Here is a 71,656-nt window from a genome sequence, read left to right on the forward strand (position 1 = left end):
GTGACAGCCACTTGGGACAAAGAGACCTTGTGAGTATGATGGCTAAACAAAGGTTCTTTTGGAAACTTCGCTGGGTGAGGGGAGAGAGAGAGGGAGGGGAGAGAGAGAGGGAGAGAGAGCAAGGCTGTTTACACCTACTTTGAAATGGTATCTAGCAATGGACAGGCAAACCGGTTCTGATGAAACATTGCTGTTGACACTATATGATATTAAACATCTCTTTCCAAGTGTGGGCCTGTGGCGTAGTTGACAGATAGCACGTTGTTTTCCTCCCTAAATAGAATATATTCTATTTGGCTGGCCAAAAATTCATTCCGTTTTCTCCATAAGATGCTCTAAAATACCCAAACTGAAACTTTTGGCCAACTCAAAACTTCCCTTGCTCTGAGACTCTGTGCTTGCTTAGTTGCTCAATCATGTCTGACTCTTTGCAACCCTTTGGACTATAGGCCACCAGGTTCCTCTGTCCAGGGATTCTCCAGGCAAGAATACGGGAGTGGGTTGCCATTTTCCTCCTCCAGGGGATCTTTCCAACCCATGGATCAAACCCATGTCTTCTGTGTCTCCTGTATTGCAGGAAGATTCTTCACCACTGGACCACAGGGGAAGACTCTACAGGTCTTGAAAAATCCAGGAAACACCTTTCCATGCCTCGGTTGTCTTGCCTTCTCCTTCCTCTCCATCTTGACCACTGTCCCAGGCTTAGACTAAACCAGTCACCAGCCCCAGCCCCTCCCAGTGAGACTTGCTAGTACCAGAAATCTGCCTTTTGCCCAGCAGTGGCCTTGAAACTTCTTGGATGTTGGGTGTTTGTGAAATACTCTGGTGTGCATCTTACAACAATACTTTGCAGATTCAAAAAAAGTGTCCTTTTCTAACTTAGGAAAGAGAGGCTTGAGACGAAGGTAGGCAGGAGGGAGAGAGAAAGTATTGGCCAAAAATTCAGGATTTCCCATCATATCCTGTGGAAAATCCAAACAAATTTTTTGGCCAACTCAATATAAGGAAGCAAGGAAAAAAGTTGGGGAGAGAGAGGGAAAGAGAGGTGGAAAGAGAAGATACATTTTCAAAGTTTGCTGCTAAGGAAGATGAAAAAGCAGGCAAGTGAGATTTTTCACGAAACAGATGTAAAAATATGAACATTCGTGAGAACCAGGATAATATTAAGAGCAGATAAAGAGACATACAAGGATATTCAATGCAGCAGGACAGCACATTGCAAATCTGGTATCATTACAACGGTGGGAAAACCAAAGGAAAACTGAGGCAGGAGAAAAGTGACTTGACGGAAATTATTTCCCAAGAGTCAGCAGAGGTAACCTTTGGGAGATTGGGGGGATTTCCACTCCTTTTAGAGAACATAAAGAATTAACAGACTGATCTCAAAGAGATAACTGGTTCCACAATTGCCTTCCACCTGGAAGATCCATGCCCTGCGCTCAGGATGAGGTGCCAGCATCCAAGAGCTGGGATGCGCCTAGAAGTCTCTCCTTTGCAGCTCCAGCTTCTATTCCCCTCTCACCAAGCCACGTTCAAGAGCTTCCGGTGAATGTTTTGACCTCCGAGCATCTCCTACCCTGTCCTTCCCCAGTGCCGCTGGCCTCATCCGCCTCAATTAATGAGCTCTTCCCGGCCTCCACCCTCACCTGTTCATCTACCGCCTCCATTTCTCACGTCCTGCCTGCCCCTCCCTTGTCCCAGGTCAATCTCTCCCCTGCCTCCCTTCACTGCCCTCGGGACAAAGTTCAAACTCCTGCTGTGACCCACAAGTCCATCCGGGGCTTCCCTATCTCCAGACCAACAGGCATCCAGCCTCATCCTTAAGCTCTGAAAGCAACTGGGTTATATTTCTACCACTGCACTCATCACATTTTACAGAAAGTGTCTGTCTCTTATCCATCTGTCTCCCAAACTAGAAACTCTCTAGAAGCAACAATCATGTCTTATTTATGATTCAACCTCCGGGATCTATCACAGTCTGCGGAAAAGTGTCAGTTCTCCGTCAATACTGCCTCACTGAACCATACCTTCCTTACAACACTTTGTTGTTGGTCCCTCTGAATCAGTCCAACCCCCTCGCCTGAGTTTCAGGAATATACGAAGGCTGATTAGAACCTGCCTTAGTCACTTTGTTTTTCCCTGCCCCGCACCCAGGCCCAGGGCTGCTGTGCTGAGTACTTAAGCGTACTTGACATATGGTTTACCCACCCCCTTTCTGGCTATGCCCAAGGTACCCTCCCATATCCAGTGTCCTAATGTAATTCTGATTCTCTTTCAAGTCCCAGCTCCAGCCCCAGTTGCTTTCAAAGCCCATTCACCACCACACTCAGTCAGGGCCACAATCTTTCAATGTTTCTGGATCTTCTCCTGTCCACTGGTCTTAATTCTCTAATTCAACTTAAACAGCAGCCCCAAGTGATGGTTCACAGGCCTTCATCCCCCTCCCAGTGTTTTATGTACAGATGGACCCTCTCGGTGAAAGCTGCTGAATGAAGGATGCTGGGTCGGGTGAGGTGACTATGCTGGGTGTCCCCATTTGGGGTACTGAGCTGCGGATCCAGTTTTCTCACAGGCTGCTTTGAAGGAATCCCCTGGACCTACAAGAGAGAGGTTAGGTCACCGAGGCCTCTCCCAGATGCCCTGTCCGGCGTCCTTACTTCCTGCCACAGGACACAGATGAGGGGATAGTCAGAGGCCCTGCCACACCTCAACCAGGAACAGAGCCCCCCATATCCTTCATCCAGCATCCTGCTCCTCAGAACCACTCACCACACGTGTCAAGAAACTCCAGCATCTGCTGAAACTGTAGGCAAACTCTTAACATCCACCAGAAAGTGTCCAAAATGAGAAGATGGTGTTTGTTTTGCTTTTTGTTGTAAACATCCAGGTCACTCCACTCGGAATACCATCCAAGGCATTTGAGACCTTTACTATGTTTTTGTCCAAATCTGCCTCTCATTAATCAGATACCATCCAAAGCCAGCCTGTACCTTTCACTCATCTAGAAAGCAATGGGAAATTCCTCACTAAATGCATAAATAAATTAATTCATCCACTTGTGATGGTTGTACATTTCATCTTATGTGTTCTATGGATTTACTAGTCAGTGAGGGTGGTGGGCACCCCAGAGCGACTTTACCACATCCTGGTTGGTGTCCCCGGGGGCGGGGGAGGGGCTGGCTTGAGCCAGTACCAAAGAACGCAGAGAGCCTGGCAAGAGAACAAACCTCCTCTGGCCTCCAGAACATGTGGCAACACCACCGACTGACCCCTTCTTGGTGTTTCTCCTCCCTCCATGGAGGTGATGTCAACAGTGGCCCTTCCCAGCCTGGAAGACAAGACTGCTTGTGTGGAAGGGAGTTGGCTGAGGACAGGTAAATAAGACTTCTTGGAGTGAATTGAGGGAAGCTGGGCTTGCACTGCTTAGAGGAGAAGGAAGCAGGGTGGGCTTGTTGGGTGAGGACCCCAGGGCCTTGGGGCTACTTGGAAGGTAGTGGGTTCTCAGTTCTCAAACCTGGGCCTGAAATCATCCCCACTGTATACAGATCAGGGAGTGCTCCTCACCCTCCACCTTCTGGTGTTACAAAACTGGGGCATGGCCTCTGCTTAACTAGACAGAGGCCTGGGCTGTGACTCATTCTAACTCATCTGAAAAGCTGCAGCTCTTCTGCTCCAACCCAGGCCTCCCATCTCCCAGGTGCTGGGCCTTCCTGTATCTACTGGGACAGCCTTAAAGCCAAGGGCGCTAAGAGAGCAAACTTGAGATTTTAAAACTCAACAGTGAGGACTTTCCTGATCTTCCTGTGGCTAAGACTCCATGAGCCCAGCTCAGGGGGGCCTGGGTTCAATCCCTGATCAGGGAACTAGATCCCACATGCCACAACTAAGAAAATATCCCACGTGCCACAACTAAGACCCTGCACAGCCAAATAGATAAACAAAGAAATAAATATTACAAACAATAAGTGGACAGTGGTGAAAATGAGCCTCCTCAGGATGGGCTCTTCCTCCCCCACTGACCTCTCACACCCACAATCACCCACTGTAATCTTCCTGAAATGTCCAAGCTGTTTGTCATCCCCTGGGAAAACCTTGTCCACGGAGCTCCTGGACTCGGGGCCAAATGATAGGAAATCAGAGAGAATAAAAGGGCCAGATTCCTAATCTTCCTTCCCTGCACAGAGACACAATGTCTACATGTGTGTATGAATGGGATGTGCAGACTCAGTTATTTATCATCATAATTGATAAGAGCAGAATCACTCCAGGAGGAAATGCCCCAGCTGGGATCTCTTTCATCAGAGACACCTAATCTGGGGCCAGCCCTCTCTGCCCCGACCTTCAGCCCACTCTCTCCTTCACATCAAGATCTGTATTGTGTTTGGGTTCCCAGAGAAGGAAGAAATGTTTGCATCTTAATCTATGTGGTATCCTTCCAGAATTCTGCTGCCCTGGAGGAGGAAATAGCAACCCACTCCAGTGTTCTTGCCTGGGAGATCCCATGGACAGAGGAGCTTCATAGGCTACAGTCACATGGGGTTGCAATGCAAGAGTCAGATATGACTTAGCAACTAAATTATCACCATTTGAATAAGCAGGAAGCTCCAACGAATGCCATGGGGCCCTGGGTGCCACCCAGATACTCCTGTGAAGGTGACCACAATGATGGCGAAAAAGTGAAGTCACTCAGTCATGTCCGACTCTTTGCAACCCCGTGGACTGTAGCCTACCAGGCTGCTCTGTCCATGGGATTCCCCAGGCAAGAATACTGGGATGGATTGCCATTTCATTCTCCAGGGGATCTTCCTGGCCCAGGGATCAAACCTGGTTCTCCTGCATTGCAGGCAGATGCTTTACCCTCTGAGCCACCAGGGAAGCCCCACAGTGATGGTGCTGTTACCCATTTGTCTAGCGCCAACAGCCTGCAGGGCAGATTGGAGATTGGATGTATCACCCACCCAAAGGCCTTACAGTCGAAGCAGCCTTAGGTGTCCCTAGGGACATTTCCAACTCAGTTTACGTCAGAAGGGAAAATAAATATCCTCAGACAACTGTCTTCTGTTCTTCTCTTCCTTTCTCTTTGATAATGGAAAATGTCGGGGGGCGTGGGGGCCACTTGGGGACAAAGACCACAGACCCCAAGTCTATCCCATAGGGCTGGGCTTGTCCTTGAAACTGTGTCAACTGGAGATCCCATTGCAAACAGACCCCTCTTCACTTCCAGGCAAGGCCTGTAATGGGCTCTAGCTTCCTCCTGGGTCCTTGGTGCTTCCAGCGCCATCAGATTCAGGCTGAAGACAAGTTGAGTCTTTCCCCAAACAGCTTTGGGGAAACCTGTCCTTTCCCACTGGGAAACGGAAGCGGCACAGACCTGCCTGTCCACTAGGATCCTGCCCAGTGTCTGGCCTCATACAGGTTAGGCTACACCCCTCCCAGCCTGGCCTAACCCTGGGTGAGCTGGCCTTGGCTGACCAGCCTGGCCTCAGCCAGCCTCCTGGTTGGGCTCGGCCTCTGTCGAGGAGGCAGGGAGCCTGAGGAACCAGAAGGTTAAGCAACAGCTTCCCAAGGGCAAATTCCTGTCCAGTGCCTGGTATCTGGGTTCTGAGCCAAACATGGGCGGCTCTGTTTCTGCTGATCTCTGAGGGTGACTGCACACTGCTTACTGCTTCTCTTGGCTTACCTGCATATTCCTTCCCAGAAGAGGGAGGGTAGTCAAGGGGCCTGAAAGTTGCCGGCCCAGACCCAGGTCTCATATGCAAATACTCCAACTCTCAGAAGATAGTAAGGCCTTTTAGAGTCAAGCCAGAGTCCTGTTATCATTTCCTCTGAAACCAGCTTAGTTGTCTTGGCCAGGGTGTGTTTAATACCTCAAATGGGCAAGTGCTGGAATCAAGATTGCTGGGAGAAATATCAACAACCTCAGATATGCAGATGATGCCACTCTAACCTCTTGATGTCGGTGAAAGAAGAGAGTTAAAAAGCTGGCTTGAAATCCAACATTGAAAAAACTAAGATTGTGGCATCCAGTCCCACGATGTGACATGACTTAATGTCAAATAGAAGGGGCAAACGTGGAAGCAGTGACAGATTTTATTTTCATGGGCTCCCAAATCACTGTGGATGGTGACTGCAGCCATGAAATTAAAAGACGTTTGCTCCTTGGAAGGAAGGCTATAACAAACCTAGACGGCATATTATAGATCAGAGATGTCACTTTGCTGACAAAGGTCCATATAGTCAAACCTATGGTTTTTCCAGTAGTCATGTACAGATGTGAGAGTTGGACCATAAAGAAAGCTGAGTGCCAAAGAATTGATACTTTCAAATTGTGGTGCTGGAGAAGACTCTTGAGAGTCCCTTGGACAGGAAGATCAAACCAGTCAATTCACGACTAAAGGAAATCAGTCATGAATATTCATTAGAAGGACTGATGCTGAAGCTGAAACTCCAATACTTTGGCTACCTGATGCAAAGAGCTGACATTGGAAAAGACTCAGATGCTGGGAAAGATTGAAGGGAAAATGAGAGCCGCAGAGGATGAGATGGTTAGATAGAATCACCGACTCAATGGACATGAATTCGAGCAAACTCCGGAAGATAGTGAAGGATGGATGGGGAAGCCTGGCATACTGCAGTCCATGAGGTCGCTAAGAGTCGGACACGACTTAGCGACTGAACAACAGAAACAACCAGTGCTTGACATCAGAGTAGTTAGTAGTGTCAGTGGGCCAAGGCATGGTGTAAGGTTTGAAGCCAGAATCTCTCATGAGCAGACTAGAGACTTCTTTGTCATGGTGGCAGCTTTGCTTAGCTTCACCCCTCATTCCTCAGGTCACTCCCTGAGAGTTGGACCCAATTACTTTTGCACATGAGTTAGAACTGTATGAAAGAGAGTCTGAATTTCTCGCTCCCTTCTCTAAGCACGATTGATGGCAGAGGCTGCAGTGAGCTGCTGTGGTTCTCTCGTGGGCTAGGAACTGAGAAGCTAGGGAAAACCTGTGCTGGCTCCAGTGTTTACCTGGGATTCTAGAACCAGCCAGGGACAAACCCAGCACAATGAGCAGCACATTAGGTTCCTTCTAGCCACGTTGTTTGAGGATGTGCACAGAGCCTGGCAAGGCTGCAGACGTGGGGGATGAGGAAGGGAAGTGGCTTGTCTACGCTCTCGTGGTGACTCAGTAGCAAGACAGTTTAAGAGAATCCAGAGGCTTTGACTAACCGGCTACTCAGTCATGACCCTGCCCTGCTGAAGGAAGTAGAAAGGACGGGAACTGGTCAGTCAACAGCATTCAGGTGCCAAGTCGTGAACACACTGCGGGGAGGAGACCGGTGACAGAAAGTGACTGGAAGACACAGGAATCCCTAAAAGTATGTGGGTGGAGAAGAGAGCGCCCACATGCCCACACATGTGAAGTCTCTTCAGAAGACTTACAGAGGGGAGGGTGCAGAATAATACTGTCTGATGCTGCAGGCCACACGGAGCTGGGGACCCGTGGCTGATGGTGATGATGGGTTATGAGTACCCATGAGGATGAGGGGAGGGAGAAGGGGTGATGGCAGGACAAGCCGGGTGACTTGGGGAGTCACTGGGTCGCCTCCAGCCCTAGCCCTGGGTGACTTAGCGAGAAAGTGCTGAGCTAGGGTTCTGGAAGGGGAAGTCTGTCCAGGAGAAAGGCGGGACTCGGCCTGGCTGGGGCCCAGCGTGAATGAGGGGTGTGTGGGGACAGCGGGCAGACAGGCAGGCCTGGGGCAAAGAGGTTGGGGTAGGGGTTACCAACAGACATGGTAGAAAAGAAACAAAGAATGTCTGGCCAGCATCCTCATTATTTTTTGGTTTTATGGGAAACATGGTGAAACTCTTTCTTAAAAGTGGCCATTATAGAGGGTGGGAGTAGGAGAGAAACCACAGTGATTTCTTTCTTTCTTTCTTTTTTTTCAGGATCGAAAAAATGTTCTCCGCAAACTAAACAAAGTTAGATTGAGAAATGCAGCACGGTACCATGGGGGCCTGGTTCGGCCCTGACCCGATGCCCGCAGGCGCCGGCCTCAGACGCTCAGAGCAGCCTGGGGAGAGAGGGGACACTTTGACTTTTCAAGATCTAAGAGTTATGGTTCCCTTTTGGCAAAATGCTTTTTGTCCTGTGATAACACTTGAGTCCTTTGTGGTAGCACCGATTGTGGCCTTGGCAGCCCAGGTGAGTGGGTGCCCCTCCCCCAGGCCTTAGCTGCCGTGGGATGGACTCCTCCTGAGACCCAGGGACGGCACTGATGCCCTTGTATTCACTGGCCTCGGGGTGGGGGGCTGCTGTGTGACCTGAAAGGTGACTTCCCTGGGATGACAGGGCTTCTTTGGTGACACTAGTGGTAAGGAACCTGCCTGCAATGCAAGAGACATAAGAGACACGGGTTCAGTCCCTGGGCTGGGAAGATCCCCTGGAGGAGGGCATGGCAACCCACTCCAGTATTCTTGCCTGCAGAATCCCATGGACAGAGGAGCCTGACAGGCTGCAGTCCATGGGGTCGAAAAGAGTTGGACACAAGTGAAGTGACTTAGGAGGCACGCACTGGGATGACAGACCTGTAACATCATTAAAGAAACATAGGGATCCCAGAATGACAAGACTGAACTCTGCCTTCAAAACAGAACAGGAGGAAAAATGGCTGCTGGGGACCTAGACGGCCTTGCTGAGATGAATTCTTGGGTGATTTGATTCAATGAAGCCACTCATTTCAAAACTGCCTCTTTGTTGTTTTTTTTTTTAAACAAAAAAGTAGGAGTCATTCAACCTTTTTCGGCAGATTGAAGTGATTTTTAAGTGAATACAGCAAGCAGCCCCACCCACACCCTCCTCTGTCAGGAATGAAGCATCTATGATGGAAAATAAACCTTCAGCCTGGGGAAAAATTTTACTGCAACAGCTCCATTGCACGTTGTGGGGTCATATTTTTATTGATGTGAAATTCTTGCTCTCTACCTTCCGATTTTTGTTAACTACTGAATCTAAATCTTGTCGGGTCTTGTGCTTGCAAACCCCTGTAATTAGCATGATATCCTAGATTGTTTTTAAATTGAAGTGGCCGGTTTCTGTGTCTTACGCGTGCAGTTAGAGGCCCCGGGGGTGAGATTTTATCTGGGGCTCTCCCGGGACCCCTCTCTTCCATGCCCTGCCTGGAGACTGAGCATCAAAACCTCCCGTGGAAACCTGGGTCCAGAGTTCAGGAACTGGGAGGCTGGCACAGGCAAGGGGGTGCCAGGCGATGTCAAGCACCCTCTCTGGGACTTGCAAGTTGCCACAGGGTGGGTGGCATATCCCCCACACCCTCCCTCTGCTGGCTGTGCATGGTGGGGATGGGTTCCATCCGCAGTGGGGGGGCTTCGTTATCTCACACAAGGGTCAGGGACTGTCTACAGGGCTTGAACCCTTCAAGTGTGGGAAGGAGACGCCCAGATTTGGATCCTGGCTTGGCCAGTCCTGGCGCAGATATCCAGCCTCTCTGCTGGGTAAAGGCTGAATCCCAGCACCCGCCAGCACAGCTTTTTCCACGCAGCCTAGATGAGACAATTAGAAAAACCAGAGAGATAAAGAGAACTTCCGCTCAATCCTAGCTTCTGTCATCTCAATAGAGGAGGGCATGGCAACCCACTCCAGTATTTTTGCCTGGAGAAGCCCTACAGTTCATGGGGTCAAAGAGTCAGACGTGATTAAAGCGACTTAACACACAAACATGTGACCATCCCACCAAAGGGTCCCTCCCACCCACCCCACGCCACCATACCAAATGGATCAATGACATAGGGCAGCTTCTTTTAAATCTCACCCCCAGGGCTTCTAATTGCACATGTAAGACACAGAAACCTGGCCACTTCAATTTAAAAGAAGGCTTGCAGCTTCTTAAAGACCAGGGTCAAGTCCATATAAAGGCCTTCAGTTATTTACCTTCAGAGACCAATGGTTTATTTCAAATTGTAGTCTATTCATTGATAGCTTTTCCTGAATGGTCTCCAAAAGCTCTCTGCAAAAACGATTTACAGAGTGGCTGACCAGTGTGCTGGTCCACACACTGAAGAAAGGATCATGTAGCTAAGAACTGCCAAACAGAAGAGAAATGTTATCAACGAGGCAAGAGGTGCACAGTTAGCGGGATTAGGGACCAGGAGTGGGAGGGCATATAGCTGCTGGTATCGAGAAGGTTCTTGCCTGAAGAATCTTCTAAACTATCTTTCCTTGCCCACAGCTAAATAGTAGCTTCTACCTTAAATCCAGGTCACAGTCATTAGCTACCAGCATGGTCGGCATTAGATACTCAACGAGTATGGATCACTTTAAGATTTGCTTGAAAGTGAAAAGAGGAATTATTTAACAAATTATGTTGGAACCATTGGCTAGCCATTTGGAAAAAAAAGTTTAGAATTTCCCTGGTGGTCCAGTGGTTAAGAGTCCCAGCTCCCAATTCAGGGAGTACAGGTTTGACTCCTGCTGGAGGAACTAAGATCCTGCATGCCACCTGTGTAGCCAAAATATAAAATAAGTAAATAAATATAAACTTAATCTGATTCTTACCTTACTTGCCACTCCCAGTAAATTATATGTGGATAAAAACTTCAAAGATAAAGTTTGAAACCACAGATTTAAAAACCATAGGTGTATTTATTGCTCATCTCTGTTTGGAGTAGTCCTTTTTAGCAAGGAAGCCATAGATTAAAAAATCATAAGTTTCATACCATAAAAGAAAACATAACTGTGTGACAAAAAGTACCTTAAAAATGACAAAACAGAAAATATTTGCAACATATATGAGAAACATAATTCATTTAAATTACAAAGAGCTCACACAAATCAATAAAGAAAAAGCAGAATAACAATAGAAAATAAGGCAAAGGATATGAATGGACAGTTAAAAAGTGATGCAAATGTCTGATAAAAAATTTCACTGGAAACTGCAGGATACCATTTTTCACCTAATTGTCAGGAATTGTAAAGTTTTATTATAATTAGTGTCTGGGAAGAAGATATGTGGACAAGTAGGCATTTGCAAATATAAATGTAAGAACAGTCAACTGGTGGTCATTTGCCTAATATTAAGATTCTTCTAAGAGCAATTGAGTAATATCAATCATGATTTTTAAAGTCTATAACCTTTGATCCAAGAACTTCACTGCCTGAATTTAGCCTACAGTTACACTGGCAAAATTATGCCAAGATATATAGAACAAGGATGTCCATGAGAGCATTGTTTGGAACAGCAGAAAGTTGGAATCCAATTAAAGGTCTATCAATGTGACTGACTAGAAAATGGAACTCTAAGAAACAGTTTTTGTGTTTTTTGAAAAAAAAAAAAATGTTAACAGGGTCTTCAGGTCATGAGACAAAGGATATGTGAGTCTATTTTTATTTTTGTCTGCATAGCATGTGGGATCTTAGTTCCCCAACCAGGGATCAAACCCATGCCCCCTGCATTAGTAGTGCAGAGTCTTAACCACTGGACCACCAGAGAAGTCTAAGAAGCAGTTTTTAAAAAGGTTGAAAGGTGATTGGTAGAGCTAGATATAGAGGACCTTTGATTTTTTAATGAGTAGGAAAGGAAAGCAAGACTCTGGGCAAGGTATTTAGGAATATCTATTTTGAAATTGTGTACCTTACTAGCCAAAACTTTTGAACACATTCACTAACATATTTGTTGATTGATTTATACATATGTGAACTGGTCCATAAATAGCATAGAAAAGTGAATTCAAGTGAAACATAAGATCTAAAATCTTTTCAGCTATGCTGAATTGTTTTAAGGACCATCCACCTTACATGTATGAACTTAAGCCACATGAGTGACGTCAGTATGTCACCTGGCAATCTTAAAATATATCTGCAAATTCTTTGACACTCCTTCCACTGGTTTGTGTGATCTATGCCCTGTTCCCTTCAAATGGGGCAGACCTTTGCCCTTGTTTTGGCCACCAGGGTATGGCAGAAATGACAGTGTGGGATTCTGAGTCTAGATGATAAAACACTAGTGCCTGGTTTGTTTTTAGTTTTCTGGGATGCAAAACCAAGAAAAGGGAAAGGATTGGCCAACACTGATGTTGATACTTGTGCGGAGCTTTAGACTTTGTTTAGACAGCACTTCCGCTGCTATGAATAGTAGTTGCAGAAGTGATGAACACAGCACAGACAGACATGCTGTACTTGGAGAATTAGAATTAGAACCAGGAAAGGCTGGATAATATTTGCTCTTGTACAAGGAGTAAAACCATAGTGTTCCATGTGATTAATCATTGCATGGACTTACATCATTGCCGGTACCCATTTATGCCGTTTGTCAGAAAAAACTGGGACCTGATGTCTTCTTTCCTCAGCTCCCCTCCCTTCTTCCCTCCCTCACTTTCCTTCTTCCCTCCTTTCTTTCCATCTCTTCTTCCTACCTTCTCTTAATATTTTTAACCCCCTGCTACATACCAGACTCTGTAAGATGAGTACCTCACATTTAATGTACACACCTATTAATTCCACATGTCTCTGTTTTTTTTACTGTAACCAGGGATTTACTTCTAGTCATAAAAAATGGCTTACCTTAGATTTCTTGCCATATATCTCTTTCTCTTTATAAGACTTCATATGTTCTACAGTAAGCTTAAATTCATGTTTTATTATGAGAAAGTGAAAATGAAGTCTTTCTAAATACCTGCCCAAAATACAGTTAACTAACAAGATGACTATTCACTCTTCAATCTGTGGTCCATTGAGATGATAGACAGGTGGATGGCTGGCTGGCTGGCTGGTTGGAATGATGGATGGATGAAAGGATGATGGGTGGATGGATAGATAGGTGATAGATGAACAGTTCCCACATACTCACACTTGATGTAACAGGAGGAAGGGAAGTAGTCAGGATAAAATAGTGGTTTCAGCACTATGTCTGATTATCATAGTATTCACTTCAAACTGGAGAGGCTTGTCAAATGAATCAGCCAGAAGAAAACAAGAGCTGTCTCAACCCTGTCTTTCAAATCAATGTCCATTTTGAGTATTGTCTCTTTTTAAAGAACATGGAGCTCATTTGGACATTTTGCATATTGGCTAGCATTCTATGGCCGTGTAGGAGATGTTACAAGCTAAACAGTGTCCCCCCCGCCCTTCCTCAAATGTATAAAGTCCTAACCTTGGAATGTGACTGTACTTGGAGATGAAGTTTTAAAAGAGGAAGTTAAAATGAATTCATCTGGGTGGGCTCTAATCCAATATGACTAGAGTCCTCATAATAAGAAGAAATTAAGACACAGACCTGTACCGAGGAAACCAATTGGACACAGAGTGGAGATAGCTGTCTACAAAAGCAGGAAGAGAAGCTTCAGGAGGAACCAACTCTACTGACACTTTGACCTTAAACTTCTAGCCTCTAGAATTATGAGTAAATTTCTTCTGTTTAAGCTGCTTAGTCTGTGGTATTTTTTTATGGCAGCCCTAACAAGCTAATACAGTAGATATCGTTTTTAAATCAACTTTGGTTCAGTTTGTCTAAAAACAAGGACAGAGTCAGCAATATTTACATTCAGAAAGGTAGGTAGCATGGTGTGGTGTTTTACGCTTACTTGGTCTAGGCCTGGGTTCAATTTTTCCATCACTTACTAGCAATGTGGCCTTGGACAAGTGACCTAATCTTTTTGTGCCTCTGTTTACATACATGTAAGCTAAGTTAATATGATAACAATTTAATAAGTTATATGCAGAGTACATCATGCGAAGTGCCAGGATGGATAAATCGCAAGCTGGACTCAAGATTGCTGGGAGAAATGTCAACAACCTCAGACATGCAGATGATACCACTCTAATGACAGAAAATGAAGAGGAACTAAAGAGCCTCTTTATGAGGATGAAAGAAGAGAGTGGAAAAGCTGGCTTAAAACTCAGCATTAAAAAAACTAAGATCATGGTATGTGGTCCCATCACTCCATGACAATAGATGGGGGGAAAGTGGAAATAGTGGCAGATTTTATTTTCTTGGGCTCCAAAATCACTGTAGACTGTGACTGCAGCCATGAAATTAAAAGATGCTTGCTCCTTGGAAGAAAACCTATGACAAACCTAGACAGCATATTAAAAAGCAGAGACATCACTTTGCTGACAAAGGTCCGTATAGTCAAAGCTATGGCTTTTCCAGTAGTCATGTACAGATGTGAGAGTTAGACCATAGAAAAGGCTGAGCATCAAAAAATTGATGCTTTCAAATTGTGGTGCTGGAGAAGACTCTTGAGATTCCCTTGGACAGCAAGATCAAATCAGTCAATTCTAAAGGAAATCAACCCTGAATATTCATTGGAAGGACTGATGACGGAAGCTCCAATACTTTGGCTACCTGATGTGAAGAGCTGACTCACAGGAAAAGATCCTGATGCTGGGAAAGATTGAAGGCAAGAGGAGAAGGCGATGACAGAAGATGAGATGGTTGGATGGCATCACCAACTCAATGGACATGAATTTGAGCAAACTCAGGGAGACAGTGAAGGACAGGGAATCCTGGCATGCTGCAGTCCATGGAGTCCCAAAGAGTCGGACATGACTTAGTGACTAAACAACAACAACCTCACAAAATTGCTATGAAAATTAAATGAATTTGTGTCTTAAACACTTTGAAGAGCACTTAACACATTGAGTCTGATACATAATACGAAATAAAGAGGTTGGAGAGCATGATGAAATCAAGTTTATTAAATCCTTTTAAATTTTAGCATATTTTTTAAAAAATTCTAACTATAGAGGATTTTTTAAAAGTATATTTCTTTATTTGTTTTGGCTGCACCTGGTCTTAGTTACAGCATGTGGGATCTAGTTCCCCAACCAGTGGTCAAACCTGGGCCCCCTGCACTGGGAACACAGAGTCTTAGCCACTGGACCACCCGGGAAGTTCCTATAGAAGCTTCTTGATACAGGGAGGAAATAGCTGTTAGCAGCGTTCTGAGTTTTCAACTGTGTGCTGAGTTTGGGTTTATGTTATGATGAACATCTAACATCAATGAACATGCTCTGAGGATGACAAGAGTAACTCCCAGTCATCTTAACAACAGTGGTTGTGAATCATTTCCGGTGAGTATTTTAACATTTGCCAAAGATTGGAAAATGTCTGGCTTTCCCACCAACGTTCATTGCAATGGGAACTATGAAAGAGAGTCGAACATGTGTGCTGAAAATGTTCGCAGGTGCTATTTGCACATGACTTGCCACAAAACTGCTGTAAACACGACTTCATTTCTATTGGTAAAACTTTAACTCAAGATAAACTTGCTGACTGCAAAGGGTATCACGAGACTGTGCTGTGCGTGATAGCTAATATAAACAGTGGGGGCAGCGGAGGCCTTCCAGGGTCCAGGGACCAGTGTGGATCTTTCTGGAAGGCCAGTCATTCACCATCTGCTCTAGGTTCCAAATTGCACTGGAGGAAACAGGTCAAAGTGGAAAATCAGAAGCATCGCATAGTTGAATGTGACAGTGTTTGGTGGCCAACTGCTCCCAACCCACTTTTGGGACTTTTCATACTCATTCCAGCTTCTTCCAGGAAATCTTGAAGGACTGGCAATTGTCTCGATTACACTTTTGAACCAACAGAACGTAAACAGAAACAGCTGGTCATGGACATGCATCTTATAAACCAACTGAGAAAAAAAGAAAGTGTTTCCAATCAGGCGATAGTGCCTGAGACAGATTTTTGACAATATTAATTATCTGTGATCAAACACCACCTTTGATATATTGAGAAGTTTTATGAGCATAAAGATCACTGAAGGAGTTTTGAAATATTTTCCTCTCATGTCAGTTCAACCCACAGAGCTATTAAAATTTTCACAATTTCAGGGCATTGAAGAAATATATTATCTGAATAGAAGCATTTGAATAACTGCTAAGCAGTCTCATACAGGGCTTCCCTGATAGCTCAGTTGGTAAAGAATCCGCCTGCAATGCAGGAGACCCTCGTTGGATTCCTGGGTCGGGAAGATCTGCTGGAGAAGGGATAGGCTACCCACTCCAGTATTCTTGGCCTTCCCTGGTGGCTCAGCTGGTAAAGAATCCGCCTGCAATGGGGGCGACCTGGGTGCGATCACTGGGTTGGGAAGATCCTCTGGAGAAGGGAAAGGCTACCCTCTCCAGTATTCTGGCCTGAAGAATCCCATGGACTATACAGAGAGTCGCAGAGAGTTGGACACGACTGAGCAACTTTCACTTCACTTCAGTCTCATGCAACTGACAGGGATGGAAGTAGGTAGATCAATAATACTTTACATGTTTTTTATTTACTTAGAACTGAGTCATTGCCTCACCTCAATTATGCAGAAAATAGTTTAGAAACAAGGAATTTTTTTTAATTAGAACAAAACTTGAAAAATGTTTTTCTTATACATATATTTGCTCATAGGAGAAATAATTCTTAGGCTCAGACTCAAAAAGTAAAGTTTATTGTATACACAGCTGTTATTGTGATCTTCTCACTTTCATGCCCAGTGCACTTTAGAAATAGAAAATTAGAAGTAGGGGAAGGCCTTGCTATAGACACACATGCTAATGAGAAGAAACTGCTGACACCCTAAAGGGGGGAAGTAGAGAAGTTAAAAAGCAGACTGAAGAATTCAAAAAGGCCCAGGAATATGGAGACTTGCTGTGGGCCCACAAATATCCCCGTCTCTCTCAATTGCCTAAGCACATGATTTTATTATACAATAACATTAGAATTGGTTCTTATTATGATGACATCAAGGGGTTTCCCGGGTGACTCAGTGGTTGAAGAAGCCGTCTGCAATGCAGGAAATACAGGAGACTCGGGTTCAATCCCTGGGTGGGGAAGATCCCCTGGAGGAGGGTATGGCAAACCACTCCAGCATTCTTGCCTGGAGAATCCCAGGGACAGAGGAGCCTGGCGGGTTACAGTCCATGGGGGTCTCAAAGAGTCAGACATGACAGCAACTGAGCATGCACAGGTGCTTGATGACATCAAGACCACGAAAGAAAAAAAGGTGTTAAACACAGTCTCCCAGACTTTTTTCAGAAAACAAGAGAGGTTGAATTACAGTTTAGCAACTTTCTTATCCAGAATGTCTTTTCTTCTTTCCTCCCTCCCTTCCTTTCTTTTTTCTTCTCGTTTTCTTTCTTTCTTTCTTTTTCTTTCTTTTTTTTTTTTTTTGGTGCTTCAAAGTATAAATTTTCAATGGCCTAGAACTCCACTCTCCAGAATGGCTACTTTCTCAAAGAAAGCTCAGATTTTATTACATATTATGTGATTAGTATTAGTTCATATCCTTTAAGAGTTATAGTTTTTTCCATTTCTGGACAGCTGAAATACTGTTAAAGATACTGCTACTCAAAAGGAGCAGAAACAAACCCAAGCAACAAAAAATACAGATAGGGGGCAGACAGCAGAATGAACGTTACATTGCCAGGGCAGTAGGAGGAGAAAGAGGGTTAGCTTAAGGAAAAAACCAAACTTCACTGTTCTATTGATTTTTACTTTTAACCCCACTCACAGACAGACCATGAAACGTTTTCTCTCAACTGATGAAAAACTGAAAGAAAAACCCAAGTCTCCTCTTCGTATAGAGTTCCCCGACAGCTCAGATGGTAAAGCGTCTGCCTGCAGTTCGGGAGACCTGGGTTCGATCCCTGGGTTGGGAAGATCCTCTGGAGAAGGAAATGGCACCCCACTCCAGTACTCTTGCCTGGAAAATCCCATGGACGGAGGAGCCTGGTGGGCTACAGTCCATGGGGTCACAAAGAGTCGGTCACGACTGAGCGGCTTCACTTTCACTTTACTCCTCATATGATATATAAGAAATGTTGACACATCCATATTTTCCTGAGTAAAAAAAGTTCAACTACGGCAACTCTGAAAGCAAGCCTTATCAATTGCATCCTCCTTTCTTCCACACACAATATAGATATGTTCACAAAAGCACACACCTTGCATGAGGAACACTGTCGTCTATGGAATGCATAAAAACTGTAAGAGCTGTCCTTTACTTGAGCGCATTCTATCAGCAGGGCAATGGGTCAAAGAGCAACACTTTGCTATCACTTGTCCACACCCCCATGAGGAAACTGAGGCTTGAGGAATAAGTAAATTTTCTGAAAAACAAGAAGCTTGCAAACAACAGACTTGGGATTTGAACCAAGGGCGCTTAATGACCACTGGGCTGTGCTATCTCCCAGTGAGGTTTAAATGGTTATCTTGGTCAATGACTCAAGACCTGGGATGTGCAGTGGAGTCACAGGGCACACTGTTGCTATTTGCTGACTGGTACCCATCTTCCCTGAGTGACTCAGTGAAATCCACACATCAGGGCCTGGGAAAGGATGTGGGAAGAACATACATCCCCGGAGGCTTCTGCATCAGAAAACCACCTGCTTAGATGCTTCTTTGTTCATCAAGAGGCTTTCTACAGCAGGGAGTAAAACGTTTACAGTCAGAGGATTCCCCTGGCAATCCAGTGGTTAAGACTGTATGCTCCCAAGGAAGGGGACATAGTTTCAATCCTTGGTCAGGGAACTAAGATCCCACATGTAACGTGGAACAACCAAAATTTTTTAAAAAAATGTTTACACTCAGGCCCACCCTTTGCAGTGGGGGCACTCTGTAAACAAACTATATGTGACCTTGTCAGTGGGTCTCAAACACAGGTCACCCTTCACGCAGCAGTAAGCCCCGGCTCCATCCTCCACGATGTAAGGAGTGAGGATGCCCTGAGGGGTCGACTGTGCGGGGACTGGACTGAGGGAGCCCAGAGCCCCTGCTTTCTCTATTTTGAGGTACTTAGAAAATGCAACTGGAAAAAGGAAATGTGTAAATTGGAGAGAGATGAGGAGAGAGAGAGAGGGAAAGGAGAGGGGATTGACTTTGGAAATTATCAGCCTGTCAAGCTAACATATGGAGAAATACAGCAACCACTGATCAACCTATCAAGCAGTCAGTGCTGAAACAGGATGCTAAGAAAGTCCTGAGCTGCACAACTATATAACAAGCCAAGCTTTATGGACCAACACAACTTCCTGCTGAGGCAGAACAGCAGAAGATAAGATACCCATGAGATCAGGATGGGAAACTGTAGAAACTTTGCCTCCATGCTTTGTGGAGACTGAGCTGAGAAGCTGGGCCTGGGTCTTAGATGCTTGGGCAAGGCTTAGTTAGACTCCCTGCAGTTTGCTTGGGAAAATTCACCCAAACTTTAGGAACATCTTGTTCTTTCCTGGTGAGTCCTATGGTAAAGAATCTGCCTGCAATGCAAGAGACTCGGGTTTGATCCCTGGGTTGGGAAGATCCCCTGGAGAAGGGAATGGTTACCCACTCCAGTGTTCTTGCCTAGAGAAACCTGTGGGCAGAGGAGCCTGGTGGGCTACAGTCCACGGGGTTGCACAGAGTTGGACACAACTGCAACAACTTAGTACCACACATCCTGGGCTTCAAATAAAGATTCTGCTGTAATCTATACAGCATTGTACAGAAAAGTACACATAAGCACAACCGCTTGTAAATGAGGCATGCATGTGACAATGTACGCCAGAAATTTGAACTAACTTATGTGATTGGATATAACAACTCATGTTCCCATCTTTTAAAGTTCCCAACTTGGAAGTTGGTGCTTAGGGGCCTTACTGTAAATATCTGTTCACTGACCAAGTCATTAATGCGTGAAAAATGGAGTGTTTAGTCATAACTCTGCACCTCACTACTTAAAAGCCAAACATGGTGTCCGCATTTTTGATTTGGCAGGAGGACATTTGTCATTTTAAAGGAATGTGCATGAATAACAGAACCTTAAAATTAATATTTCTGACATTAAAAGCAATACAGGTTTGTTGCAGAAAATTCTTAAAATACTGCAAAATATAAATAACTGGGAAAAATCACCTGTAATCTTATAATCCTGCTGCTTAGAGACAGTGAGTCAACACTTTGGTGTAGTTCTTTCTGACTTTTTTTTTTCCGTATAGGCATGTGTGTGTGTGTGTGTGTGTGTGTGTGTGTAGAGAGAGAGACATAATATATATTTAAAATTATAACTATGTGAAATATTTTATTGTGAATCTGCCTATCTCACTCAACAGATTGGGCATTTTCTTTTCTCAACAACCATTTCTAAACATGTGGCTTTTAAACACCTATACATCATTCCATCATATGAATGGACTATGACTTATTTAACCATTTTCATATTTTTGTACACTGAGTTTGTTTCCCACTTTTTCAGTAAACAGGCTTATTCATCCATCACTTCTGATTACACAGTTAGGATTATTGAGATAAATATCTAGAAGCAGAATTACTAGTGCAAGAGATATAAGCACTTTTACAGTTCTTGTTACATATTTCTTAAAATATTTTTAAAAACTCTTTTTAAAACACAGGACTAGGACCTAAAGGAAGTTACAGAAAGAATTGACAGGTTTTTGGGTTTTAGTTTGTTTTTGCCTTATTGCCTCATTTCCTTTAGCTCAGACCAGCCTGTTTGTCATTTCTAGAAAGGTAGGAAAGTAGGAAATAAGAAAGTATAATGAGAAGGACTTATCAAAATAACATCCATTATAATAATTAAATCTCAACTTACCTAAAAAGCAGAAAAGAGTATTTATCTTTTAGAGATGGATTCTAAAATCCATCCTGCTTACCATATTTCCCCTGTATCTCAGGTGCCCTCATCTGAGAGACTCTTCTATTATCTGGGGTCTGTGTTGCCTGGCCCACATTTGAGGAAACGTGACCCGTGATTCAAGAGCACTCTGATCCACCCTACGTAGAACCAGGAATTTCTCTGTAGGGAGGGGATTTCAAGGCTCGACACATACTAAAATCAAAAGCCTATTGTCTCAAAAAAGCAAATAAAAATATACAAGAAACACTGATTACATTAGATTAAAAATTGTAGATTACTTCCTGACTCTGTATTTCTACCCACTCATCCCAGCCTTCTAGCAGTCTTCAGAAATAACAACGGGCATTTGAGTTACAGAAAAAGTTGTTGACTCCAAGAAACACAATAATGGTCATCTTTTAATACGGTGTTTGCTTTGTACAATTGTTACTTGAATTTAGGGTTATTTCAGCTTTTTCTTTTATGCAGTGAAAAATTGTTTGCTGTTTCCGTTTAAAAGGCATGTAGGATTTCTAATTGTATCTAAAGGCAGCTTTTGCTTTTCTTTTTTCCTAAAAATTTTCTTTGCCATAGCATGAAATATACCCATGTTAATCATGAATATGCTCTTCTCCTTTCTAGCGAAGTTGAGATTTAATTATTATAATGGATATATTTTCTTAAGTCCTTCTCATTATACTTTCTTATTTCTTACTTTTCTACTTTTTTCAAAAACCTTGTCAAATTTCCCTGGTAGTCCAGTGGTTAAGACTTAGCACTTCCACTGCAGGGGGTATGAATTCAACCCTTGGTCAGAGAAGTAAGATCCCACATTCTGTGGGGTGTGGTAGGAAAAAAAAATAATAAATAAGATAAATTAAAAAAATGAAAACTTTGTCTTCCACATTATACAAAATCTATTCTGAAAAACTTATGCAAAACAATTTAATATTATATACGAATCAAGTCACCAAATATATTCCCACACATTTCAGGAACTTAGGCATATACATATCCCTGCTGCTAAATCATAAAATCAAAGGGAGCAATGAATTTAGCTGGGGCCTTGGGATAGTAACAATAAATCCCTCACTTGGATAAAGAAATTGCAGTCCAAAGAAGTAAAAAGTTGGTTACTGAGTCTTTGGGTTTGTTATTCAATCAAGGATATGGAATAGGAAAAATAGTAAGCAAAGTAACTAACTTCTTTACAGCCCTATACAGTTTATAAAATAATTTCACACTCAGCACTAAAAGGTGCCTCAGTTCCAGGGTTTCAGCAAATGAAAACTCCCACAGGTTCTATTTCCCTCCAAGAGACACATGTGGCTGATTTTACATCTGGTATTATTTCACTGAGTGGTTGCTGCTGGTGAGGGCACCCTTCACCTAGAGCCTCAGGAGGTATTTAAGATGAACTCATGCACAAAAGAGTTATCATTTTAAGTGGGCTGATTTTAAATGGAGAAGAACACACTTTGCCCTGAAAGTTTAAAAACTGTAGCCACATCTGAGTAGCAGAATAACAACATCAGGGGGATTTTCAGATTGAAAGAAAGATGTGACTGATCACATTTGCCCCTGAGGGGCTCCAAGGACCAAATTAGAAACCCAAGGTCATGTCTTACAGAGTCCAAGTGTAGATTCCCCCAGTGAAGGTACTGGACCTGATTTCTGTGCCAGTTACGTATTTTTTTTTAAGATTTTTTTTTTTTTAATGTGGACCATTTTTAAGACTTTATTGAATTTGTTACTATACTGTATCTATTTTATGTTTTGGTTTTTTGACCTGAGGCATGCGGGATCTTAGCTCCCCAACCAGGGACTGAACCCACATCCCCTGAATTAGCAGGTAGGTCTTAACCACTGGGGAAGTCTTGCGAGCTTGTTGCCATTGTTCAGTTGTTCAGTCACGTCCAACTATTTGCGACCCCATGGACTGTAGCACACCAGGCTTCCCTGTCCTTCATTATCTCCTGGAGTTTGCTCACACCCATGTCCATTGAGTCGGTGATGCCATCCAACCATCTCGCCCTCTGTCGTCCCCTTCTCCTCCTGCCTTCAATCTTTCCCAGCATCAGGGTCTTTTCTAACGAGTCTGCTGTTTGCATCAGGTGGCCAAAGTATTGGAGCTTCAGTCCTGCCAGTTACCAATCAATTAATGGAGTCAGTCAGTCAGTCAGTGTTAGTCGCTCAGCCATGACTCTTTGTGACCTCTTGGTGGAGCCCAGCAGGCTCCTCTGTCCATGGAATTCTCCAGGCAAGAATACTGGAGTGGGTGGCCATTTGCTTCTGGATGGGAATCTTCCCAACCTAGGGATCAAACCCGGGTCTCCTGCAATTGCAGTGGATTCTTTACCATCTGAGTCAACAGGGAAGTCCATGTATTAATGGAAAATGATGATACTTAAGTGATAGTGTGAAATAATGTGAATCACTCATCTGACATACATTCTCTCATTGATTTGGTCATATTTTCAACCTGTATCGAGCACTTCTGGTTTCAGGCACAGAATGAGGGACGCAAAAGAGAAGAGATATGGTTCCTGCCCTAAAGCACCCCCAATCTCAGGGGTGGGGCCTCACACGTGCAGCCACATCTAGGGAGCCTCTCAAATCCTCAGGGAGCTGCACCTCCTTTGGGGAAAGTGGCATCTTTCATTATAACTACTTGGGACAGATCCATGGTGACCTTTTCATGCACTTTACTCTTTAGTTGGGTGTATTAGGTTCCTAGGGCTGCCATTACCAAATTGCCACCAGACAGAGTGGTTCAAAGCAGCAGAAATTTATTCTCACGGTCCTGGATTCTAGAAGTCCTTAATCAAGGTGTCAACAGGGCTATGCTCTCTCTGAAGGTTCTAGGGGAGAACTTGCCCCATGGCTTTCTCTCAGCTTCTGGTGTTGCTGGCAACCTTTGGTATTTTTCTACCATGTGGACACATCACCCCAATCCCTGTTTCCGACATCGCATGGCACGCTCCTCATGTCTCCTCCCTTCTCGTGCAGACACCAGCCACACCAGATCAAGCCCATCCAGTTTCCATCTCATCTCACCTTCAGTTGATTGCATCTCCAGGAACCTGGGACTTTCACAGGTCCTGGGATTAGGTACTTCAACATATCTTTTTAAAAGGATGTTATTTATTTTTATTTAAACATTTATTTATTTGGCTGTCCCAGGTCTTAGTTGCGGAATGCAGGACCTAGTTCCCTGGCCAGGGAAGGAACACAAATCCCTTGTATGGGGAGCGCAGGGAAGTCCCCAACATACATTTGAAAGGACACCATTCTACCCAGAACACAGGACTTTGCTACATCCATATCTTTTCTCAGCAGAGACAGTAATAAGACACTTGTTATTCCCCCTTTGAATGGCAGGCTGCAGTTTCTTATGCCTGGGGTCGACAAGCAACCAGAAAAGTCTAGGTGTCTTGAGCTCTGGAGTGGACCACAGATGGTTAAAACACTGTGAAATGTGTTTTCGGGGCTAAGAGGACAGAAAAGCCTAAAGCAGACCTTCAAGTAAGTGACATTTCATGCACCCCTCTCTCTTTCGTCTTTATGTGTCCACAGCACATTAGCCTTCATTCTAATGTCTTTTTCTCCTTGTTCCAGTGAAGCAGCAAACAGCGTAAAAGGGCTGAGCACCTGCTGTAAATTAGGTGTCACCTGGCGCCCCCCCATCCATTTGAACCACTCACTGCTCATTCTCGGCGACGGGGGTTGTGGCCACGGCCTTGATGGATCCTGTTTTGCTTCTCTTAATTGAGTCTGAATGGCCTACCTGTGAAAGCTTTTATTTAGGCAGCAGAGTGCACATCTAGGTTCCATTTCAATCACTGGCATTGGAAGTGTTTCCCCCTAATGAACACACGCTCATAAAGAATCCAGCTTGGCCTGTGGTGCTGTGCCCCCTGGCATCTGTAGGCAGATTGGCAAATCCTAGTCCCAGCTGGCAGAGCACTATATAGCCAGCCCTCCGCACTTCTCATCTGCGCTGCAGCCTTTCTGCAGAGGCGATAACATACACGGGAGCTCCTTCACTCCAGCATGGCTCTTTCTTACACAGGGGTTTTTCTGTTGATGTTATGTGATGTTCTGCTGGATTCATCATAAATGGGAAATTGCGGTGGACTCAAGTTGGAGAATCCCATGGGCAGAAAAGCCTGGCGGGCTACGGTCCATAGGGTCACAGAGTCAGACAATGACAATCGACTTAGCATGCATGCGCAAAACCACTTCACAGAGGACAAGAAAAGAAAAGCACTCTCTTTCCCCAGGCAAAAGGTGTTGGTCCCAAAAGAAGCTAGTCTTCCTGGAAAAGGCTCTGCAAAACAGGCTTTCCTGCAGCTGGTTACCCCCAGGGTAAAGGCAGGAAGGTTTCTGCACAAAACTGTAGGAAGAATGGCTATCTTTTCTTGCCATTGGAAGTTGTGTCTAAGTTTCTTATAGCAAGTGACACTTCGCTGGGTGTTATAAAAACATGTTCATCACAGTCCCTACTACTTAATATGAGTTGCAAGGACAAGTGTGTAAGAACTTTCTGGCAACTCAAGAAGTACATTTTATTTTTTTTACTATGTATTTTTATTTATTTATTTGGCTACACTGGGTCTTAGTTAAGCCACTGCAAGATCTCTAATTGCAGCCTGAGAACTTTAGCTGTGGCATGTGGAAGTAGTGCCCCTGACCAGGGATCAAGCCCTGGGTCCTCTGCATTGCAAGCTTGGAGTCTTAGCCACTGGACCAGCAGGCAAGTCCCAAGAAGTACATTAAAAAATTTTTAGATTGTTTTACAGGTGAAAGTAAACAAATATAGGTTATAAGAGAGCCTTTGGGGAGGAATAGCCATCCTCCTACCAACCAGAAAAAGTTTCGTGAAGGAATTTTTTAAAATCTCTATATACTGGGAGTTGCCTGGAGGCCTAGGTGCTCCCGGTTAGGATTACGTGCTTTCACTGCCATGGCCCTGGTTCAACCTCCTGTCAGAAAACTGGGATCTCACAACCATGTGACCAAAAACAAGACAAAAATTCTATATACCAGTAATTTAATAAGAAATTCAGTCTACGGTCAAGACTCTCAGTTGCAAGTGACTGGAATACAACTCAAATAAAGGGCAAAGTTCATGTCCACAGAAAAATGCAGGAGTAGACTTTCAGGTGTAACTAGTCCTAGACCTTCACAGAAAGTGTTCAGGAATATGTCTCGGGGCTTCAACTTTGCCTTCCTCTCTCTTGCTTTCATTCACATTCCCATCTTTCAACAAAATACTCACCAGAAGCTCTAGGCTAAACTTATCTTGATTTAACTACCCAAGAAGAGAGTTTCTCTTTCCCAACCCTTCTAGTACAGCTCCAGGGGCTAACAGTCTTGGCTTCCATAGGCTTAGCTTGCAACATACCCGCATTCCTGAAGCACAAAGCCTGGTCAGCATTCTCATTGGTCAGACTTGGAGCACACACCCATCTTGTGGCTGAAGGGGAATAAGTCCCACCAAGGACTGAGAGTCAGGGAGGTTGTTTCCAAAAAGAATACTTGGGTTCTCCTATCGCGGGAAGAAATGGATGTCAAGCAGGCAAAAGGAACAGATGCCCATGACACTATTTGAAAATAATGTAAATTGCTGTGAAATTCTGATTAAAGAACTACAAAATTAACCTCTGCTTTTAAAGTAACCCTAAAAGAGGTCACCTTGCAGTTTCTTTTGTAGAACTTCTGAGTGCTTTGCCACTAGTAACCAACTTAGCAATAAATGAAACAAAGTTGTCCAGGAACAGTTCCTATAACTCCTGAGTCCTTCTTTCAGGGATAAGGGTGAGAAACAGGTGTAGATTAAAAATAAACAAAACAAGAAGTTTTATAGTGAAGGTTTTCTATTTTCACATCATAGTTTCAGCAGAAAAAAGTCTGTTTGGCTGAATATTTTTGAAAAGAGAGCAGATCGAAAAGGAAGAGATAAAACTGTTATTTGAAGTTGATATGAATGTTGATGTAGAAAATCCCAAGAAATATTCCAATAAAACTCCTAGAAAGAATAAGTGAATTCCATAAACTTGCAGGATACAAAATCAACATACAAAAATCAATCACATTTCTGCATATTAACAATAAACATTTGGAAATTAAAATTAGGATATAATACATCTTTACAATCATTCCAAAGAAAATTAAATACTTTGGTATAAATTTAACAAAATATGTACAGAATCTGTATGCTAAAGATTACAAAAAGAGATGAATAAATCAAAGAAGACTTAGACATATTGTGTTCATGGTTTGAAAGACTCAACATAGTAATGACTTCAATTCTCCCTAAATTGATCTATAGGGTTAATTCAGTTTCTATCAAAATTTCAGTAAGGTTTTTTTGTAGACATACACAAGCTTATTCTTAAATTTTTACACAAAGGCACAGGACCTTAAATAGCTAAAACAATCTTGAAAAAGAAGAATAAATGGTGAAACATCACTTTACCTGATGTCTACTATTTATCAGTGTGGTATTAATGGAGAGATAGACACTTAGATATGTAAACCAGCAGAGAGGACCCACACAAATATGTCCAAATGATTTTCAACAACGGTGCAAAAATGATTCAATAAAGGGATGATAGACTTTTCAACAAATTATCCTGGAGCAACTGGGAAAAAAATTGTCCAAAAAAAAAAAAAAAAGAACCTCAACCTTAACCTCAACACCTTAGACAAAAATGGACTTAAAATGGATCATGAACAAATATAAAACATAAATCTTTAAACTTATAGAAAAATATTTTGAGGGCTAGTTAGGCAAAGATTTGACACCAAAAGCATAGTCCATTAAAAAAAAAAACTTAATATATTGGACCTCAAATAAAAGAATAGTTTAAACAAGAAAGAGATTTCTCTAACATGGAAGTTTTGTGAGAGGGGTTGGGGTCCACAACTGGCTGAGCAGCTCCAAGTCCATCAGGAATCTAATCGCTCTGATCCATTTTCTTGGTGAATGATTTCTGTCTGCAAGGTAACAAGATGGCCAGTGGAATTCCTGCCATTATGTCTGAGTTCTAGACAGCAACAGAAGGAAGACAAAATATTCCCCTTCCCATTAAAATCAGCTTCCTTTAAGCAGTCTCTGCAAAGTCATACAAAAGTCATTCAGCTTACATCTCGTTGGTCAGAACTTAGTTACCTGGCTACACTCAGCATGTGGAGCTGGGAAATAGGGTCTCCTGCTTCTGATGTCTGTTTCAGTAAGGGACTTGTAGATTATTATTGTAACCCCAAAACGATGAATGGCTCAAACATTCAGAAAAAAGAAAGTCCAAAAGACACTCTTGTTAGCAGGTAGTTCTCCCCCAGGCAGTGATCGAGGGACCCAAGTTTCTTCCGGCTTGTGCCTCTGCCATCTTCAGCACTTACCTTCCAAATTCTTCTTACTTGTCTGCATCAAGCTCGAGAAGCAGGGAAGAGCATGGAGAACTGGCAGGGGAAGCTTCTGAAGGTCAGAACCATAAGTGACACATACCATTTCTACTCACCAATGACCAGAACTCGAGCATGTGGCTTTATCAATAGCTGGCAGGAAGACTGCAGCACGGTGCCCAGGAAGAAGGTTTGGGTTGCTGACTGGTGACTAAGGCAAGGAGCCCAACTGAAAGTGGGGCCTCTGTTACCAAGAAAGAAAAGAGGATGGGCACTGGGAAGCAGGGAGCAGTTGCTGTCATTGCATGCAAGAGTGTGGCCCAGGTCACCACTTGCACTGAAGGGCTAGTAAGCAAATACCAATATCTTCCAGCAATGAGATGCCATGCTCCAGAACACCAAGCTGACACAGTCGTACCACAGATATTGTTTCAGGATGCCCACCACAAACATCTCAAGAAGTTTTCAGCCCCCAAAATGTTCTTCAAATAAACTTACTATTTTGGGGGACTTCTCTGGTGGTCCGGTGGCTAAGACTCTGTGCTCCCAATGCAGGGGGCCCAGGTTCAATCCCTGGTCAGGGAACTAGATCCTGCATACTGCAACTAAGACCCAGCGCAGCCAAACAAAAAATAAATATTAATAAATAAATAAACTTACTATTTTGGAATTAAGCATTCTAATTTTATTACTTTATCTTCTTAATATTATAGAAGGCTTTTTAATGATCTACATGTGCTCCATAATCTGATGTTAAGGCTTTTCAGAAATTCAACCAGGTTGGGGTATATAGACAACAACAGAGAAATATACTATCAATGACTAAATATTACTGCAAACCCAACTGAAGAATTCCTGGTTGTGCACATACAATGTGTTCATTTTGAGATACTAGTTTTGTGTTCCAAATTTCTGTTTTCATTATACATTTATTGATTTCTTTGTTTTTAATATTGTTTTATTCCATTTATAGAATATATGGCTTTGCAAGAGAAAAAAAGATGAGTGAATCCATATGTGAGCTCAATGCTTATACGTATTATATCAGTTCAGTTCAGTTCAGTCGCTCAGTCATGTCTGACTCTTTGCCACCCCATAAGCTGCAGCACGCCAGGCCTCCCTGTCCATCACCAACTCCCGGAGTTTACCCAAACTCATGTCCATCGAGTCGGTGATGCCACCCAGCCATCTCATCCTCTGTCTTCCCCTTCTCCTCCTGCCCCCAATCCCTCCCAGCATCAGGGTCTTTTCCAATGAGTCAACTCTTCGCATGAGGTGGCCAAAGTATTGTATATATGTCACCAAATAATCAATCCCTGGTAAATGTTTATAATGAGGTTCTAGAAGGGTTTGGTGGTTCTGACACAGACATAGAGAGCTGAAAGGATCTTTAACAATGTAGAGGGAGAAAGAAAAATGCAATTGACAGTAGGAAAAGAATGAGTAGATTTTGATCTTTACAAAGCAACCGAAAGTAGTGTTAATTCAGCCTTATGTTCATGACACTTTTAGGGACCCATGAAATTATTTTAACCTTGATTTCTTTTTTTAATTTTAAGTCAGAGAATAGTTGATTTACAGTGTTGTGTTAGTTTCAGGTGCATAGCAAAGTGATTCAGTTTTACATATATCCATTCTTTTTCAGATTCTTTTCCCACATAGGTTATTACAGAATATTGAGCAGAGTTCCCTGTGCTATAATCTTAGTTTCTTTTAAAGTCAAAAGAGAAAAAAATAAAATAAAATCAGAAGAGAGAAAACAATAATACAACAGTAGCTGTAAAATAATTCAGTCTAGATTATATTTGTCTTTATACCACTACTGTTGCAGGATTTAATCTTTAATTTTTTTTTTAATTGGAGGAAGGAAACCACAAAGGCAAAAATGGCCACAGCATTTCTGGAGCCACAAAAGTCATAATGCAGCCCTGGCGATGACAACTGATTTTGTTTAGGCTCATGTATTCATAACAGGTATTCCTGGAGTATTTTCATATTTTAAATGTGTACATTACCCAAGACAGTCTTTAGTTTTCTAATTTTTTCTATTTGCACTGATCCCTCAGAGGCCTCATCCATTTCCGTGCTTTTGTTCACTGTAAATGACTTCAGAATCTTTGAATGTCCAAATGCTCATTGGGCCTTGCTGCTTGCAGATATCATCACTGGCTGGAAACTAACCAACACATTCCCTTGAGCTCATCCTCCCTGCTGTCAGCTCTCTCTCTCTGTTTTCCTGTGTAGTAGAGTTACTATCAGTTCGCAGACATTTAAGAGCCAGCCTTGGGATGTCTCTTCTTTCATACCATTCTCTGAAGACCTTGTGGAGCCTTAAGTCCCGTGCACATTGCTGCCCCCGCTTGAGCCTGGCTGCCCACGCCTCCAGCCCAGATTTCCTGGCCTCTCATCAGGGTTCCTGGCACAGGCACCTGGCCAACTTCTTCGCAGCCCGGCTTCCTCCTACTAAACAATTCCTAACCTACCTGAATTGATCTTACCACTGCGTTCACTGTCTTCTCCCTGCTCTGTAACCTACCACTTCAGCCCAAAGTCCTTCCCGAGTTTTTAAGCCCCTGCTCAGGGGGACTTCTCCATTCTGACATCAACACCCATCAAAGGCAACAGTGAAGGAGTCCTCCCGCTCTCCCACAAACTGGTTTGCGGTCTTTGATTTTTGTTGTTGTTTCTGTTGGTTGGTTGATTGGTCGGTTGATCTGGCATCACAGCATGTGAACTCTTAGCTCCCTGACCAGGGATTGAACACTCACCCCCTGCATTGGAAGCACAGAGTTTTAACCACTGTACGTTCAGGGAAGTCCTAGGTTTGCAGTCTTTGCCTTTTGTTCACACACTCCCATTCACTCAGTAGTCTGGGGGCCGGGGGGACGACAGCCCTGTCCCAGGCACGGCCACCTTAGATGTCCCTCACCTCCTGTCCCAGCCCTATACAGCTCTCAAAGCTCAGGCCAGGTCCCCATCCACTTTGCCCCAGGTCCACACATGATCACTGGTCCGTTTCCTCTGAACCCCCAGGCAGCTTGTAGACAAGTCCCATAATTTAGCTCTTAGTTGTGTATGTGGCAGGGGATTTCCTGATTAAGTTATGCATGCTATTTGTCTTGACTTTTGTGAAAGCAAAACTCAGCCTACACCAGACATCAAATGCAAGGCTGGGCTTGGGTGCTGACCCACTAATTATTAATTACTGTGCTGTGCTGCGCTAAGTCACCTCAGTCCAGTCTGACTCTGTGACCCTATGGACTGTGGCCCGCCAGGCTCCTCTGACCACGGGATTCTCCAGGCAAGAATACTGCAGTGGGTTATCATGCCCTCCTCCAGGGTAATCACTATATTTCAGTGCTTTCTGTTCTCTGACCCAGACACTTACTGTGCTAAGTAGGCACTTTGTACACACTTACCTCTGTGAGGTTGATATTATCGTCTTTTTTTTACAGGTGGGGAAACTGAAACTCAGAGAAATTAAGTGACTTGGTGAAATTTCCATAGTTGCTAAGTAGCTAAACTTGAATTTAAGTCTAGGTATGATGTTATCAAAAATGGTATGTTCACAACCATACCTAAGTAATGGGTAATTCTTTAAAAAAAAAAAATCATGCACAGTTGACTTCAGAAAATGTGTGGATGTGTGTATTTAAGGGGAAGTTGGCTTCTCTTTTCAAGTTATAAGCTATTATTTCAACTAACCTTGATTCTCCTAGGTGCAGGTTTCCCGGGTGGTTCTAGTGGTAAAGAACCCACCTGCCAATGCAGGAGGCATGAGAGACGTGGGTTCGATCCCTGAGTTGGGAAGATCCCCTGGAGGAGGGCATGGCAACTCACTCCAGTATTCTTGCCGCGAGAATCCCATGGACAGAGGAGCTTGGCAGGCTACAGTCCATAGGGTCACAAAGAGTCAGACACAACTGAAGTGACTTAGCACACACACACTCCTAGGTATAGAGCCTTTTTTTTTTTTTTTTATCCCCCGCTGAGGTAGCCCTGCACAGCTGTGGGGATTCAGGGTGAGGTTGAACTAAGTATGAGTTATCATACTTTGCTGTGTTTGAGACAGAAACTTTATTTTTTAAATGCATCTTCTGGGGTTCTACCTCTCAGATAATATGATTCACTTGTGAAAAGGCATCTTACATACCCCCAAGAGCAACTGTTTTCAGATGAACTGTGTGTGGTTTTGGTATCTGGGAGACTTAATTCTTAAGTCTATTTTCCAAATAATGTGAAATTCAGACTTTAAAAATGCCCCTCACACACACACACAAGTTGGAAACCTGAAACAGGTTCTATTTATTTATTTATTTGGGAGATTCAGTTTAACTATTGTTATTGTTCAGTCACTCAGTTGTATCTGACTCTTTGCGACCCCATGAACTGCAGCACACCAGGCTTCCCTGTCCTTCACTATCTCCTGGAGTTTGCTCAAACTCATGTCCATTGAGTCAATGATGTCATCCAATCATTTCATCCTCTGTTACTTCCTTCTCCTCCTACCTTCAATTTTGCCCAGCATCAGGGTCTTTTCCAATGAGTCTGCTCTTCACATCAGGTGACCAATGTACTAGAGCTTCAGCTTCAACATCATCCTTCCAATGAATATTCAGGGTTGATTTCCTTTAGGACTGACTGGTTTGATCTTGCTGTCCAAGGGACTCTCAAGAGTCTTCTCCTGCACCACAGTTCGAATTTCAAGTCTCAAATGAAGAAAAGGATGGATGACAAGTCAGGCAATCTTAAAGAGTTTATGTCCCTGTAGCAGAGATTCCAGCAAGAGCAGCAACAGCTCCCATATCAGGAAAACAACATGAAAGGACAGCGATGAGGAAGTCCTTGAACATCACAGTTCAAGGCAGTTTTATGTTTACTGAGCATCTTCTGTGTGCTGAGTACTAAAACCTCCAGCCTGGAGAAAAATGTGGTGTGGGCAGAGAACAGATAAGACTCATGCATAGGGACTTGTTAAGTTCTTAACTTGTCTAAGTTCAGCAGGTCCAGGATATTACTTTATGAGCCAAAGTGAGAAAAAAAAAATTCAAGGAGTGATAGTGGTGGATGACTCAGAAAGGATTAAGATAAGAGTTTCTTAGAGATGGTCAGAATGAGGTCATTGGCAGCTTGAGTGATAACTACTTCCTGGAGTGGTGGGTGTGGAGGGGTGCTGAGTAGCAGGGGTGGTTCCTCAAGTAAGATCTTGAAGTCTGGCTACAGGAGGTACAAGAACTGGTTGGTTTTAGAACAAGCACCTGCTTCAGCTTAGTCTGGAAACACCTCAGATGACAAAAGCCAGTGTTAATGGGGGCAGGCTGTATGCCTTACACTTTTCATGTCATCGAACCCCTCTATCAACCTTTGCAGTAAGTACTGTTTTTATACCCATTTCACAGGTAAGGAAATTGAGGCACAGAAAGTTTAAGTGGCTCGCCTATCACATAGCTGGTGAAGCGCAGCACAGGAATGAGAGCCCTGGTTCTTGTCCTCCAGGTCCTGTACTCCTAAGTGCTGGGTGATATTTACCCATACTGAGTAGTCTCTGGACATATCAGTAAATCTCAATTCATTTGTCACTTGGTCTTGTTGTTGTTTCCACGTCAACTAATGGAAGCAAGTGAAGTACAGGAGAGCAATTTGCCTGTGTTCACATAGAAAGATGGCAGGAGAGAGAGGCACCCATCAGAGTAGAGTTACTCTCACAGGACTTAAAGGGGCTGGACACAGGGGTCTTGAGCTTTTAGCACTGTGTGAAACAGCTAGACAGCCCAGATGAACCAGGGACTCTGCATCCATTAGAAAGAGCAAACTTTCACGGACTTCCCTGGTGATCTAGTGGTTAAGACTCTGCTTCTACTGCACGGTGCGCAGGTTCGATCTCTGGTTGAGGAACTAAGATCTCACATGCCATGCAGCACAGTAAAAAAAAAACAACGACAACAGCCATTTAGCTAGTCTCCAGCCCATACCCACCTCTGCATTCCCGATGACCCCCAAAAAGGAAAGCTATATTTGAGAAGAAATGACTTTTTTTTCGCTCCCTGGATATTTAGAAAATGTTGGGGTTTCAAAGCCTTTCCCCAGGCCCAGATGGATGGAAAGTTCATTTGAAACCAGTAACATACTACCTAACATTATTTTTAATATATATTTTAATAATATACTAATAGTATATAATAATTATATATAATAATACAGTATTATACTAATAATGTATGCATATATATTACATATACACATACACAGATATGTACATACACCCACACAAAATGCATTGGTCATCTTGGGTTTAGCTTTCAGTTATTAAAAGGAAAAACACAGCCTAAGCATAAAGGGCTGTAATTTGCTTCTTTTTATCCTAAGTTAAGGACATTGCTTTATCAGCTTGGAGTGTGTGTGACTGACCTATTGGCCTTTCTCTGTCCAGTAATGAAAATATGTGCTTTGAAAATGTGTGTACATGGGTAAAGAGAAAACTGGAAGGATAATTGTCATAATGATGGGGTAATAAAATCAGGCCCTGAATTTTGTGACTATGGTCATTGCTGCTTCTACAACTGTCACAGCATAAGGAAAATGGTGTGAAACATCCATTGAGAAGTTGAAAGGAGACCTTATTGTCTGTTGAAGAAAAACTGTGGTATCAGCTTTGGCTACGCCATGAGGGCCACAGTTGAGGATAAAAGGGGTCTACATGTCTCCCTTCCCAATGCCATCTGTGTTGTGCATCTTTAAAAGGGATGTGTTGGGAGTTATGTTGTGGTCCAGAGGTTAAGACTCATGCTTGCACTGCAGGGGGCGTAGGTTTAACCCCTGGTTGGGAAACAGATCCCACTGCCACTGTGTGGTGTGGCAAAAAAAATTAAAATATGTACTGGTTATAGTGCTTAAGTCCTAATACTATGTAAGTATTCTAGAGGAACTTACTTCTTCTTTTTTTTTTTTTTTTTTGGCTTTCCTGGTGGTTCAGATGGTAAAGAATCTGCCTGCAATCAATCCCTGGGTTGGGAAGATTCCCCTGGAGAAGGGAATGGCAACCCACTCCAGTATTCTTGCCTGCAGAATTCCACAGACCAAAGAGCCTGGTGGGCTACAGTCCACAGCGTCAAAAAGAGTCGAATTACAAACTTCACAAAGTTTTTTTTTTAATCATTTTGAATGATTGCCTCCTAATTTATCTTTTGTAAGGGATATAGCATTCCATACAAAATGTTTTTAAAGCTCAGTAACAGACATGAATGGTTATTAGCAATAAGACATAATTACTCTGGAGAATCAACATGGAGAATCACATATGGCCTTCCGCTGTTTTGGAAGTCATATTGGGCAGGGAGGCACTGCTATTAAGGCCTCAAGGCTGTGCCTTTACCTGTAAAAGTCAGCTCCTCGCGGTGTCCTGGTCTGGAACCCAGACTGCCTGGCTTTTCTCCTTCAGTTCAATCTGTGTCACTGTGCAGCTCAAAAATGCGCTGAGGTCATGTGTGGTTAAGACGAGAATTTACCATAGTCATTTTCCCTCCTGACCTACCTATTATAAGACAGTCTACAGTGATTTGCAAACTTTGTTTTCTTTCAGAAGGCACAATGGGCTGCCATCTACTGGGCTCCACCGAGGATAGGGGAGTGGAGAGTGGGAGGGAGGCAGGGGGCGGGCGTGGAATCCTGACCTCAGAGGGGGCTGTGGGGTGGTGCCGCCCTGCACACACGATCCCTAGGGGCGCCTGAGGATGCAGCGCTGGCTTCGGTCCAGGTACATTGGAGGCAGTCCTAGAAGTAAGAACATCCATCACGCTTAGTAAGATCTTAGGTTGTAACGGCTGCCTTGCGCCTGCAGACATTTTTTATACAACTCACAATCCTGAAGAAGCGCTCTTTCTGCCTCTGCGGCCATATGTTTTTCCAGCTGGACCTCCACCAGTCTTCCGCTCTCCAGAAAGTTCTCATTCATTCAACCCAAGGGTAGCTCAATGGCTTTTCTGAGGACGGCTGGAAGTGTCAGCAGGAGTCCTGGCCACAGGGAAAAATCAAGCTACCTGGGCTTGGAGGAGACAAAGTTCTCAACTTGGCAGTCTGTGTCTTCAGATGCTGTGTTTTCCTCACTCAGTTTAAACCTGGAGAAAAGTAAATAAACACATTGAAATATGTGAAAAACATTCTTATTAGCATGCTTTTTTTTTTTTTTTCCCTTCTGTGATTGAGACTTCCTCATCAAACCCAACAGTGGGAAAATGAAAGAACAGCTTTTGTCCTAAGACTAGAATCCGCCCACTTATTTACTCTGATTAGCCAGTGACCTCTGGACCCTGTTTTCCATTGTTCATCTTCTATTCACCTGGGGAACTGGGGTTGTTTTTGCTTTTCCAGATGCTGTTTTTCAGATTGGTTGATACGATGGTTGGAGTTACAACTCTCTGATACCCTTTGGAGTTCTGGCCAAAGGGCCAACGTTCACTTTTCCTAATTCTAACCAAGTTGCTGGGTCTTTGCTATTCAGACTTGGTTGCTGCCCTCTTGGTTATTTTTCCTTGGAGTGAGTTTAGGATTCAGTTCCTCATCCTCAAAAGCCCTAACTGGAAAGAAAATCGATCCCACATTCCCTGTGGAAAACTCCTTGAAAAAACCCACAGGGAATTGAGCTGTTATGGATAAAGCTCTTACTTTTATTGACATATTTATACTTGATTTACACAGAAACGAAGCCCACTTCTTTACTTTAATAGCGTCCTCATTACTTGCTGGTTAGTCTCTGACTACACTTTCCGTTGCCTCCCCACCATTGATTGCCCCTCCTTTGCACAACTGTTTTTTTCCAAGCCATCCCCTTGTCGGCACCTGTGTAGGTTTAAAGCTTTTCGCATCACCTGCACACTACAAAATATGCAGGACCAAATGATGTCTCAGATAACACAAAGAGGTCTTAGAACACCCCACACTAGCAGTATAAAATCCAAAATCCTGATAGTATTAGTTTGGGGAGACCAATTAAATTCAGGGATTGCTATGAAATTGTGCAATCTGAATCAGTATTTTTCAAAGCAGGCAAGAGAGAGCAATATTATGAGGAAATCACACTGATTTTCACTTTCTTTCTGGTTTGTTGGTTTCACAAAATGCTTAAATAAGAATAAAATTACAATATTTCTAAATGGATTGTGTAACTGCTCTGAAGCTTGACAATACACCTCCCAACACTCACAATAATACAAGTGGCATATATCTGGTGGGTTACCCATTAAACGACTGTGACAGATCATATTTCTGGTTAATTGTTAGTTCCTTATGACCTTAGACTTTGCCTGTGTATTTAATAACACCATCTGCTGCCTAGGGTAGCAATGCCACCTTTTAACATGAGGATTACTGTTCTTACTTCGTAAACAACCGTGCTCCATCAGAGGTGTTGAAATTCTACCATAGAATTATTTAAATTATACTACCTATGGAAAGCTCAAAAAAAGAAACTTGACTTTCTTGCTTCTGCTAGCTTTATGGGCTTCTCCTAAAATGTCATAATTTATATACCATAATAAAAGCATAAAAAAGATTTACAAGTTGTATTCTTGATCTGCAAAATGAAGTATTTTAAAAAGAACTCTGACTCTGTTGTGCCTGTCTTGTCTGTCTTCTTCCAGGCTAGTTTCTCACTGCATTATCTCTGGGAAATTTCCCAATAAAACAGACAATTAAAAAATAATTCCCACAGAATAAAATGAGATGACATCTTTTTAAAAAAATCATCACCCAAGACCATGCATCTCTGTTCTGGGGCATGTTAAGAATCCTGCTGGTGTTCAAGAAATATGAAAACTTCTGTTACCACGTGGCCTATGATAGGGTAAACGTGGACGGGGTTTTCAGTGGGCCCCTTTGTTTGGGACCCACAGATGCCCCTGGGAAATGAACTCTTGGTGGTCAGAGTGAGGGGTGGAGGGGGTCAGAGTGTCTACTTTAACTTAACCAGGCCCATGCTGTACAGTACACTAATTTACTGCAATTCTCCAAGTCATGAATCAGAACTGCCTAAAAACAGAGGCTCTCTGGAGTGGGAGAATTGTCTTGCACCTAACCTGTGTCTCCTGCGGGCAGGGGAAACTGCATCTTTCTGAGGCAGAAGAAAGAAACACCATAGACTTGTTCATTCATTTATTTGTCCTTTAATCCACTGTTAGCCTTGATTCCAAAAGGAGCTGAGGGGAATGAAAATTATTGCTTAATTTTACTAGGGAAATGAAAAAAGGTGAAAACTTTTCCCCAGTCGCTGTAATTTTTCATTCCTTAACATGGTGACACTTTTAAACAGCAGGAGTGAGCTTCAGAGAATAAAGTATTCTAGGTAGTGTGTGTATGATTTTTTAACTGAGGCTGGAAAGACTGAAGGCAAGAGAAGGGGACAACAGAGGATGAGATGGTTGGATAGTATCACCAACTCGATGGACACAAGTTTGAGCAAACTCGGGGAGAAAATGAAAGACAGGGAAGCCTGGAGTGCTGTAGTCCATGGGTTTGCAAAGAGTTGGACATGATTTACTGACTGAACAAATGACAAGGCTCATAGAATTGATCACTATAAATCCAGCACTCACACAACCTACAACTTTATGCTAAAGTGTGGATACTTCACAGAGTATGAGTTTGTTGTTGTCTTTTAATTACTTGGAACGGGAGAGGTTGGCCTGAGCACTGATCACATGAGAATAATCAAGAGGTTGTCTGCCAACAGAAAACCATTTCAAAAGTACAGAATGTAGAATTCAGAGCCTAAACCACTTGATAGCATCCCCAAAAGGCATGTCCTAACATGTTTTCAGTGTAAGAGAGCTTCAGCATTCCAGGCTTTTAAAAGAATGTCTCCTGTTACAGCTAAAGGGAGCTGCTTGTCCTTTTCCACACTCTGAATTCATGGAATCTGGAAGTCTGATTCTGGAACACTCATTTTCAAATAAATTGAGTCATCTTTATATGAAAACTAGAGAACTTGGCTTTTTTCGCCTGTTTTTGAAGAATAGTTGCAATGAAACAACAACCACATGTAAATGCTTCCCACCATCACATTTTTAAAATTTATTTTTTTTGGTTGCACTGGGTCTTCATTGCTGTTCTCCAGCTTTCTCCAGTTGCCGTGCATGGGCTTCTCATTGTGGTGGCTTCTCGAGTTGTGGGGCACAGGCTCTAGGCGCATGGGCCTCAGTAGCAGTGGTACACGGGCTTAGTTGCTCCGTGGCACATGGGATCCACCAAGATCAGGAATCAAGCGCTTGGTCCCTGCACTGGCAGGTGAACTCCTATCCACTATACCACCAGGGAAGTCCCCACCACGATTTCTGAAATACGCAGAACTGATGAAGCTTCATTAAGTTTTCTCATAATCAGAACCAAATAAATGAAAGTTGTATAGAAAGCCACAAGTGTAACATTTCACTATGGTTAACAAAAGCACAACAAATTTCAAACCATCAGAATTCCTAGAACTTACTCTCACAACATCCTTCATAAATTCAGTGTATAGCCAGCAAAGAACCACACAGCTATTAAGCAGTGGGATCCTGGGTGAGAATACAAGAAAACCTCAAAACAAGTTTCCACATCCTGCTGACCTATTCAGCCAAAAGCTGGTCAGTGTATGGAATTGTTGTCAGGTTTTGTTTTGTTTTTTCCTTCTCTTTTCTTCAACTGTGGCCCTCTTGAGTAATCTGAAGAGCCTGTGGTTAGTATACTGAGTTTTGCCCACCACATATATACATATATATCAGTCTCTTGTGGAAAGAAAGATTTTCTATAATCTTTGAGACACTTTAGTAGGGCATATTAACGCTGATACAGATGCTTTTCCCCTGGCTAACTTAAACTAAGTATAGACTGTGGTTTAGACACTCCTAGCCTGGGATCTGAACCCAAACCAAGCAGACATATTCTCAGATGATACGATGATCTGGGAGCCATTTAACCTCATAATTTTATCCGATGGCACAAAGCCCCCAAATAGCGAACAGGCACTTACAGTCATGTTTCTGCATTGTTTTGTGATTCCATATGGGTCAGAAGAATGTTGGGCTTGGGTTTGCCACATTCTCCTTGTTTCCATTATCCTCACCCACCATATGAAGGGTCAGAGCAGAAATGGCATCAAGTTCAAAATTCCCTCTTCCAATCAAGAAAAACACAGACCCAGAGTGTTCCAGTGATCTGTCTCAGGTCCCAGCTGCGCGAAGAGAACCCATGGTCTCACAGACATCTCCTGTGCAGACATGTACATGTATGTAAAAGAGAACCTGTGAAAGAAATAGAAATAGGAGGCAGCCCACCAGTGGGCTAAAGAAAGAACTGCAGTTTGGGAAACCTGAATTCTAGCTGTTGTTCGACTATATATTCCTTCATCTCAAGGCAAGTTCCTTACTGTGCTGGTACCTCAGTTCACCAAGTCTGTAAACAGATGCTGATGTCTTAGTCATCATTAAGGATAATGAATTGGTCTGCTAAGGCAAATATAGATAGTAGGTAGGTAGGTAGATAAATGGAAAGAAAGAATAAAAGCAGTCTGAAAAACATTCACAATCTAGCTACTTCTTAAATGCTAAAAGATAACAGCCCCTAGGAAGTTCATAAGTGCTAGCTCCCAGGTATGTTTCAGAACCAACTTTATCACTCAGGAATTTGCTTAAAGGGTTGAGGAGGCTTGCCAACTAGCCCATCAAAGTTCATTTGTATTTGCATTTTAGCTGTCTGTAACAAGCTTTTTAGTAAACATGTTATATTTAGTCAGTTACTTTTAGGAAATCTATTTCTCTCTTTCTGTCCACCAGCGGTCTTTTGCTAGGGCTCAAACCCAGGCTATCTGCTCCCATGGATTTAGTTTTCTTCTTCCTGTTATGAACTTCAGTTCTGAGTGTGAATCTGAATTCTCTCCATGGTTTTGCACTCCCCTTGCCAAAGAGGTATCACCACCATGTGGGCCCAGGAATGGATGTGGTGCCAAAGCAGATTGACATTCACTCCAATTAACAAATTACAGCCCACAATCAGGCTTTTAAACTTTCCTTTCTTTTCTCCTTCCATAGGGAGTCAGTTCTCTGTGTCTCCTTTATACACAAAACTGACCAAAAAAAAAAAAAGTTAAAGTTCTCAAATGCTTATTGTTAATATTTGCATCTCTGGATATCACTGGGCTATCACCTACATATATAATTGCTTTAAATAACATTACTTTGTGTGTGTTTGCTAAACACATTAGACCAGGGCAAGTTAGTCGCCAGAACAAATTATAGAAACCCCTATTGGTAGAGGGCAAATTTTCCTATTGATTGGCATTCTTTTGTGAAATATATTTGCATCTCGTCAAGAGAAAGTCAATCTAGCTCATACTGGCTCCCTTCCATTTCATAAGAAATACAAACAATAAAAATGAAACTTCATTTGAATAAGTTACAGTCACTTGGCTTCTGAGAGCCCCTTCATAATGATGAAATTCCATGAAACATCTGACTTCATGGTTTTTTCTCCTCAGTGCCTTGTAGCCCTGTTGTATTTACCTGTCTGCATGCAGAGTAGCCAGAATTGGAGTCCTATACAAATAATTATGATTTCATGAGACTTCTCTTTTTGTTTTTAGGGAAATAGGGCATAAAGAGTTGGAGGTGCAGTATTTCAATTTGGTGAGTAACCAAACCATTTCCTCGCTCAACTAAATCCTAAAAACGAATTTTATATCCAAACACCAACATCAATTTTTATCTGTAGTTTATAAATTCTAAGTTTCACCAGCATAAAAGGGTCTACCATTTAAGGAGTTCCATACTAGGCATGGCATGGTGGCAAACTGACTCACTTCTACCATATCTCTCTATTTGTTGTGACTGTTGACTTTTCTTTGGATCTCCTGTCCTATGAATTATACCAGAATCTTGTTTCCTATAAATACGGGTATAGATAGGCAAATCTTAACATTCTTTTTGTTAACACTCACAAATGTTAACATTCTTCTTCTAGGCCTCTAAACTGTGCATACATTTTTTTTAAAATGCAAAACGTATTTGTTCCGGACTATGAGTGTGTGTATTAGTCACTCAGTCATACCTGACTCTTTGTGACCCCATGGACTGTAGCCTGCCAGGCTCCTCGGTCCATGGAATTCTCCAGGCAAGAATGCTGGAGTGGGTAGCCATCTTCCCAACCCAGGGATTGAACCCAGATCTCCTGCATTGCAGGCAGATTCTTTACCGTCTGAGTCACCCATTCTAGACTATATTGTTAGACAAAAATACTCATACCTGCATTTCAGTTCTGGCACTCATCTTTAATGTTATTGTAAGAAAATCACTTAATTTTTCACCATTTTAGGTTTTCAGCTTCTGAAAAAGGACAAGAATAAAATTTACACTCAAAATAACTTTTCTGAATGCCCATATGAAAGCAATAATAAACATAAAGCTATCACATCATGCTTAACCTTTCAGAATTGTAACATCTTCTATTTTTTTCAGTCCCCTTATTCCTGAATGTGTATGTAGGAAAGTTACCTTTTTAAGTAGGCAAGCTAATGAGAGAAAGTGTATTATTTTATTATGTTTAAACATTATCTTTAAGTTGGTTTGCTCTTTTGTTAGTGTCTTCCCCCTGGTATCTTTTAAAGGATTTCAGTGAATGTCTTAAATAGAGGTTACACCCGCATCCAGATATTATTCCAGAAAAGTGCATTTCATCATGCTCTTTCCAAAAAGTCAATAGGAGGGTTCTGGCATCAAATGGCTGTTGAATGCCTTCCAGTTCTCCTCCAAATTTCCTTGCAGACTGAGCAAGTGTGTGACCTCAATCTCTCCTTTATCTGTATTTTTCACTTAGCTCTTTAAATTCTGACATAGTCAGTTGTTAATCTACATCAAGGCCCCAAATTTTACTGTATGTGGGGATTGTACCTATGTTTACACACAGGCTGGTGACTAACAGCTTCTGTGTGTAATATGTGGATGATTGAGCGCTTCTGTGATTTCCTAGACCTTCCACACAGAGTTTATCTCCTCCATATGCAGAAGTCTCTTTAGTATCTGAACGTTTTCTGCACACAGGGGAGGTAGGCTATAGGGAGAGGTCAGAGGGAATGTATTTCTAAAATAGCATATTTGCAATTTGAAAACCAGTAGAATTGTCTCATAAAATGGTACTGCTTAGAAGGAAGGTGCTCATATCTATTACAGAAGGTTCTTTTATGTCATGACTCTCCATAGTATGTCTGGATGTGTCATATAAACAAATATGCTCAAATATGTATTTATAACTTTTTCAAAGTGGAAAGCCTTGAATATCACACATGCTCTTCCAGTCTTAGGATACTTCTGGCCCAGTACAGGGAGCCTAGGATGGTAGCCACAAATATTCAGATGCCACATGGCTGCATTTTTTTTTTTAAACCTTCAAATACACCAGGGTCAGAGTTTAAGAAGTTTTAGTTAGGTTGAAATATCATGCTATTAATAGAAGCTGCACTCTAAAGAATGAAGGCTGTGATTCCATGCGTGGATACAGGGTGACATGAAGCAACTCAGCAGTCCCTAGAAATACCACCTCCTGGACAGCACCCACACACTGCTGGGGACGGGGGGTCATCGATCTCCCACAGCTGTGTGTCCTCCAGGCAGAGTTCCATCAGGGTCGTCTGGTGAGAATCATTTCTTTACACCGCCCTGTCATCTGCCAGTACGGGGCTGTGGTGTGTTAACAAGAGCATCTCAACTGGAGTGAGCTCCAGGGTTCAGATTCAGATTTTAGATGTTTAATGCTCACTCAGGGGAAACCTGTGCAGGGGCTGGATTTGTTCTACCCACTGAGCTACTGCTTAGAACTGCTCTGTTTGGCTTACCTTCAGTCACTTCCCTAATGCCAGTTTTGGAGAGTAGCATACTGAATGGCTTTCCTTTTGCTTCTAAGCTGCAATTTTTTTTTTTTTTTTTAATGTTAGAAATTAGAGCTGGAAGGAAGACTGTTGCTCCATCTTGTCTCAGCAGGAGTGTTCCCCATAGAATATTCCTTTAGTTCTTAATACAAATTGCAGCATTTCAGCATTCTGCTAAAAAGCCAGCTTCAACCCACTGACCCACCAACACTTCACCCGGCATCAGCCTGTCTGGCCACATAGGAATGTGTAGGAGGACACCACAGCCAACCTGGTAACCTTGACTTGGAGTGGCAGAGATGATCATAGTTCTCTTTTGAGAAGATCTGGGGCCTTTTAAGCAAGAGGGCAGAGTCTACGTGACTAAAACATACCAACTTCCTCTTTCATAAGTCATCACATGATGAACTACAATTACAATTCCTGCCTTGTCTCTGCGAATTGCAGACGCATTGCCTCACCCTAGAAACCCTGCTCCTGTGTGTGGAGGAGGCGGCTCTAACTGCTGCGGCAGCCGCTTGGAAGGGCTCCAACTCCAGTCTGTGCCGGGAGGGAGGGCGGTGGGTGGAAGAGGAAAACAAAGCTCTGTTTACTTAGCATACATCGATAAAGCTGCTTCGGAGAGACATGAAAGGCCAGGCAGCATGAAAGACTTTTGATACAATATAAGGAATTGCTGCTCTGGATCCATGGCCAGCCTTAACCCCCTTGATTCCGGATCCTTTTATGGCAAGAGAAACCAGAACTAAAACAAACCTCTCCATTTTCCACTGGGCATTTCGTTAGGGAAGTTACAACAACTTGAGGTTTCAACACTAAACTGGCAGTGTAAAATAAAAAGGAAATGCTCTTCATTTGGAGAAGAAAAGCTCTGTTCCATAAAAACCCTGACTTAGTACCCCTCAAGGCAGAATTTGGAGCTGTTTCTATTTTGGGATAGAGCGACAGGCTGTCCCACGAGGATATTACAGTGCCTGCCTGCTCACAGGTAAATGAGTAAAATTAGGCCGTGGCTGTAACCCCGGGTTGTTTTCTTTTAATATTTCCATCCCAGCCTACTGAGGCCACTTCCTGGGGAGTATCGAGATGGCTCATCTCTCTCCAGCACAGAGCCTGGGCCTCATTCCCTTTGGTTAGTGGCCTACTGGCTGAAGTCACATGCTAGGAGAGGCTCTGGGTCTCCTATGAGAGTGACAGGTCCTGAAAGCGGTGCACGATAGCAAGGACCAGGTGTGGCCAAACCCACAGGCACCAGTTGCTGGGGATCGGGGTCTATGCTCCCAGCTAGGAAAGGGTGGGGCAGGATTGTAATTGCAGGGCAAGATCCGGGAGCAGATGGGGAGACCTTTACGGAGGCGCACCTTCTCTGGAAATCCCAAGAAGACATTCAGGCTTTGCCTGCAAAAACGTTTAGGTCTGGCATTACATTTTCTGTGCCATTTTCGAACAGGCTTTCTCATGTGCTTTAAGCAGCTCCCTCCACTGTTTCTCTAAGGGTGTTTTTCCTCTTCCCTGTGGTTAATCCTTTGAGGCAACCTGGCATTTTCAATAGCAACAACTAGAGAGAAACGTCAGCAGGATTTTTTTCTCTCTTTCCACCTACCAATCCAGTTGTAGGGAAGATAATATAATTAGTACCCTGTTCTTCCCACACTTAACCAGCTCATTCCAGTCTCAGGGAGAGAGGTGGGTCTGTTTTCCAACAAAGGAAGCTCGGGAGGCCGCCCTTCCAGAGCTGAAGTGTAAAGGTCCCAACTGAGCGTGACTAAGCCCCCGTCTATTAGTCAGGAAGACTAACGACCAGCCAAAAGTGATTTACCATAACACACGCCAGCTCCTCCTCCCGATAAAAGTGTGAAACTCAAGTGCTCAATTCAGTCTGGGCACAGCCTGTGGCTGCCAACGGTGGCAGAACGCGGCGAGACTGGCTGGCTCTGCACCCACATGTCGCCTTCGCGCCAGGCGGGTTTGCACCCACCTAAGCCCAGCCTGGGCCGTGTGGTGGGCTCGAGGTCGCCCCTGCCCGCGCCGTGGGGCCGGGAATGCCCGAGATCTGCCGGGTCCGCGCGACCCGTGTGCCAGCCAGCCGCTCACCCCCAAGCGCGCGCGGACCCCGCCGCCGCTCGTGCCCGTGCCCCGCGCCACCTGGAGTCCAAGTTTGGCCCCGCGGACGGGGCCTGGCGAACTAGAGTCGCCGGCGGGGGGCGGAGCCTGCGCGGTGACGCGGCCGCTCTGGCCGCTGACCCCGGATCCCTGGAATGTGCATTCGTTCAATGGAGCCGCCAGTGCCAGCGGCGCCGAGTCACGTCTGCGCTGAGCGTGCGCACTCGGCGGCGGCGGCGGCGCACGCGGCCCGCGGCCCCGCTCCCACGTCACGCGGCCGCCGCGCGAACCTGCGCCAGGCGGCCGGGACCCTCGCGCGGTAGCGCGGGCCGGGTGGGAGGGAGAGCGGGGTCCATCGCGCTGTGCTGCCGCTCCCTCCCGGAAGGGCTCCGGGAAGCGGCGGGTGGACTCGATCCTAGGCCTGCGAGCACGCCCTCTTTTAGTAAAACTTCAGGGGACTGGCGGCGCCTGTGTCCTCCCCAAGACACATGCGAGTGTAAAAGCACTTGCCGAAGAGTTCAAATAAAGCTCCTTAAAAGATGTTTAAAAATGGACAGAACCAAGTTACAAAGTGCCCTTGCTTTTCAAAACACGAGTTTTACACGGTTTGCTCTAAACGGACCTGGAGAGGAGGGAACTCGGCCCGAGTGGTCGAGGTAGTGGAGCGGGTGGAGGGAAGCAAGCTGCGCCAGCCACGCGTTCACGTCGGGGACACAGGCCGCGGCGCGGACGGGAGGGCGGGCGCAGAGGAGCCGGCTCTCCCAGCAGCGCCCGTTCTGCGGCGGGGGGAGGGGGAGGGCGAGGGCGCGGGGGAGGGCGGGCGCGCGCGCGAGGGGAGGGGGCCCGCGCAGGCGCCTTGCGAGGCTGTCGAAGAATCAAGTCTGTAGAAGTGGAGCGGCCGCGGCGGCAGCAGCAGCAGCGACGGCGGCGGCGGAGCTGAGGCGGGCTGGGCGCTGACGCGGGCGCTGGAGAGCGGCGACGCCAGGAGCTGTGAGAGAGCAGCGGAGCGACCCGGGGTCCGCGCCGCGCCCGAGCTCCGCGCCGCCCGGCCGCCGCCGCCGCCGCCCCGGCGCGGCATGCCCCGCCGCTCGGGCTGAGCCTGCCCCGGCGGCCGCCCCCCGCCCCCCGCCCCCCCAGCCTCCCCGCCCCCCCGCCCCGCACTCCGCGCCAGCTGCCGCCGCGACCTGCTGCGCTCCCCCGCGTCCGCGCGGCCCGTCTTCGCCCCGGTCTGGAGGCCAGCCGCGGCTCCAGCCGAGCCCCCGCCGCCGCCGCCGCGCCCGCCGCGCCGCGCCGCCCCGCCGTCCGCCCGCGCCGGCCGGGGGGACGTGCTGCCGCGGCTGCAGCCCCTCGCCCCGCGCCCGCCGCCCCTCGTGCACCGGGGGCGCTGCGCGGGCGCCGAGCCTTCGCGGGCTTTGCCGCCGCCGCCGCCGCCTCTGCGGCCGCCGCCGCCGCTGGTGGGGGAGACGCGGGGTTGGGGGGGGAGGAGGGCGCGCGTGGTGCCGGCGGGTAGCGGCGGCGCCCCCTCCTCCTCCGCCGCCTCCTCCTCCGGCGCCGCGGGCTCCTCGGACATGGCCGCGGCGGTGGCGGTGGCCGCCGCGTCCCGGCGGCAGTCGTGCTACCTGTGTGACCTGCCCCGCATGCCCTGGGCCATGATCTGGGACTTCACCGAGCCCGTGTGCCGCGGCTGCGTCAACTACGAGGGCGCCGACCGCGTCGAGTTCGTCATCGAGACGGCGCGGCAGCTCAAGCGGGCGCACGGCTGCTTCCCGGAGGGCCGCTCCCCGCCCGGCGCCGCGGCCCCGGCTGCCGCTAAGCCGCCGCCGCTCTCGGCCAAGGACCTTCTCCTGCAGCAGCAGCAGCAGCTCGGCCACGGCGGCCCCGAGGCCGCCCCGCGCGCTCCTCAGGCCTTGGAGCGCTACCCTCTGGCGGCCGCCGCAGCCGAGCGGCCCCCGCGCCTGGGCTCCGACTTCGGCGGCAGCCGCCCGGCCGCCGCCCTGGCCCAGCCGCCGACGCCGCAGCCGCCGCCTGTGAACGGCATCCTGGTGCCCAACGGCTTCTCCAAGCTGGAGGAGCCGCCGGAGCTGAACCGCCAGAGCCCGAACCCGCGGCGCGGCCACGCCGTGCCGCCCACCCTGGTGCCGCTCATGAACGGCTCGGCCACACCGCTGCCCGCCGCGCTCGGCCTGGGCGGCCGTGCCGCCGCCTCGCTGGCCGCCGTGTCCGGAGCCGCGGCCGCCGGCCTGGGCTCGGCGCAGCCCGCCGAGATGGGCGCCCACAAGCGGCCGGCGTCCGTGTCGAGCAGCGCGGCCGCGGAGCACGAGCAGCGCGAGGCAGCAGCCAAGGAGAAGCAGCCGCCGGCGGCCTCGCACCGCGGTCCGGCCGACAGCTTGTCCACCGCGGTTGGGGCGGCCGAGCTGGGCACCGAGGGCGCAGGCAAAGGCCGCGGGCCGGGCGAGCAGGACTGGGTCAACCGGCCCAAGACCGTGCGAGACACGCTGCTGGCACTGCACCAGCACGGCCACTCGGCGCCCTTCGAGAGCAAGTTTAAGAAGGAGCCGGCCCTGACTGCAGGCAGGTTGTTGGGTTTCGAGGCCAACGGGGCCAACGGGTCTAAAGCAGGTAGGGGCAGCTGTGGAGTGAGGGGATCTAGGGGTGAAGCGGGGCCTGAGAGCCGAGAAGGGGGTGCTCTTCTTATTGGCCGTTCTCCCCCGGCCCAGAAATAGCAAACATCCAACTTCCTGATCTGCTCTAGGCGGAACCAGTGCTTAGTGGCAACGTGTTCCTCTGCTGAAGCAGCATAACAGAGATGAGTCAGAGGGCCCGATAGGCAGCGACACAGGGCTTTCCTTTCCCAGCACATTCCTGGACGCCAGCTTGAGGGCACCAATCACCTTTTAACCTGAGAGTTGGGGGTGGGGGCGTTAACTCATGTGCACAGGGCAGCCTGGGTACATGCAGGCGTGTGGAAAAACAGGCAGTGCTGTCCGTGCCATTTTCCGTGCCCTTTTTTTTTTTTTTTTTAACTGCTAGACTGCCTCGGAGCCTTGTCAGTCTAAGTGGTTTAAGTTGCACGTGCTCTTGAAACTTGGTTTTTCTGTACCCGCTTTTGGAGAATAGAAATTCTTCAGCAGGTTGTGTTACGTGTTAGTGAAAAGAAAGATCCTTTTTAGTGCACGTTCATTTATTTCTTTTTTTCCCCTTTTCTGTCTTTGTTCTTCCAGTTGCAAGAACAGCAAGGAAAAGGAAGCCTTCTCCTGAGCCAGAAGGTGAAGTTGGGCCCCCTAAGATCAATGGAGAGGCCCAGCCGTGGCTGTCTACATCCACAGAAGGGCTCAAGATCCCCATTACTCCTGCATCCTCTTTTGTGTCGCCACCACCACCCACTGCCTCACCTCATTCCAACCGGACCACACCGCCTGAAGCGGCCCAGAACGGCCAGTCCCCCATGGCAGCCCTGATCTTAGTAGCAGACAATGCAGGGGGCAGTCATGCCTCGAAAGATGCCAACCAGGTGCACTCCACCACCAGACGGAACAGCAGCAGTCCACCCTCTCCGTCCTCTATGAACCAAAGAAGGCTGGGCCCCCGAGAGGTGGGGGGCCAGGGGGCAGGCAGCGCTGGAGGACTGGAGCCAGTGCACCCCGCCAGCCTCCCGGACTCCTCTCTGGCCGCCAGCGCCCCACTGTGCTGCACGCTCTGTCACGAGCGGCTGGAGGACACCCACTTTGTGCAGTGCCCTTCTGTCCCTTCGCACAAGTTCTGCTTCCCCTGCTCCAGACAAAGCATCAAACAGCAGGGAGCTAGCGGAGAGGTCTATTGTCCCAGTGGGGAAAAATGCCCTCTTGTGGGCTCCAATGTCCCCTGGGCCTTCATGCAAGGGGAGATTGCAACCATCCTTGCTGGAGATGTGAAAGTGAAAAAAGAGAGAGACTCGTGACTTTCCGGTTTCAGAAAAACCCAATGATTAATCTTAACTAAAACTGCTTGAATTGTATATATATCTCCACATATATATATATCCAAGACAAGGGAAATGTAGACTTCATAAACATGGCTGTATAATTTTGATTTTTTTGAATACATGTGTTTCTATTTTTTTTTTTTTTGACGACAAAAGGTATGTACTTATAAAAGCATTTTCTTCTTTTGTTAACGTTATTAGCATATCTTTGTGCTTTATTATCCTGGTGACAGTTACCGTTCAATGTAGGCTGTGACTTGCGCTGCTTTTTTAGAGCACTTGGCAAAGCAGAAACGCTTCTAGCTGTATTTGTATGCACTTATTTTAAAAAGAAAAAAAAAAGCCAAATACATTTTCTGACATTGTAAGATTGCCTTACTGTCTGTTATTCTTTACTGCTGGCCCCTTTCTCAGGCTGGAGGCCAATTGGTGGAGAAGGAAAGGAAATGAGGAAAGGGGCACTGTTGTGAAGTGGGCATGCCACTGAGAAATTTCAGCAAGTTCCCCCCAAACCTTGCCCTTTTAGAGTAACAGGAAATCGATTGTGAATCTTTCTCGATTTTGTTCTTAAAGTTCAGTTGTTAGGTTATTGATGACTGCCTGAGAGTTGCTGCTGAGAGATTTTCAGGACTGTGGGGGGGGTTTTTTGGGGGGGTGGAGGTGACTATTTTTTTTTAAGGCAGAGTTGACCACTGTTCACTGCCCATGTGATCAGTTGTAAGATGACAATGCTGCATGCTAGTTGGTTACATAATACACAATCCAGTGACTCAAGACAGTGATAACGGTTGTTGGTGGGGACAAGATGGCACTGCCATCTTTGCATGGAGCCTGGCTCTGCAGCGCCACTTGATCTTTTCAAACCCCTTGGAGCTCTGTCTGTCGTTGCTGTGGTCGTTTCCTTTGAAAAGAATTGAAAGAGAAGTTACAGTCCAGGTGAACTGGAGATTGTGGGATTGGTTTCGTTTCCGTTTTGTGTTTTGTTGTTTTATCATTTACCTGTAGCGCTATTGCTGTTGATATGATCACCTACACCCTGTTTCTAGTGAGTGCTAAATACAGTATGGTACAATGACAGTAACAGCGTGGGGTGCTGCCAGGACTGCCCATGGGCATATCAGTGACAGCCCAGATGGGGGTGGAGGAAACCTGTAATTTCTTTCTCACATGTGTTTGAAATACCAAGTGAATAATACTGTTCTTCTGGACAAAAATGATAAACTAGCAAAAATTAAAGAACGAGTTTTACATTATAGACAGGCCCCACCTCTCAAACTCTTTTTAGAAGCCTTTTGTAAACTAATTTCTTCTGATCACTATTTTGCATCAGTAAAATGATTTTTTTTTAAACCAATAAATCATCAGTTATTAGAAATAGTTGTCTCACAGTGATACTGGTTTTTCTTTTGTGCTGTTATGATTTAACATTGACAGGAACACTACTTTAAATCCTTTTATGTTCAGGTGTTTGTAACTTGGCCCTATAATTAGGCTGAATCATGGCTTCGAGGTCTACAACTTCTGTGTATGGTTCACAACCAAGCTTTTAATTTGAAAATACAGATTGTTACCCATTTTGGATTAACTTTTTCAGTTGTGTTTTTGTCTTTCTTTTTAAAATTGCTCAAATATTTTTTAATGGTCGAGTTATTAACACTTGAAAATCAGATACTGCACCAAATACAGTATTTTTTTCATGGTGTTTTTAATGAGTGCACCTATTATTAATGCTGTGCAAATTCATGTTACCGGTCATTGTTATATTACAAACAGACTTGCATGATTAACCAGTTTGTTGTTACACTTTTTTTTAAAAAATTGGAATATCTATGACTCAGATCAGACTGGTTTCTCTTATGTAAATGCACACATGCAGAAACACAGTCGATTTTACATGCCCATAAAGACATTTGTAAAGAATTCAACTTATTATGGTCTGTTGTATAAATGTGTATCTAGGCACTTTATTATAAACTGGAGTTTGACCTCATAGACATTACAAGTTGATCAGTCATTTGACCTAATTTGTGGTAGCTATCTGTATGTTTTGCAATCTTTATACAGATAAGCTTTCCAAAAGATTAATAAAGAACCATCCTGCTGTTTTGAATAAGTCTCTCCAGCTGTGGAAAAGACAACCTATGGTTTCTCTGCGCTGGTGTTCAAGAGGGAGAATTTAAACAGCTTTAAAGGGGCTGCATGTTGAGTTTACTCCTATTGAAAAATAAGAGTCCGACTGGCCCTTGGGTGGCCTTGTAGAAGGCTTGCAGCTGGAAAAGTGTTGGTCTGGGTTACTTCTCTGGCATTCTCTGAAGTTAGAAGAAGTTAGCACTGGGACGTGGGTTTGATTCTTTGCTGTGCTGCTGACAGTGCAGAGATTCTCCGCAGCTGGATCAAGATGTCAGAAAGCTACTGACTGTACATGGGCAGTATCAGATTTCAAATCCTAATATTTCAGCTGTGCTTTTAATACTCAAAATATTAGGGGATGGGGTGTTGAAGCTTTCCCTTTTTTTGCTTTAACAATTTATAGAATTTAACAGATGTACTGTCTTTCATGTGGCCTCACGTTAAAAGTTATAAGAACGTACACATGGTTTACAACTTTATTACTAGATACCTTTCCTTGGCCACCAAGTATTTTAAAAGTGTGCCACCTTTTAACCTTTACTTTTTTTTTAAGTTGAAGGTGATACTTTTTCTATATATGATGAAACTCATGTCAACTAAAGTGAGTGTAATCTCAGATATCAACATTATTTTAAAATCACGCTATGGAAATATCACCTGCATTCTGTCATTTGTCAGATTTACAGTACTTTTTTTTTCTTTAACTTTTAGCATTAAATAAAAATAAAATTGGGAGCACTGAACATTTTCTGAGGCCTTTTTAATTGTTTAAAGTAAGCTTAGAGTGGCTCTTGTTTTAATCACCAGTGGCAATGTGACCAGAGGATGTGTGGGTTTGGGGTTGGGGTTTGACTGAACCAGCAGGAGAAAGGCAGGAGATAAAAGACATGAAACAAAAAGGCAACTGATGGAAGGAGGAAGAAAGTGCTAGGGACTGGGGAAAGGGCAACTGGATAGGGGAAGCAGATAAAGAGAAGAGCTGAACAAAGTACAGCCAGAAAAGCACTTGTTTACTTTTCAACTTGCAGTTCAGCCAGCCATTCTGCAATAGATTGGAAAGAGAAGATAGTGACGACATTGAAAAGATTGTCAAGACACGGAGTTGCTCACTGGAAAGCAGTGGAAGAAAACAGCAATGTTAGGCCAGAGAAAATTCACTGCAGACAGAAGAGAAAGAAAAAAGCCTACCTTTTGGAAAGCTTTGGAATAAATTCACAAGCCAAAGCCATGTGTGAGCTTTACTGATGCCCTGAAACCTAAATTTATAAATGGAGATAAAAGGTGGAAAGCACCAAGATAGAGATATTTTTAACAAACTCCTGTCTACTATCACATAGTAAGAAATTTCCTAGATGTTTGCAGCTTTTACTCTTCTTATTGATTAATGGCTTGGCAGACTTCTCTACAAAAGGAACTTTTGGAACTACAGTTTTCAAGATCAGGTACACACAGACTATATGTTTTAAATTAAACAGCAACAGTTAATGCATAGTTAGTGGTGGCCCAATAACTTCGGGAGTCCATGACTATATATGCATTTTAATGACTTTTTAATTAGCCTATTTAAGGGCATTTTTAAGAAACAGTATCAAGTTATTTCTAGATTATAATATACAATGTGATGTTCCATTTATTAAGCTTAAAAGAACTGCTAAACTGTTAGTCTTCTTAAAGGTGCTAAATTTTATTTTCAGTGAAACTGAAAATAGTGCAGCTTGCAGAAGTCATTTTTATCATTTGAAAAGCGCCTCCCAAAGTAAACTGTGATGATTGCATTGTTTCCAGTTTAAAAAAAAACAAAACACCAATCTGACCCCTTGATGTGGCAGATGTCTTTGTTTATTCTCCAAAGCAGGGGGGAAATTGAAGGGAAAACATGGAGCTCCTTTTAATTCCTAGACTTTTTAAGTCCCCCCATTACTCAAAGTTGTTTTGCATATGATTTATAGATGGTTTTATTTGGTTAGTGAAGAGTAGAATGTTTCTCTTCCTGATTCCAAAGTGTATACGTGGAATCATTCAGAAAAATGTTCAGTCGTGTGTAGGCCACTGAAGTACTGAGTCACCCTTATTTGCTTGCCTTTTCTTCATAAGAAACAGTGAGAGGACACGCCTTTCCTCTGTCACAGACCAAGGGCAGAGGCACCAATGAATGGAATATAGATTTACCTACTTCATCATCTGGAGTTCTAGAAATGGGGGTGGGGGGGGTGGTGAGGCAGGAGTGGGGATGCTTTTTAACTCCTTCAATGCCACTGCTTAGGCCTCTGACAGCAGTAGTATTGACTACAATACAACTGGTTACAATTCAATAAAAATTATGGGTGTAACTTCTCTGATTGTCAAACTATCTAGATCTTTTGCTGCAGTTTCTTTTAATAGCCTGCATTTCCCTCAAATGTTAGGAACCCTACACAGGCATTTAAAAGGCACAAAAATACACAAAAAATCAATTGGTAACTTAAGAAATTGGAAGATAGACAATGACTGGATTTATGGATTATCTGTGGATTTCTCTTATTAATCCTCAGATAAGACCATAATTAGGGATAGCCACACTATCCCAATTTACCATTAACAAAATCATTTATACTCAATTTAACAGTGAAGTCTGTTTTAACTCTTGAGTGTTACTTGTTCCTTCCCCATGTCAAGCCAACTTAAAGTGCTTGATTTAAAATAATTTGAGGTATAACTTATTTTTTAATTATAGAATATGAAATCTAAAGATGTAGATTTCACTGGTCTTTATCACAGGATATTGTGCACTTCCCTGTGGGGCTGAGCAGCACTCAACAATCCATGCACGTTACAATAAAGGTCCTTGAGGGCAAAAGTATACAGTAGGCAGACCATCTGGGCATTGGGTCTAAAAGCGGTTCTTTTCATCTGAAGAACAATGGCAGTCAAGTCTGCTTAACAGAACAATCCTATTAGAATGGTATGAACAGTTTCTACTATGATAAAAACTTAAACACTGCTTTAAAAAGAAAATGTAGAATAGCCCTTTAAAACTCAAACCCATAGTATAGGAACTCTTCAGTGTACATAAAATTTATCACGAAAGTCATCCTTGAAAATCCTTTTAGGAGATGATTTTTCTCCTAGGTTAGACAAGGCCTGGAAAATAGACTACAGGATTCCTAGTTTCAATTGCAAGCATCAGTGTACTGGTTGATCTCATCCTCTGAATAGACTTTAGAAGCTAGATCCCATAATCTAAAGAGCCTTCTCCAGCAATTCAGCAGAAGCCCTTGATACTGAGATAATACATCCTGTATAGAGTAATATGTCACATTTCAACATTTCTAAATATAGTTTATATTCGGGGGAAATGAACTGTGTTATATAATCTGTAAATCTCATTACTTACCACTTCTACTTAGCAATTGCTATTTCATTCCTTGTATCATTACCGTCTGGTAAAGTTCAGATGCCCATGAGAGGACTGCAGCATCTTGCACAACGCAAGTCATGTTTTGCTGTGTAGAGGTACTCAGGTAGCAACTTTAGCAGACAAATATTTGGGTCGTATATTTCTCTGCCATTTAGAAAACAGTTTTCCTGTGACAGTGCAAGCACAATATTTTGCACAGTAAATGTGGGTATCTCGCCAAGAAAAACAAAAATCCTGAAACATTTCCCCGGAGCGAAGGGCCTAAATTTATTTTAATGTATGGAAAGAGTTTTTGTAACTCAAATTACTTTTATTATTTTTAACTCAAATTATTTTTAAGCTCAAAATCACTGAGTTTTATTTTCCTTTATCGTAGGATTTTAAAATATTAAACTGTACCAGTGAGAGTTGTGCAGAGAAGTGAAACGTAGGAGTAAGGATTGTCTAGGACTTGAATAAATCAGCATTTCTTTACACGCAGCCTTGGCCTTGGGCCTTTCATGTTCTCTACAGCGTGAGAGAGCTGCAAAGTGGAAAGAGGCTGCTGCATGCCTTAACCCACGTTGTTATTCCAGCCTCCAAACAGCAATTTGATTAGCTTTTTTTCGGTGATAAAAGATAAAGATTTATTGTACCCCACATACAATTGAAATCAGAATTTCACAGGAGGGTCACAGTCATTAGGGAAGTTTTGGAATACTATTGTCTTAACAAGCACCATATGGGCAGTCGCTGTTATTATTTAACACCTATTAAGGAGGCACCTCATTCTAGGCTTTGAACAGCTGAGAGGCCATAGCGCCCCCCCCCGCCCCCCGCCCCCCACCGTCCTTGGAGTTTCGAGTCGATGCCGCAGGTAGGGTGCGTGTTTTCTGGAGAAGGGCACGTACCGACAAGACATAACGGTGAGCTGGTTTCTTTCCAGAAGTTGGAAAGTATAGTCAGAGCTAAATTCTTCTATAGAGAACCGACTCTCTTCCGGAGCTTACATCCGGAACTTTGGTGGAATTCTGACAGGAACACAAACCTATATTCAAAGCGCTTTAATTAGGTCCAGCGGGCAACTATCACGCCCGAAAGGGGCCACGGGACACCATTTTCTTCATACAAATCAAGAAGCCGGTTGAAAATACGGGAGCTAGGTCGGAACTGTCAAACTGTAGATCTTTTTCACTTTTTATGGTTGCTCAGAATGGCGTTTTTTAAAAGGAAGAAAACAACCGCTGGTTCAGCCAAGCCCTGTTTACTCGAGGGGAAGGAAAGGGGCGGAGGCTCCCGGACTCTCCAGCCGCCTGCGTAAAGGCCTTCGCCCACGAGGAGACTTGCTGTGGTTTCCAGTGCTGCACCCTGACTCACGCCGCGCCCGTATTTATTTATTCTAGAACTTTTTCCCGGGCAGCACAGACGGGCACAGCGCCTGCTCCCCGCACCGCTATCTGCGCACGTGGAGCCGCGCGACCCCGCAGCGGGACCCGGCGGCGGGCGGGGCCGGGGCCGGGGGCGGGGCCAGGGCGGGGCGGGGCCGGGGCCGGGCCCGGAAGCAGCGGCGGCGAGCCCGCCCCGCAAGGCCGCCCTGTCCCATCCCGCACTGAACGCCAGGCCCAAGGGCGAGCCAGCTGCCTCGGCTATAATTAGAGGGGAGCCGCGGCCTTGATCCCTGCCGAGCCTGATCCCTCGCGCCCCCCGCCGGCGTTCCTGGGAGGAATGTGCGGGCGCGAGGCCGTGCGTCGCCGCCAGCGCGCTCTCTGGACGGTCACCGCGTGGTGGACCAAATAAAGTAAAAGGTCTGGCTCCTGCTGAGCGAGGCCGAACAAGCGATCCGGGAGCCAGCCCAGGGGTGTGGCGAGCCCTCGGCTGCCCAGAAAAGATCAAACGCGCGTCGGCAACAGCCGTGCCTGCCTCCTGCGAGGGTCCTTGGCGCGGGCCAAGCCGTACAGGGTGGATTTGTCTTAAGTTGGAGATGGCGCATGACAGGAGCGGCCCCAAATGTCACTCCCTTTTTGGAAATCATGATGCTGCCTTTTTTTTTTTTTCTTTTTAAAGACTGTGGCTATAATAAGGCAAATGTTCCATGCTGGTGGAGTAAGCACTCATGCTTAAGGGGCAACTGTATTAGCAAAGAACACTGATGCACGACGCATGTTAATACAAATGTATTTAGTAAGTAAATCTCAGGCTGTGCTATGGGTACTAGCAAGCCAGATAAAGTCTGGAACAACTGACTGCTGAAGGGGAGTTGTCTTTTTAGAGAAAAACTTATACCTTAGAAAAAAAATTTTTCTACTAGTGGGCCCTTGAGGTGCCACCAATTAATTAACTTCTAATTTTTGTTAATTATTGAATTTAATACTCTGTAGCAGTATCTTCCAAAATAATAAGCATGAGCCCATCCTTTTAACAAAATGTTCATTACTAGCCTTGGAGCGGGGGGGGGGGGGGGGGGGGGGGGGTGTCTAGGAACTTCACTGTGATCTAAGAGTCGTTTAACATTTTCAGTCATTGTTTAAAAGGGGGTTGCAGTAGATGGACAGGAATCTAAAAAAAAAAAATAAATAAATCCTTGCTCCAGGCTTAAGAATACCTAGACACAACCCTCCTAAAAGACTTCCTTCATCAACATATTTTTCTTTCTAGATAAGAGGCACAAAAACCATTATAGAAGCTTGAGATGGAAATCATACAAACCAGTCCACTCCTTATATATTTTATCGAGGAACCCGGAAGCCTTTTCGGTGGAAATTCAATTCCTAGGAAGTTATTCTGACTGGAGCCTGTTTGTCTTTGATACAGCAGAACTGTACTCACAGCCTGCTCTGCTCCTTCACAAAGCTCTTTGAGGGGAAACTATGCTGAGAGATACAAATTCAAGTTTTTGTGAAAACACACCTCAGAATTGTCCAGTTCTATCCCAGGCACACAAGAACAGTGAATAAAGGTCAGAGAGTCTCCAGATACCTTGGGCTTTGTGTGGTTATTTCAGGTAATTCAATTAATTTAGTGTTTCTATTTTGCAATTTTTAAAATGACCATGTACTTACCTCAAAAAGGGTTAAGGAATTAAACTGGATAGTCCCTATGATGGCATTTTTCATGTCAGTCAGATATGAGACAGCACCGGGTATGTGTGCTAGGCATTAGGTACTTGGGTGCAGTGAGTATGTACCACTAAAAACGGAACTTCCCTGGTGTCCAGTGGTTAAGATTTCCCTTTCCAAAGCAAGGGGTGCAAGTTTGATCCCAGGTCGGGGAGCTAACGTTCCACATACCTCAAAGCCAAAAAACCGAAACATGAAACAGAAAGGATATCATAACGAATTCAATGAAGACTTTAAAAATGGTCCACAACAAAAAAACTTTTAAAAAAAGTAGACTTCTGGTTATATCATGAAAGGGGGTCACAGCAGTTTTGAAACACTGGTGAGAAGTGGCTCCCCCTGCTGTCCCATAGAAGATACATCTGCTCTCCTAGGCCAGAATCCCAGGAGTCCTGTACTTGGGACAGCCTGGGTGTAAAGCTTAGCATCAGGTGATTTGTGAACTTATCAACACTTTGGGGGATATATCATTATATTGAAAATAAAATGAAATAAAATTATAGACTACAAATAAAGGGAATGAATATTTTCCTTAAGAGGTTATCTGCTCAGATTTGTTTACTGAAGGGTCAGCCTACCTAAAACCCACCAAAAGGGTCTCCCTCCGTCTATGTATGGCTTTAAAAGTAAAGACGGTATTTGTGTGGCTGGTGGCAGGTGGGTGAGGGGAGACCTGAGGGAGTGAGGATGTGATGGAACCTATTGTATTCTTTTAAGATAATCAATAAAAATGATGTATGATGAAAAATTAAAAAACACCTACATTGAACTTTGACTTCAGTAAAATTGTTGGATTTATTTTTAAAAAATCATTTTATGTTCATGTATTATGAATTACACTTTTCTGCACATGGACCTTTAGGTCCATAAGTAAGCCTTCAGTAATCATGAACTTTTTGTATCCCTGGAAGGAACTCGTTCAGGGTCTCTGGGACCAACATTGGCTGAGTTGAGTGTCAGCCCGGTACCAGACTGCACTGATCATCGTTGGTCTGCATGTTTGCTGAGGGTTTGAAGACTTCAGTGGAATTAGGTGGACGACTTGAATTGCAAGCAGTAAACGAAAAGAGATGGTGTGTGCAAGAATGAGAGCTTGGAGAGGAAGAAACACAGGAGAAGAACCAACATTGGTCAGAGTCATCCATTCATTCACTCGCTTCACTTATTCTTTCTCTCCATAAATCTATTTCATGGTAAAGTATGTGGGCTCTGGAATCAGACTGTTTAAGCTAAAATTCCAGCTCCCACTGTTTTTAGCCTTTAGGATTTAACCCTCCAACATCCATTTAATTATCTGTGAAATGGGTTAAGGATATTACTTCCCTCGTGGAGTTGTTGAGGGGACGAATTGACAGGAGTATATAAGGTGCATACTATGATGTCTGGCACATAATAAATGTGTCATAATGGTGAGTGGCATATTGAACTCTCTAGTAAATAGTTGTTAAAGGAATCCATTTAGTCTCTAATCTTAATGAGGAAACTGTGGTGAAAAATAAGAACCATAAAAATGTGTTTATAAGATACAGTGAAAACAGGGTTAGCCTACATGAGGAGAAGTTACCCAGAAAGGTTGTACCGAGGAGGAAGCTGAGTGGGGCCAGTCACAGAGCAGGGCCCGCCAACGGGACTGGGGCGAAGGGCAAGCACGGGGATCCTGCAGACGCTGTGGAGCCCAGTTAGGACTCTGCGCTTCCAATACAGAGGCCGCAGGTTCGATCCCTGGTCTGGGAACTAAGGTCCCATGTGCTGTGGGGTGAGGCCAAAAGATTAAAAAAAGGCAAAAGTGGGGGCTGGCTGCACTCACTCCAGCTTGCCACCTCCTCCTGGCAGGGGAAGAGAGAGGCAGACAGCCTGAATCACCTACAGCTCCTAGGTGGTCTTAGAAGCTGGTTAGTGGCAGTTTCAACAGCCTTACTTTTGCTGTGAGAGTCCACTCAGAACGGGTCGAAGTGGTTAAAGACATAACTGTCTTCATTCCAAACCTGGCTCCACCCCAACTTGGCTATGCCCTCAGACAAGTTTCCAGATGTCACTAAACCTCAGCCTCCTCATCTGTAGAAATGGCAAGAAAAATAGTACCTATTTCCTAAGTCTCTTGTGAGGGCTAAGTGATTTATAAAGTTTCCTTGGGATAGTCACATAATAAACATAGTGTCTAATTATTCTAAAACCGGGAGCATCAGAGGGCGGGGAGAGTGATCCCTTCATCCCCTCATCCTTCGGCCAGCACCTGAGACCTCACCACTCAGGTCTTTCCCATGGGTCCTCTATTTCTGGAATCCCTCTGATTGTCCTTTATTTTGACTATGCTGGGTTTTTGTTGCAGAGCGCGGGGGCTACTCTCTAATTGTGGTGTGCGGGCTTCTTGTGGTGGCTTCTCTTGTTGTGGCGCGTGGGCTCTAGGTGCGTGGGCTTCAGTAGTTGCAGCTTGGAGGCTCAGTAGTTGAGGCTCACGGGCCCTAGAGCATGCAGGTTTCGGTAGTTATGCCGCACTGGCTTAATTGCTTCTCGGCATGTGGAATCTTCCCTGACCGGGGATGGAACACAGATTCCCTGCATTGGCAGGTGGATTTTTATCCACTGGGCCACCAGGGAAGTCCCTGATAGTCCTTCTTTAAATGGCTATTGAAACCTTCCCAGACTCCAGAGTTTTCTATCCAAGCCCCTACTCCATGGACCCCTCCCCTGTCACTCTCGATGGGAATGTGGATTTCCAACATTTTGTCCATTCTTGTGCCTACAAACTCTGCCCATCAGGCTTCTGCTGCAAGTCATCAGGGCCCTCGTCTGCCTGGCTTCTACTGGTCCCATCCATCCTTGGCCCTGAGGGAGTAAAGGAAGGAAGGCCACTGTATTCTAGGGGCCAGAGAGAGCGTGGCTTGGAGACATCTATAGATGCTTCAGTTCTGATTCTGGTTCTCTCTAGCAACAAGGGTTAAGGCCAGTTTTATCCTGAGTTAACTAACGTAGAATTATGTACACAAACATATGCCATAAGCTCCAAAGTAGCGTAAAGATGCTGCCTTTTACCTAACTTGGGATCCCTCTACCCATAGAAGATTTACTTTAGTCATGAATTCAGGAACTTACTTCCCCTTACGTTTAATTTCTAAAAATATCAAGACTGAGACTAGTTTCCGGATGACATCACTGATTAACTTTTCTCTGGCTGTCTATGAAGTGTTTATCCAAGAATTTCCCCTAAATCTCAGGCTCATCCTCAGGATGCAGCCTTGTCTAGAAGGAGGTTCTCCTGGCTTTGGTGCAGTTACAGGTCACTGGGTCACATTTCTGTCCTGCCTTGAAGAACTGCCATGGTCAGGTGTGTGCCTTGAGGTCCGTGATCAGAGCCAGGAAGTCAAAGGTCCCAGGAGAAATGCAGAGTCCTTCCTGCAAGGCTGATGGGAGCAGGGCGGGGGCTATGGGTGAGCCTCCCTTCCCTCTGGTTCCCATTGGAAGGCCACAAGAGGCAGAGAAGTCAGAGTTTATATGCCTAAGGAGGCTGACTGCTTTGGGCAGATCTGACAAGACTGGAAGTACCCGTGGTACTACAACATGGAAGGTACGAAGGAGGCTTGTAAACTGTCTTATTTCAGTGTGGGCTAAAAATTTCATGTGGGATGATTCACATGGGAGCTGCTGCCTGGCTACTTTCCCTTGAGCTATAATAAATGTATTTATAAGTCACCATGGTGGCTGAGCTTGGCAGGCTGAAACTCAGGCAGAGTATCTTTGTTGTTGTCTTGAGAATTCCTTCTTCAGGAAACCCCAGTCTTGGCTTTTGAGGCCTTCCCCTGATTGGATGAGGCCCACCCACATTATGGAGAGCAACCTGCTTTACTCATGGTCTACTGATTTCAGTGCTAATCATATCCAAAAAGTACCTTCACAGCAACATCAGGACTGGGTGAGCCTGTGGATGAACTGCCCTTCACTTGCCAAATAACTGGGTACCATGGTCTAGTCAAGTTGACACGTAAATAATCATTATGGCCACTTTCTGAGTTTTCTTCGCCTCCTCTGGCTGTCCCAGGTTGTGTTGCTTCTATCAGTGATGATGCTTTCAAATGCAAAGTCACAAAAACAATCTGTTCAAACAGGATGCAACTCTAAGGGGAACTTATTGGCTCTTGTAACTGAAGAATCCACAGCAGACCAGGTTGAGGTCTGACTCACTTCAGGTTTGTACCTCACCTCTCCCTTGGTTCTCTTAGCTCCACCTTCCCTGTGTTGATTTTATCTTCAGACAGGCTTCCCCCAAGATTATAAGATGGTTGACGTGCTTTCTTATTCACACCCAAGAGGAAAGAGAGCAGGCGCATCCCTCCTAGAACAGACCAGAAAGAGCACCAAGCTTGTCTCTGCGTGGCTTGGTCTTGACATCACGTGGCCAAAGGAATAGCCTGCTCTGATTGGCTTAGGTCTGCCCACCCCTTGACCTATCCCAGAGCAAGGGGATAAGATTTCCCTGACTGGCATCTAGTTAGGGGTCTTCCCTGGAGCCAGGATCAATCCCAGCCAAACAAGTAGCTGCTACACAGTGGCCGAGGGGTGGTCTGGATGTGGACGATAACCTTAGATCTCTGCATCAGTCTCTGAAGCTTGCAGTTGCAGGGCCCAAGTCTAGGGCACATGTAGAGCTGCAGCCTGCGGGGCTTGTGCCCACTGGGGCTGAGTGGTCTCAGCCTGTGGGGTCATAGGCAGCAGAGAGGACAGCTGCCCAGAAAGAGAGGTGTGTTCCCTTGGATGTCAGGGCAGAGTGAGTCCAGCGTGGAGGGGTCGGTGGTGGCCAACAAGCTGGCAGCTGTGTGCTCACTTTCAACTTCCTTGTTTCTAAACTGTTTGCCTCCCTGCCCCTAAGGGAGTGATCTCAGAACTGAACTCCTAGCAGCCAACTTTACCACTGTCAGCGTACGAGCAGGGCTGTGACGCTGCCAAGAGGAGTGAGTCACGCTGCTCTGGTTGGGATGGTTTGGTGGGGACAAAGAATGCAGGAGGAAGGTGACTGGAAAGCTTGTGGGGGCAGTCCCTGGGGAGGGGGTTATCTCTGAGAGTCCCATCTGGAATTTTTTATTATTATTATTATTTTTAATTTTGGCAAAAAGAGGAAAAATAATAAAAATTCTGTAGGAATGTATATATGTATGTGTGTGTGTGTGTGTGTGTGTGTGTGTATATATATATATATATAGATAGATAGATAGATAGATAGATATAAAATGTATGTATGCTAATTCACTTCAGTCATGTCCGACTCTTTGCAACCCTGTAGACTGTAGACCACTAGGCTTCTCTGTCCATGAGGATTCTCCAGGCAAGAGTACTGGAGTGGGTTGCCTTGCCCTTCTCCAGGGGATCTTCCTGACCCAGGGATCGGACCCATGTCTCTTATGTCTCCCTGCATTGGCAGATGGGTTCTTTACCACTAGCACCACCTGGGAAGCCTATATATATACATATATATGTATATACATACATATATATATATATTATTACGTGTGCATGCGTGCATGTTAAGTTGCTTTAGACGTGTGCAGCTCTGTGCGATGCAGCGGACTGCAGCCTGCCAGGCTCCTCTGTCCATGGGATTCTCCAGGCAAAAATACTGGAGTGGGTTAGCATGCCCTCCTCCACAGGATCTTCCCGACCCAGGATTGAACCGTATATATGTTGTATACATATATGAAACTGATTTACTTTCCTCTATACCTGACACTAATACAACATTGTAAATCAACTATATGCCAATAACATTTTTTAAAAAGATTCTACCTTGGGCAAAAGTAGAAATCATAAAGAAAGATTCTGATTTTGATGAAAAAAGAAAGAAAGGAAAAGGGGGGGGAGTAAGTGAAGTGTCAGGACTTTCATCCTAACAGTCTGTAAATGTCTCTTCTGCCCCTCCCTCTGTGCTGCTGCTGCAGTGCCTTGCACTGGCCTGTCACTCAGGATGTCACAGGTGGGGGATGCTTCACTTTGCTGAAAAGCTCAGGTTCTTTGCACAGAGTTGTCTCCAATCTGGGGTGGGGAAGTGCCCTCTGGTCAGCTCAGCTCAACCATGGACCCTCAGCCTCCCTATCAGCCACTGAACAGTGAGGATCTTCCACTGTCTGAGCCAACACGCATCAACATTGTGTTGAAGAGACCAGCACGCGGGACCTGGGATTACAGGAGGAAAATCAGCAGAGTTTTTCTTTTGCCTGAGTACAGTTAGAGAGAGAGGCATTTGGGGCAAAACACCGCTGGATTTAAACAAGGATGCTGTCATATAAACAGGCACATCGTTCTAAACTGAGCAAGAAAAAAAATTATTCTGCTGATTACCAATAGAATACCTTATGACTGACAAAGGCTTTGGCTTCTCTCATGTCATTGACTTCTTTCTCATGACAGCCTAGAAAACAAAAGCATTGGAAGCCGTCTTACAGAACAGAAAACTGAGGCAGAGAAGTCTAGAGAATTGCTTCAAGTTACAGTAAGTCCCCTGCATGGTTTAGTTGCTCAATCATGTCCTACTCCGAAATCTCATGGGATTCTCCAGGCAAGAGTGCTAGTGTGGGTTGCCATTTCTTTCTCCAGGGGATCTTTCGGACCCAGGAATCGAACTCAAGTCTTCTGCATTGCAGGTGGATTCTTTACAGACTGAGCCACCAGGACCTTCAAGTTGCAAAATTCCAAAGATGCTAATGTGAGTGCCAGCCCCTGTATGCCAGCTACTATACTGTACTACTATACTTTTCAAGGTACTGTACTGTCAGATTACAAATGTTTTCTTTACTTTTTGTGTTTTTTTTATATATACTATTTGTGTGAAAAGTATTATAAACCTATTACAGTACAGTACTATACTAATTGTGTTAGTTGGGTACCTAGGCTAACTTTGTTGACTTACAAACAAATTGGATTTATGAACACACTCTCGGAATGGAATTCATTCATACATAGGGGACTTACTGTATATAGTTACTAAGAGAAGCCTCTACTTAAATTTAGATCTGCTAACTCTAAATCCCCACCACTTTTTTTCCAATGTTTAAGAGTAACACTTTGGCGGTTGGGGGGGTGGCTATCAATATAGCTGCTGCTGCTGCTAAGTCACTTCAGTCGTGTCTGACTCTGTGCGACCCCGTAGACGGCAGCCCACCAGGCTCCACCGTCCCTGGGATTCTCCGGGCAAGAATACTGGGATGGGTTGCCATTTCCTTCTCCAATATCAATATAGCAAATGTTAGGTAAGGCATGTGCCCCAGAATGGATTATACAAGTCTCACTAGCCCCTTTCACCCACTGGTTTCTTCTCGTGCTTCATGGCTTAGCTTGCTAATGCAGGAGTCACATGTTCCTCTTGTCTTTATTCTCCTGGTTTAATCAGGAAAACGAGTCAGAAGAACTGCAATGATTAGCCTGGGATCATTAGAAGAGGAAAGAATTTATATTCACAGTGACTGTATTTCTAGTCCATTGATTAGGCAATTTTGCTTTTATAAATCAATTGGGGTGATTGCTATGCTAAATAAAATGTAGAATTGCTATCACAAGGAAAACATAAATTATTAGCTTTAAAATACAGACTGTCTATGCCTGCAGTTAGGTTTCCTATGGAATATTTCCTATTTTCTCATCCTGATTCCTGTCTTGGTTTTCTCCAGAGGTGCCCTTAGAGGATCCTTAGCTCTGTTGTGGACCGACAACATGGGGCATCCTGATGTGCGTGGCTGCCTGAGTGTGTGCTCAGTCACTTCAGTCGTGTCCAACTCTTTGTGACCCTATGGACTGTAGCCCGCCAGGCTTCTCTGTCCATGGGATTCTCCAGGCAAGAGCACTGGAGTGGATTGCCATGCCTTCCTCCAGGGGATCTTCCTGACCCAGGGATCGTACCCATTCTCCTGCATCTTCTGCACTGCAAGCGGATTCTTCATGGCTGAGCAACTGGGGAAGCGCTAGGTATCCTGATATGTAACATTATTACTTAAGGTCCCTTGACAGCTCCCTGGTGGATGCAGGGTGGGGTTCAAAGTCAACACAAGGGACTTTAAGACAATACCACTGCCACACATACCTTCACTCTGCAGCTCCAATCCAGAAGGCAAGATGATTTTTTTTTTAAATATACACAATCACCTTTGGAGGTTCTAGTAACAACTACACCAACATCCTCATCTCTTATAAATGAGTTACATTTTTTTCTTAGGGTATACAGAGGTCATTTCATAAATTGCACATTTCACACTGATTAATCTCGGTGGATTGCCTCTTGCTACAGCAAATATGATAATGTCCAACAATTGTAATGAATAATCATGGAACTTTATGCCATAAGAGGATGCTTTAAAAGCTAAATAATCATTTTTAAGAGGACACTAGAAGATTGAAGAGGGCAGAATGGAGATGGAAGAAAGAGGAGAAAACAGAAAAACAGCAATGAAGGAAGTGCTCAGGGGACTAAAGCGTTGACAAGCCAGAGTTTAGGCTTTCAGAACAAAGAAGGAGGCATTTGGCTTCAATAAGATGGGATCTGATGGATTCTAGAGACCAGAAGTTTTATGAATTAATTTATTCAATAAACATTCATTGTATGCATCCTATGTGTTAAGGCTTTGAGGATTTTAGATTGTTATCATGTTTTTAAGTTCTGGCAGGCTTGTAGCCTACAGAAAAAGGACTGAAGCACAACAGACATTTAATGAGTAAAAAGAGAAAGGAGAAAGAAAAAGCAGAAATGGGGACTTTCCTGGTGGTCCAGAGGTTTAAGACTCTGAACTTCCAGTGCAGGTGGTGTGGGTTGTATCCCTGGTCAGGGAACTAAGATCCCACATGCCACCTGGTATTCCAAGTGACCAAATGATATGGCCAAAAACTTTAAAAACTTTTTTGAATAAATAGAAAAAAAGCAAAAATGGAAGAAAGTAGCAACAGCAGCCAATGCAAACAAGACCCCCATTGCAAGCCCTGATTTTTCCCAGAAAAAATATGTATAACATTTTGTAAATGCTTTCCCAGTTTTCCTCAGGAAAGTCAGGCAGTCTTAGGCACAAGCATATGACACAACTTTTGTGAGTCCGTCCCTCCAGCAGATACTGATTATGAGGAACAAAACTCAGATCCTGTTCTCAAAGAACTTAGAATCTACTTGCAAATTTTGAACTAACATACATTAAATTATAGATCCCACCTAAGATGACGTTCAAGCAGGTCAAGGGAGGCCTGATGCATACTTTGGCTGCAAGGTTCAAAGAAGGGAGCAAGTCAAGCTGGTGATGGAAGGGAAAGGAAGATTTCATGGAAAGGATGGGTTCCAGGAGGTACCCTGGAGGTGGGGGGACCACTACATCAGACGGAGCAAAAATAAGCGTCTCGTATGTGGGGACCAAGCAGAATCTGTGACTCCTAACTGAAAGATAATTACTGGGGAGTAATGGGACATGAAGTCTGACTATAGCATCAGGGGGAATTTCCAAAGGCCCTGAAACTCATGTATGAGAAGACGTCAGGGGTCCAAGGGTGTCTGTCATGACAGCAGTGTCGGGAGAAGTCACTGGGGCAGAGGTTTTCATGAAGGATGGAACTGCGGCTCGGGCGTGTGGAGTTAAGGCCGCTGACAGGCCACTAGATTCTGAGGAACTGGACCAGCATGGCAGCACAGAGGAGCTAGGAGATGAGCCATTTCAACAAAGTAGATCAGACTTGCAGACCAGTCTGGTTTAGGGCATGGATGGGAAGAGGGCGTGGAAGATGCAAATATCGTCCATTTATGTGAAGCGGAGCAAGATTCACCTTGGGAGAAATGCCCAGATAAGTGAGTAAAAATGAATTGATGCTATAGAAAAATGAAAAAAAAAAAAAAGAATTGATGTTAAGCTGGGGGCACACTTCAGAACAAAAAGAAGAACGCGCCTCCTTCCCCAGCCCCCAGGGTTAGGCAAGGATGGTAATAGGTGATGCAAAGCACATCCAGCAGGAAATGGGCCAGGCTGCCTGGCAGGGTGCCAGGTGTGGTGGAACAGAATTGAACCAGGACATTCTGGGCACTCAGGAGGTGTTCTCTGTCCTCTACCCTGAGAATCGCTGGTTGTGTGTATGCTGCATGGGCATCACGTGTTCATTCCTGCCTCCACTGACTTGCTTGTTCCGTGTGTGCTCTGTATGTGTACAAGGCTCCGCGCTGGGTGCCATGGCAGAAAAGGGTAAGGTAGGCTTGGGGTCTTCAGGAAGCTCTCGGTCTATGGGGAAGACACAGATAAACGTGTGTGTGTGTGTGTGTGTGTGCGAGCGCTAAGTTGCTTCTGTCGACTCTTTGTGCTCCCATGAACTGTAGCCCACCAGGCTCCTCTGTCCATGGGATTCTCCAAGCAAGAATACTGGAGTGGGTTGCCATGCCCTCCTCTAGGGGGTCTTCCCAACTCAGGGGCTGAACCTCCATCTCTTATGTCCCCTGCATTGGCAGGTGGGTTCTTTACCACTAGCGTCACCTGGGAAGCCCACAGATCAACACAGAATGGAGCAATAAGCTGAGGAAAGCATTTGACATAGCCATTACAGAGAACTCACGGATGCTGTGTTGAATTAGGATTAAAGAGGGTAAAATTTCAGAATTCCTTCGAAGATTTCAGGATTTTTTTTTGCAGGAGCAGAGAGTGGCATGAGTCAGGGTTAGAGGTTTGTGTCTCAGGAATTCACTGGTAGTCCAGTGGTTAGGGCTCTGAGCTTTCACTCCCAAAGACATAGGTATGCTGTCAGCACCTTGGTGTGTCCAAAAATTTTTTTAAAAAGAAAGAAACAAAAAAATTTGTGTCTCAAAGTTCAACATGTAAGAGGCAAGGGCTGTAGTCCTTCCAGAGACCTAGAGAAGTTAAGCAGTGTAGCTCCCGGGAAGGTAAGACGCAGAGAACATGCTTTTTTACATCAGAATACCAAACTGAGCCAAAGAACAAGGCTCTTTTTTTTTTTTTTAATCTTTACCGATTAGGATGCTTTTAAATGCTATTTTCTGGGTGCATACAAAGTCGTGAAGTTCAGATTTTCTTCTCATCAGTGTATGGCATTGGTAGGAAGTAAGCTCAGCTCTTACCTCCAAAGTCACAGCTCTGGGCAGGCAGCGTTCTTCTGTGCCCTGTGCGTGGAGGAGAGGCGGGCTGTGGTGGACACTTGGGCTCAAATCTGCCATTCAGATGTTCCTGATTTAGGTCCAGCAGGGCTGCCGGACACTCTCAGCAGGGAGAGGAGTCGGGAGCCAGGAGCCCTGGCCTCTGGAACTGGTTCTCAGTCTGTAACACTGCGACCTTTCATCCCCAAACATCTCAGACATCCCCACCCCCAACCCTGCATGGCCCCGGGAGAGCCCTGATACATTTGCACTAGGCTTAGTGTGTGTGTTTTGGGGGGGGGGGTGTGAGTTACTCAGTCGTGTTGGACTCTTTGCAACCCCATGAACTGTAGTCCGCCAGGCTCCTCTGTGCATGGGATTCTCCAGGCAAGAGTACTGGAGTGGGTTGCCATTCCCTTCTCAAGGGGATTTTTCTGATCCAGGGATTGAACCTGGGTCTACAGCTATGCAAAAAGGAAGTTTACCTAAGTCAGTAACCGCCTAGGCTTGGACATCCAATAGTCTGGGTTCAAATTCAGCCTGCAGAGTGTAGTTAGCTATGAAGTCTGGGCAAGTTATTTTCTAGGGCTCTGTTTTCTTATGCAGACTGGGCATACGGAAAGCACTGGTCTCACAGGACGTTTGTGGATATTGAATGAAATGATCTATTTAAAATGCTTCCTGCTGTAGCTCTACCTAGTACGTGTTCAACGTGTGATCCTTGGTATCTGAATATGCCTGTACCTGGGTTCTGGGCCAATGCTAGGGGTAAACAGGGCTGCCTGTACCCTTCTTTGCTTCTCTCTCCTAGCAACCCAACTCAAATATCAGCCACTGAAACTCTAAACCTCATTAACAGGCAGCTTCATCTCTGAGATACTTTCACCATGTGGTATGAACCCCACTTTGACCCCCTACTGTTTTGTTTTCCTGCTAATTTTCTGGCTAATTCAAGGACTTGAACAACAGTGTTACCTCTGCCCCCACCCCACACCCCCCAACCCCCACCCCCACCGGAAGACGGACAGCAGGCAACTGGGGAACTGGGGTCATGGCAGCCCAGAGGTAAATCCTGCCCAAGAAGCCCTGTAGGAGAGCCCACAAAAGAAAGAGACTCTTTGCCAAGGGAGGTTTTATTTTGCAGTTTCCAAAAGGTAAGGGAACCCTTCCAACATTTTTTTTTTTTTTGCTTACAGACTCAGAATTTAAACATCGGACACTGAATGGGCAGAACCTTGGCCCACCCCTGAGTGCCCGGGGCATGTTGCCAGCACCAAGAGTTCAAGTTTCTGCCCAGTAGGCTTGTAACCTGAACTTTCTATTTCTAAAATCCCAGTTCTTAGTAGCCAGCACACATTTTGAGCCACAAAATTCTGAGAATTATTGCACTTGTCAGCTGCTAAGTCACATGCCCTTCAGCCTGGTCCCTTTCACTGGTATAACCGTACTTCTGTTAGAGACTATGAATTTCACTGTCACATAAAAATTGGCATCTCTTTTAATACCACCCAGGGCTTGCCATAATCAGCCAGAAATATACCGTTGGGCTTGTCATAATTCATCAATTTTCAGGATCCCTCAGGAACTCCAAATACAATGACTGATAGCAAATTAATGGATCCTCCCATTTAACTTCATTAAAGGACTGACCCCATGATGAAAATTTAGTTTAATTAGGATAATATCTCATATTTAAAGCGCCTCAAAGCCAGGAAGACCACAGATCTTCTCTCTTAATTTTTAGAACAACACTATGTGTCACTTAGAGCCAAGCTTAGTGAACATGTGTGTTTGTTCCCATTTCATGGATGAGAAGAATTTGCCTCATGTTGACAAGTAAAATAACAATTACAGAGTTAGGAGCCAGGGATGCCAGCCCAGACTCAGGATTCGCACTTAAGATTGACTTTATTGGCTTCATGTATGTCTGTGAACTATTCAGCAGAATAAAAATACATACAGAATCTTTTTTTTTTTTACATCCAT

The 71,656-nt window shown here is 44.7% G+C and overlaps 1 protein-coding gene and 3 long non-coding RNA genes across 5 annotated transcripts; 3 read left to right on the forward strand and 1 right to left on the reverse strand.

Annotated features, from left to right (window-relative positions):
• The first annotated feature begins 7,239 nt into the window (after positions 1-7,239).
• Positions 7,240-8,837, forward strand: LOC122709421. Its single transcript, XR_006345513.1, has 3 exons — positions 7,240-7,368; positions 7,940-8,195; positions 8,478-8,837. It is a non-coding gene; the product is annotated as an uncharacterized LOC122709421 (long non-coding RNA).
• Positions 8,838-35,143: 26,306 nt separating this feature from the next.
• On the reverse strand, positions 35,144-42,070 carry LOC122708816. The gene is made up of 2 exons (XR_006345329.1): positions 40,181-42,070; positions 35,144-36,126 (listed from the first exon to the last, which is right to left on the reverse strand). It is a non-coding gene; the product is annotated as an uncharacterized LOC122708816 (long non-coding RNA).
• Positions 42,071-46,883: 4,813 nt separating this feature from the next.
• Positions 46,884-52,835, forward strand: IRF2BP2 (interferon regulatory factor 2 binding protein 2). 2 transcript variants are annotated; one of them, XM_043925414.1, is made up of 2 exons: positions 46,884-48,620; positions 49,223-52,835. In XM_043925414.1, exons 1-2 carry the CDS (start codon positions 47,570-47,572, stop codon positions 49,936-49,938), a joined length of 1,767 nt encoding a protein of 588 aa, XP_043781349.1. In that variant the 5' UTR covers positions 46,884-47,569; the 3' UTR covers positions 49,939-52,835. The 2 variants fall into 2 exon arrangements, with proteins under 2 accessions (XP_043781349.1, XP_043781350.1); XM_043925415.1 differs by having other exon boundaries at positions 47,438-48,572.
• An 11,451-nt stretch (positions 52,836-64,286) lies between these two features.
• Positions 64,287-66,417, forward strand: LOC122709558. Its single transcript, XR_006345571.1, has 3 exons — positions 64,287-65,062; positions 65,214-65,275; positions 66,237-66,417. It is a non-coding gene; the product is annotated as an uncharacterized LOC122709558 (long non-coding RNA).
• The last annotated feature ends 5,239 nt before the right edge of the window (positions 66,418-71,656 follow it).

This window comes from Cervus elaphus, chromosome 15, assembly GCF_910594005.1.
Source record: "Cervus elaphus chromosome 15, mCerEla1.1, whole genome shotgun sequence".
Classification (NCBI taxonomy): domain Eukaryota; kingdom Metazoa; phylum Chordata; class Mammalia; order Artiodactyla; family Cervidae; genus Cervus; species Cervus elaphus.

Excerpts from the sequence above, each read along its gene's own strand:
- IRF2BP2 (XM_043925414.1), top strand. The coding sequence starts at position 47,570 with ATGGCCGCGGCGGTGGCGGTGGCCGCCGCGTCCCGGCGGCAGTCGTGC. Across the intron at positions 48,621-49,222 it reads GGCCAACGGGTCTAAAGCAG|TTGCAAGAACAGCAAGGAAA; the intron begins GTAGGGGCAGCT and ends TTGTTCTTCCAG.